Source organism: Plecotus auritus (assembly GCF_963455305.1).
Source record: "Plecotus auritus genome assembly, chromosome: 6".
Taxonomy (NCBI): Eukaryota; Metazoa; Chordata; class Mammalia; order Chiroptera; family Vespertilionidae; genus Plecotus; species Plecotus auritus.
This window is the reverse complement of record NC_137773.1, coordinates 22,308,822-22,369,043: the sequence shown is the minus strand read 5'-3', so window position 1 is coordinate 22,369,043 and position 60,222 is coordinate 22,308,822. Positions and strand designations below refer to the sequence as shown.

At 45.2% G+C, this 60,222-nt stretch overlaps 1 protein-coding gene across 1 annotated transcript; it reads right to left on the bottom strand.

Moving 5' to 3' along the window:
- Positions 1-1,344: 1,344 nt before the first annotated feature.
- On the bottom strand, positions 1,345-47,057 carry PDE6A (phosphodiesterase 6A). Its single transcript, XM_080672136.1, has 21 exons — positions 46,932-47,057; positions 46,177-46,266; positions 45,398-45,538; positions 42,885-42,959; positions 37,882-37,946; positions 33,024-33,090; positions 31,167-31,214; positions 28,031-28,180; positions 27,330-27,473; positions 26,248-26,313; positions 25,873-26,019; positions 24,901-25,008; positions 22,776-22,885; positions 20,717-20,804; positions 20,438-20,538; positions 19,927-20,034; positions 6,766-6,829; positions 6,396-6,470; positions 4,450-4,533; positions 3,335-3,482; positions 1,345-1,673 (listed from the first exon to the last, which is right to left on the bottom strand). The coding sequence occupies exons 1-21, from the start codon at positions 47,010-47,012 to the stop codon at positions 1,594-1,596; spliced, it is 2,040 nt and encodes a 679-aa protein (XP_080528262.1). The 5' UTR covers positions 47,013-47,057; the 3' UTR covers positions 1,345-1,593.
- Positions 47,058-60,222: the final 13,165 nt, after the last annotated feature.

Genomic DNA, 60,222 nt, shown 5'->3' with positions numbered 1-60,222 from the left:
AGGTGCGAACCTCATCGGGCGTGTTCTCATTGGTACGAACCATACACGCGTGGCAAGGATCATGACCCCGGAGGGAAGGCTGAGGACTACAGAGAGTGGAGGGAACCTGCCACAGGACAGAGCCTGCACCAGCAGCATCGCCTGCACATTCCTGGGTGCCCCTTCTGTACTCTGCCCCTGAACCACTCACTACATGTAACGTGCTTAGGGACATGCCTTTGCTTGAAAGACCCCTGCTCTGAGAGTGTCCATTTCAGTAGGCCAGAACATCTAGTGTGGGAGGTAAGAGATGAGGGTTCCAGGCCCAGCTCCCTGTTGACATGACTGAAACCCTGGGCAGGGCTCGTGCGTCAGGAACTCCGATTGACCTGCTGTGGGAGTCCCAGGGACCCGTGCCCCGTACGCTGTGTTCTCTGAGCGTGGGCTTCGGCTCCTGGAGGGAAGCCAGGGAACGGTGCCGTGAACTTCGCACAGCCCTTCCCCTGGCTGGCCCTCAACCTCCTCATTTAACTAAAAAAGGGAGGTGAGAGCAGAGCCGTGGTTTACAGACAGTTTGGTGGAACCATGTACTCCTCCTCTGAGCTCCTAGAGCCAACACCCGCTTGTAGGAGAACCGGGGGGCAGAGGAAACAAACGGACACATCCAGAATATGGGCCAGCTGACACTGCAACAAGAAAAAGATTTAAACCCACGTAAGAGACGGCTGAAAGTGTAGAACTTGTCTGGGTCAGATTCGAGCAAACCAACTCTTAAAGACATCGTTGTGACAATGGGGGAGAACTGCTGTCCCGAGCTGGGTTCCCTAGTCCTGGAGCTAGGCTGGCCCTGCAGAGCTGTCCCGTGTTGGGCCAACAGGGCCAGACCTTAACCCCTGGCATGGATCAGTCGTTGGCTGCAGGCCACCCAGGGAAAGGCCACACACGTTGGGCGAAGTGTCTCTGTGCAGCTGAGGTCATCCCCACGGGGGTGGCACAGGGTTGTCTGCCAGCAGCACTCACAGCCGCTGGGACCAGTCCTCTCTACAGTAAAGGGTCTGGACACAGCACAACCACCCTGGATTCTAGGTGTTCATTTGTTGCTTGTGATAATGATGTGGTTACATCAGAAAACGCCCAAATGTCTGCAATGATATGTCTGGAACTTTCTTTTAAATACTTCAGCCAAGAAAAAGTTGAAGAATATAAAAAGGACAGATGAAACAAATGTGGCAGAAGCTCCATACTGGAATAGGGTGATAGGTGGGGATTCATTGTATAATTCTCGACTTTTGAGAATGATTGAAAATGTTTAGAATAAAGTAGAAATGAAAGCATAAGGACAAAAAAAAAAAAAGACGCTACGTGGGCAGTTGAACCTGGCATTCATTACATATTTAATTGATGTCTATGACAGCTAGAATGTTGGTTTTAGCTCAATCAAAAGTTCTCAAGGCTGAGAACTTGAAAGGCCCTCGATAAGATGTAAGCTAAATTCTCATTCAGCTTGCAAATCCTCTGACTTTTACTTCTCAAGAGGTGTCCTGTTTGCCCGTGGCTTGGGTGATCTCTTCCCACGCAGGGCAGTGCCATTCTGGTCAGCGGGTCCCCCATGGGCTACTGGATACAGCAGGACTTGGATGCAGGGGCGCCCCCTCCAGGGCCGGGGTTCCCCCCAGGCTGATTTCCCGTGGCTGCTGCAATCAGACAAAGACAGCACACCAGGTGAGAGGAGGCTGCAGCATCGACCAAGAGTTGCAAATTCAAGGGCTTTCAGAGGCCAACAGCTAACCACACATGCAGAAGGCAAGCCAAGTATAAGGGGAATCAGAGAAAGCAAGAATGTTCCTCTACACTAAGAAAAATAACAGCAATCATGATAAAAAATGGCAACCCACACTTGGCACTAATGTCTGAGAGACAACAGGGAGTGATGGGGACTGTGGCAAACTGGATAGATTACCCTGTCCCATCTAAAGGGGTGGGGAGGGACCTAGCCCGTTTGGCTCAGTGGACAGAGCATTGGCCTGTGGACTGAAGGGTCCCGGGTTCAATTCCAGTCAAGGGCACATGCCTGGGTTGCGGGCTCAATCTCCAGTAGGGGGCGTGCAGGAGGCAGCTGATCAATGGTTCTCTCTCATCATTGATGTTTCTATCTTTCCCTCTCCCTTGCTCTCTGAAGTCAATGAAAATACATTTTAAAAAATAAAATAAAGGGGTGGGAGGGGGTGCCACTCAGCTCCAGCTAATTGTTCCCATGCAGAAATCCAGATGGATGTGGCCAGATGTTGATTTTGTCAAAAGACATGCCAGAAATCTAAACTTTTAAAATTGGAACTCTCTCCATTTGTAAAATACAGGCAGCAAATTCACATTTGAAACAAATGCAAGCCAAACAAAAGACATCTTGCAGGCTGTAAGTTAGCACAGCCCTGCCACTAGCCCATAAGACAATTTGTGCAAATTAGAAAAAGGCACTTCTTCCGCTGGACACTTGACTGCCATTTCCTGGAAAATTGTAAGTATGATACAAATCTGTGGCAGCTGTCATACAAATCCTGGAGCTGTGAAAGCACGACTTACAAAACCCTGAGTGGTGGCCCCACAATTGTAGCCACCAGTTCAGAATCACCCCACCCTGCAGAGCGGAGCTGGAGACCTGTCCGGGCTAAGAACCACGGGCACAGGGACGTGTGCAGAGGAGGACACTTAGTGTGGGGCGGGGACCAGAAGCCGTACCCTATGAGGGAACTAGAGGCACACAACCAGTAAAGGAAATGACTTGGGAGAGGGGGACTGGGAAGAGATGGAAAAAACGAATCCCATTCCATTCCTAAAGGCAGGACTATGGCCATTAAGTGGACGTTTCAACCAGGAGAACAGTTTCAGTTCAAGGAAGAGCTTTCTAATGGTGAATGAACGAGGCTTTCATGTAAGGTAGTGAGCCCTCTGTCACTAGTAGTGTGCAAGCAAAGGCTCATGATGGCCTAGATAGGATTCAGACATCACACAGAAGGCTGGCAATGTGGCCTCTCAAACTCCTTCCAACCAATCATTTGGGGCTTTCTTCTTTGTCCCTGGGTAGGACCCTCTGTCCAAGGCTGGTTGCGGGCAGTCAGGGAATCCTTGCTGGGAGCCTCAATCCTGGGAACCAGGCTTTGCCACTTACTAACGGTGTGACTTGGCCACAGTACTTCTGCCAGCCTCAGTGGCCTCCTTCGTAGAATGGGGACAGTAATAGGTGATGGCGGGGTCTGAGTGGGACCCCGTGTGTGTGGCTCTGCAGCCAGGCCAGGCCAGGCGCACCGCGAGCACTCGGTATGGGGGTTAGGGCTCCCCCTCCCCCGCTGCTGAGAACCTTGCTTGGCTGCCTGCTGCTTCTGCTTCTCCTCTTCCAGAGCCTTCATCTTGGCCTCATACTCGTCAGAAAGTGCTTTCCACTCCTTGCGGTTGTTGGTGATCCCATCCAGCATGGGAGTGATCTCCTCATGGAAGCGGGAGAATTCCTGGAAGAGAGAGAAGTGCTCATCTTCCCACCTCAGAAACTCCTGGGAGGCGGGGAAACAAGATTCACCCCCCCCACCCCGCCCCACGCAGAGTTTTAGGTGAGAAAACTGATATGCTGATGGATGGGTAGCTTCGCTCAGGGAAGAAGGGCAAATCCAGGGCGGGCTGTGTTCAGAGCTGCCTGAGTTCAGATCCAGGTTCTGCCACGAGCTGTGTGACCTTGGGCAGGTCACCTACAGAGATAATACCTACCTCACGGGGCTGCTAACACACACAAAGCCCTTAGCCCAGGCTCCTTCTCTGATAACATACTGAGGATAACAGAGAGCATCGGCTACTCTGCCCTGGCGCTCAGAGCATGCCCCACCATCCCCCTGGCCCCATGAGCCTGTGTTATGTCAGAGAGGCACCCGCTCACCTCTGGGAGCACTTGAACTTCTTCCTAACCAAAGGGGTGAGCTCACACAACAGAAAGGGCCCTGGACCCAGGGGGAGGCACCCTGGCTCTCATCCCATCTCATGGCCTGTCATCTCTCATCTCTGACCTCTGTTTCCTCACGTGTAACATGGCCTGAGTAAAGGTAACATGTGGGAGGTGAACAGTGGCACAGATCATATAAAAGTGGATTTCTCAAGAGGGAGGCAGTAACTGAGCAAGAGCTCAAAGAGGAATTCCAGGTTATCTTCCGACACTGGGTTACGCTGACCCGTCACATTTCCACCAGCTAGGGCAGTGAGGAGGCTGTGAGTCTGCGATGCTTCCCCTTCCCTGTGTGAAACCTTGCTTAGTCACTGGTCCCACAAGACCCCCGAGGGCTGTCTGGGGACCAGATGCCACTGCAGGAGAAGGGCTTCGTGAAATACCACCCGCTGGCCACTTGCCAGGGTTTATTATTCCTGCTGGCATCTGGGAACCCCAGCTTTATCAGAGACAAAGACTTGGGCCTGAGAAAGCACAGGACCCACCTTGTAGACGAAGGTGCAGACGAAGTCGATGAAGCCGACCTGCAGCTTGGGGAGCTCGTCCGCCTTGTTTCTGTCCATCATGGGCTGTCGTGGGGGAGAAAGAGTTAACTGCGCCGGCCCCTCCTGGCAGCACCCAGTCAGGGCCCCACCTGCCCTGAGGCATTCTTGCCAAACCAAGACCAAGCCTCCAACTCATCAAGTTTCCAGATCTAACTAGCAGGTTGCAGGAAATACAGGGCTAGAGGGACATATTAAATAACACCACGAGGTGGGAAACTGCACAACAGAAGACCCACCCTCTTCAACAAATAAATGACACACAGAAGGTAAAAAAAAAAAAAAAAAAAAAAAAAAAAAAAGGACAAGGAAACGACTGTTGATTAAAAGAGACAAGAAACACAGCAAAAACAGGAGGGCATTTGTTCCTTGATTGGGTCCTGATCTGAACAAATCAAACGAAATGATTTTCATTACTCAGCAGAGAAAGTGAAGGAGCTGGGGATTAGCTGATATTCATGAATTATTACTAATTATTATCATGCGGTGACAATGGTACGGTGGTTGTGTGTGTTTGTTTAAAGCTGTGGTCGGCAAACTGCGGCTCGCGAGCCACATGCGGCTCTTTGGCCCCTTGAGTGTGGCTCTTCCACAAAATACCACGGCCTGGGCGAGTCTATTTTGAAGAAGTGGCATTAAAAGAAGTTTAAGTTTAAAAAATTTGGCTCTCAAAAGAAATTTCAATCGTTGTACTGTTGATATTTGGCTCTGTTGACTAATGAGTTTGCCGACCACTGGATTAAAGTTCTTATCTCTTGGTCCTAACCTGTTTGGCTCAGTGGATAGAGCGTCGGCCTGCAGACTGAAGGGTCCCAGGTTCAATCCCGGTCAGGGGCATGTACCTTGGTTGCGGGCACATCCCCAGTAGGGGGTGTGCAGGGGGCAGCTGATTGATGCTTCTAACTCTCTATCCCTCTCCCTTCCTCTCTGTAAAAAATCAATAAAATCTATATTTTAAAAATTAAAAAAAAAAAAAGTTCTTATCTCTTGGAGATACAAACTATAATGTATTCATGGAAGAAATGACTTCTGAGAGTTACTTCCTTTAAAATACTTCAGCCAAAAGACTGAAAATGCACGGGGAAAGGGAGTAGATAAAACCATGGCAGGCTGTGGCTAATGGTTGGACCTGGCTACAGAGCGTTCATTAGCCATGCTCTGTACATTGTAAGGTGTTAAAGGAAGAAGAGAGTTACACATCCCACCGGCCCTTGCTGTTCATGTTCATTGCCGGCTCCTCACAGCCCCGCCACTCTCCCTCGGGCCTCACGTGGTACCCCAGCACTTTTAGCACTTCACAGGTTAGCCCATCCCCACATCTGTGAGTCTGTCCCCAAAAGGTCTCTCTCTTTTACCCCACCTTTATCTCCTAGCCCTGCCCTAGCGCAGGGCCCTCGGCGAACCCTCAACTGGCCTCCAGCAGGGAGCTGGCTGACTGTCCAGTCAGGTTGAACTATCAACGTCGGTGGGTTCTCAGCTTGACAAACAAGACCTTTCTCCCCGGCACACTCTGTGCTGTGAGAACAGGGCCCGGGAGGTGGCCGCCCAGACTGTTGGAACTAAAAGGGAAATCCAAGTTGTGGTGTCTACTTAGCTGAGTGGGCTAAGGCCATACACATTAGAGCAGGGTCCCAGACTCTAGGAGGGCACACTTGCTGGGCTCACCCCCACAGTTTCTGCTTAGGGCGGTCTGGGGTGGGGCCTGTGAATTTGCATCTCTAACAAGTTCCCCAGTAATGAGGCACGGGGAGCAACCCTACATTAGGGAAAGGTCCTCTCTATGTCAGGGGGTGGGGAGTGGACACGTTTCTCTGTCAAGGCAAGGTCACAGATGTCCATCAGGAAGCGGTCACACACCCACGTCAGGCTGACGTCCCCTCTCTACTCACAATGGGATTCTGCTGCAGCACCGTGCGCTCCAGGTCACCTTGTTCCCAGAATTCAGCAGCAACCAGCAGAGCTACCTGCAACAGGCAGACCCCCCCAACCCGGAGTCAGCCCCAGCCCCAGTCCGCCTGCCCGTGTCCCACAATTCTATTCTACTCCACTTGGATTTCCAGCTCAACAAAAGCATAAAGCCCACCCCTGCCCCGCCACCCCCACTTCACGGTCATCGTGGGAGGATCCTAAAGTGAGTTCCTTGTCTTGCCGGAGGACGATGGGGCAAAGTGGGCTGCCTCTGGAGCTGGGGATCCCAAGCCGCCTTCACTGCTGCCAGCAGTACTGGAATCCCCCTCCTCTCGGCTCAGGAGTCCATACCTTGCTCTGCACCTCCCAGGGCTTGGTGATGGCTGAGAGATCACAGGCGGTCATCATCATGGCCCTGGGCACAGGACACCACCCATCAGCCCAGAGCCATTTAAGGCTGCACGTACTGGTTAATTCCATCCATCTCTTCTTTCTGTCCCCCAACCAGTACGTGACCTCACCCCATTGTGAGGAGGGGCGTCACTTCCCCAGTACATCTGAGGTGGGGCTTTGAAGTCAGGCGGTGGTTTAAATCTTGCCTCTGTCAATTACCAGGAGTTTGACATTGAGCAATTAAACCAACCTCTCTGCGCCTCAGTGTGCTTGTCTGCAATAATAATGGTAATTTCTGCGTGGAGTGCGTGCAAGATTGAATGAGATAATGTGTATAAAGATCTTAGCATGCGCCTGGACATAGTATGTGCACAATAAATATTGGTAATTATCATGAACAAATTTTGGGTTTTTATGATATACCACACACTGTTCTAGGCATTTCGTAGACATCAATTTCATTTCAATCTCATCACATCTTCAGAATTCCTTCTCGCCTGTCTAGTATAGAACAATGTTTGTCAACCTTTCCCCATCATCTTCTCCCTCTCCTGCCAAAAATCCTTTTTAGACAAAGTTTTTCTATAATTGCTCCACCATAAAATTTTAATTACCACAGACATACTGTATATCTGTTTAGAGGGCCACCGACCATTGAAACGTCTAAGATTTTTTGCTCATCTCCCAAGAACCACTTTTGCCTCATTGGGCACTGCTTGTGTGGCTCAGTCATTGTGAGGAAGCTTTGCATTAAGAAGTAGAGGAAGGGTTTGTCAAAACTTATAAGTGGTACACTTAGGATCTGCACATTTCATTGTAGGTAATGTTTGCCTTAAAAGAAAAAAAAAAAGAGCTGTAAACAAATATTGACCTCTAGTTAATGAGATACATGCTGATGTATTTGCAGGAAAGTGCGTTGATGTCTGCAACTTGCTCTGAAACGCATTCAACAAATAAGCTGAATTAACAGATAAAGAGGTTAATTGACAATAATGTGCAGAATCTGGATGGTGGGCATAACATTCTTTCAACTCTCTGTGTGTCTGAAAATTCTTCCTAGTAAAATGTTGATGCAAATAAAAAGTGAACTGATGGGATTGGGGAAAGAAAGAAAGGATTAAAAGATGAACTCTTGAGGAAGGAATTGGGGAAAGAAAGAAAGGATTGAAAGATGAACCCTTAAAGGAGTTTCATAATAATAGGAAGGTAGGATAAGTATTATTACATAGGCAGGTACAACATAAGACAGAAAGGGAGGGGAATGGACAAAGAATTGGAACAAGAGAGGAGAATTCAAGAAGGTGTTTCAGGGACAGGGCGGGGTAGTGGCATGAACATCTGGGGTGGGAATCCAGGGCCAAGTGGTGTGGGTGTTAATTCTGTGCTGGGGAGTGTAGACTGTATCCAACATGCATGGAGAGCTATTGAAAATTTAGGGCCCAGACATGACCTTTTCAGAGCTGAGCTGTAGGGAGGCAGGTTGGCAACACTTGTAGGGGAGAGGGTAGGAAGGAAGGAGGGGAGATGCTGCAGTAATTCTCAGAATCCTCTACTGTTGAATCCCTGTAAATTATTCTTTTTAAAAAATATATATTTTTATTGATTTTAGATAGGAGGGGAGAGGGAGAGATAGAAACATCAGTGATGAGAGAGAATCATTGATTGGCTGCCTCCTGTACACCCCCTACAGGGGATTGAGCCCACAGCTGGGCCTGTGCCCTTGACCAGAATCAAACCCGGGACCCTTCAGTCTGCAGGCCGACGCTCTATCCACTGAGCCAAAGCGACCAGGGCTGTAAATTATTCTTTATTTCAGTTAGTGTATGCTTAATTTCTGACTGGTCCTTTTTCATGTCTTTGACGTTTTCACTAAGATCCTTGAAAGTCTCATGAAGATCCTTGACTAACCTTATAACCATGGTTTTGAACTCTGTATCCAGTAGTTAACTTGTTTCTATTTCTTTCATTTGTGACCTGTTTCTTTGTCTCCACATTTTGGCTGCTTCCCTATGTTTGTTTCTATGTATTAGGTAGAGCTGCTATGTCTCCTAAAATTGGTAGAGTGGCCTTATGTAGTAGGTGTCCTGTAGGGCCCAGTGGCTCAGGGTGGAGGTGCCCAGGCAAGGCCCAGCTGTTAAGCCAGGCAGGCTGGTACTAGTGCCGGGTCTTGGGCCTTTTATTGATAGGTATGGGGCATGCTGTCACCAGCTGCAGCTCGTTTGAGAGATTTTAGTAAAGTCTGAAGCCTGTGTCAGGACAAGCCATTCATATGGAAAAGCTGCTTCAAACAGCTTGGGTGGGGCTACAGATTGGATGGGGTGGGGTCTCAGGGAATCCCCAGGGCAGAGCAAACAATGTGGGCCGTGTTGATGGAAACTCAGATATGGCTGCCAGTCAGCCCTGTGACAGGCACAATGACCCCTTGGAGCACCCTCATCTGGAGAAAGTGCCCTGGAATTCCTGCCCGGATGCCAGACAATTCAGTTCCTCCCCTTATGTGTCTGGGTCCCGTGGTGCTGGAGATCCCACCTTCACAGCTGGGCCTTGCCTGGAAGAAGCCAGAAGTGTAAGTTTGTGCGCGCCTTTAAGAGGAACACCTGGGATTCCAGCATCCTCCATGTCACTGAGCCCTAAACCCCGCTGGTTTTTACAGCCCTTAATTGCGGGGACTTCTCTTCCCAGCTCTGGAACCCTGGGCTGGGGGGCTGGTGTGGGGCTGGGACCCCTTGTTCCTTACGGGCAGCCTCTGCAGGAACAATCTCCCTCCCGATTATAAAAAAAGCACACGTCGGTCGGTTCCGGGCCTCCGGCCCTGGTACCCATCTCAATGTGCTTTTTTCTTTACTTCTCTAGTTATAGGACTCCCATTCAGCAGCTTTCAGGCGGTTCTAAATGATGGTTGTTCTGTATTTTAATTGTGATTCTGATGTGGTTGTGGGAGGCGGCGAGTACAGCTGGTTACCTATGCTGCCATCTTGGTTCTTTTCTAAATATCTTTAATTAAGCAAACCCTCAAGTAAATAAGCTTTCAGAAATGCATACATTTCTTAGAAACACCTTTATGTTTTGTAATAACTTCAGAAGATGCGTCTTTTGCTTAATGTTAAGTGTTGTAGATACCTATGCTTACCGACAAACAGATTAAACAAATGAACCGTCAGCTTTGCATACAAGAGTCACTGGCTTCCTGTCACCTGTCAGGGCCCACATTTTAAGTCCACAGGTGTGGCTTCACTGAGTGTTTACTGTTCTCGGCTGGAGAGATCATGTGAAAATCACGCCCAGCTGTTGGGGAAACACCCCTACGTATTTCATAAACAGAGATCTGGTGTGGGAAATGGGAGAAGACACTGGGGTACCAGAAAGGCCAACCCCAAGCCTCGTGCCCTTAAGACAAGGCATTACATTCGCCTCAGCACCACCCCCTTACGTGCTCTGGGGCCAAGATGCCATGCTAGGCATTGGGGATGCAGAGAGGCCCACAGGGAGCCCATGGTCACTCAAAGAACAGAGCAAAAATACTGTCACCACAATGTGCTCAGTGGGTGGCAGAAAGAAGTACGAGGTGCAGAGAAAAAAAAAGTAAGCCAAAGGTGAGAGCAGCCAGCTCCGCTCAGAGGGCTACCAAGAGGTGACAGAGGGGCAGGGCCTTGCGAGGTGGATAGGAGCTCTCCAAGAGGAGGGAGAAGACAGTGGTCAGAGGTGCAGAGGGCTGTCCAGAAGGTGACCATAGGGAGCATTCATCTATCATCCTAATGCAAGTATGTGTGCCAGGCCCTGGGGGAAGAAAGACCAGCACATTCACAGAGCTGGGAGGTGGGAGGAGCTCAGGGAGCAGGTGGGAGAGGGGAAAGAGAAGGCCCAGGAGTTGAGCAGGGGCAGACCCTCAGAGTGCAGGCAGTGGCAGGGGATGTCTTCATGCTAAGAGCAAGAGGAAGCGCTAGAGCAGAAGGATGACAGAGTCAGATCTGCATTGTACAGAGGCTTCCGTGTGGAGGGGACAGGGATGCCAGCAGAGAGCCCACAGAGGAAGCCTTTGCAGGACCTTTGCTTAATGGTAAGTATTGTAGATACCTTATGCTGACTGTCCAATAGATTAAGCAAATGAATGCTCAGCTTGGCATGCAAGAGTCACTGGCTTCCTATTACCTGTCCATGTCCACATTTTAAGTCCACAGGTGTGGCTTCAGGAGAGCACTAGATGTTTACTGTACTCAGTTGGAGAGATCATGTGAAAATCACTCCCAGCTGTTGGGAAAACACGCCTAAGTGTTTCATAGATAGGGATCTGGTGTGTGGGGGGGGGGGAGGGGGAGATGAGAGAGGACACTGGGGTACCAGAAAAGCCAATCCAAAGCCTCGTGCCCTAAAAACAAGGCATTACAAGGACAAGACATGAAGGTGATGATAAAAAGAAGTGTCCAGATAGACAAGGCATTGGAGAAGTAAACTCAACAGGGCTTGGGGGGAAGATTAGACATGCAAAGTGAGGAAGAGGGAGGTGTCTGGGTGGAGAGTTAGGGAGAACATGGTTATCCTATAGAAGAGAGTAGAAGTATGTCATGAAGACTTTGCATGCTGAGAAATTAGTACCATATCCTCTTGGCACGTCTTCAAGAGCAGGGGATAGAGTTGAATGGAGAACAGTATAAAAAGCCATGCAGAACTTTGGAATCAGACATAATTAGATCCTCGGTCTTCTTACTTGCTGCACCCAGAGCAAGTGACTTAATGTGTTTGAGTCTCCATTTGCTGGTTTGTAAAATGAGATAATCCCTAGCCGGTTTGGCTCAGTGGATAGAGTGTCCGCCTGTGGACTGAAGGGTCCCAGGTTTTATTCTGGTCAAGGGTACATGCCTGGGTTACAGGCTTGATCCACAGTAGGGGACATGCAGGAGGCAGCCAACCAATGATTCTCTCTCATCATTGATGTTTCTACCTCTCTCTCCCTCTCTCTTCCTCTCTGAAATCAATAAAAAAATATATATATTTTAAAAAAGCCTGCCTGACATGGCTTAGTGGTTGAGCATTGACCTATGGAACCAGGAGGTCACGGGCTTGATTCCAGGTCAGGGTACATGCCAGGCTGGAAACCCAGTAGGGGACAGCCAATCAATGATTCTCTCTCATCACTGATGTTTCTATCTTTCTCTCCCTCTCCCTTCCTCTTTGAAACCAATAAAAATATATTAAAAAGAAAGAAAGAAAGGAAGAAAGAAAGAAAGAAAGAAAGAAAGAAAGAAAGAAAGAAAGAAAGAAAAAGAAAGAGAGAGAGAAAGAAAGAAAGTGAAATAATCATATTAGATTGGATCATGAAATTCAGATTTTGTGGATTAAAAACAGTAAAAAATCAGCCATTTCATATGGTTCAATGTAATAAATCTGTCCTAAGATGATTTTGCTAGTGCACGCATTTTCCTCATCATTATCATTACCTTCAGCACATTAAGCATTTGTTCAGGGTTGCCAGGTGAGTCGGGCTGCCTGGCTGAACCAAGCTGAGCTGCTGCCCACCTGGCCTGTCCCCAGAGCAAATGTCTCTCCCACGCAGCTGTGCAGCTCAGTGGCCCTTCTCCCTGACCCCTGAAAACATCCCAGCCAACCTGAACGGGCACCCAGGCACGCCCTGGCATTACACCTGGCCTGGCGGGTGTGGCCTGCGGGGGGAAGGTCTGAGGGAGCCTGAGAAAGCTGTGGGTGTGCAGGAGACGGGTGGAGGGACTTGGGGTCCGGTCCTTGGTTCTCCACTAATGCCCATGTGGCAGTCGGTAAGTCACCTTGTCTCTCTGGGCCTGACATTCCTCATTTGAAAAACATTCGACCAGGAGCTGGCAACTTTTCTGTAAAGGGCCTGATAGTCAGTATTTTAGGTTTTGTAGACCCCAGTGATCTTTATAGCAACTACTCAACCGCATCATGATACGATGTGAAAGCAGCCACAGGTCAGGGCCACTCATCTGTTAGGCTCAGTGCCTAGGGACCATGATGCTTTTAGGGGCCCGTGATAATGTTTAATTTCCTTTAAAATTAGAAGAAAAAAGAGAATATAATAATGATGGATATATAATAATGAATTCAGCCTGGATTACATTTGTTTTTATACTAACACAGTCAGAAAATATAAAATTTTAATTAATTAATTAATTTGTTTATTTATCTTAATGGAGAAAGAAGCCATGAAGGCAAAGCACCCAAGGCCCACAAAGATGCATAATGCAGCCCTCCATAAAATAATAAATTTTTCTATTTACAGGTACTGAAATTTAAATTTCTTCTAAGTTTCATTTGTCAGGAAATATTCTTCTTTTTTGATTTTTTTACCCTCAACCATTAAAAAATGTAATAGCCCTTTTCTTTTTTAAAATATATTTTTATTGATTTCAGAGAGGAAGGAAGAGGGAGAGAGAGATAGAAACATCAGTGATGAGAGAGAATCATTGACTGGATGCCTCCCGCACGCCCCCGACTGGAGATAGAGCCCGCAACCCCGGCATGTGCCCTTGACCGGAATGGAACCCAGGACCCTTCAGTCTGCAGGCCAAGGCTCTATCTACCGAGCCAAACTGGCTAAGGCATGTAATAGCCATTCTTAGCTCATTCAGCTGTACAAAGTCAGCTGGATCCTCACAGCCCAGCACTAGAGGATCTCTAAGCCTTCTCAGCTCATGATTTGGTCAGACTGTCAAGAGTGGCAATACATGTAAAAGGTTTAATAAAGACCTAGAAGCCCGGTGCACGAAATTCGTGCACAGGGGAGGAGGTGTCCCTCAGCCCAGCCTGCACCCTCTCCAATCTGGGACCCCTCAAGGGATGTCCGACTGCCCGTTTAGGCCCGATCCCTGTGGGCAGTCGGACATCCCTCTTACAATCCAGGACTGCTGGCTCCCAACTGCTCGCCTGCCTGCCTTCCTGTTTGCCCCTAACCGCTTCTGCCTGCCAGCCTGATCACCCCCTAATCACTCCCCTGCCAGCCTGATTGATGCCTAACTGCTCCCCTGCCAGCCTGTTTGCCCCTAACTGCCCTCCCCTGCAGGCCTGGTCCCCCCCAACTGCCTTTCCCTGCAGGCCTGGTCCCCCCCAACTTCCCTCCTCTGCCAGCTTGGTCACCCCTAACTGCCCTCCCCTGCAGGCTTGATCGCCTCCAACTGCCCTCCCTTGCAGGCCTGGTCCCCCCAACTGCCCTCCCTTGCTGGCCATCTTGTGGTGGCCATCTTGTGTCCACATGGAGGCAGGATCTTTGACCACATGGGGGCAGCCATCTTGTGTGTTGGAGTGATGGTCAATCTGCATATTACTCTTTTATTAGATAGAATAGAGGCCTGGTGCACAGGTGGGGGCCAGCTGGTTTGCCCTGAAGGGTGTCCCAGATCAGGGTGGGGGTTCCCTTGGGGTGTGGGGCTGCCTGGGCAAGGGGCCTGTGGTGGTTTGCAGGCTGGCCATGCCCCCTGGCGACCCAAGCGGAGGCCCTGGTATCTGGGGTTTATTTATCTTCTACAATTGAAACTTTGTAGCCTGGAGCGGAGCCAAAACTTCTGCTTGCTCTGTGGCTGCCACCATTTCTGTTTGGATTTATGTATCTTCTATCATTGAAACTTTGTAGCCTTGAGTGGAGGCCTAGGCCGGCAAGGGCAGGCAGAAAGCTTGGCTTCCTCCATTGCTGGGGAAACCCAAGCCTCCCTCCTGCTCTCTGTGGCCATAGCCATCTTGGTTGGGTTTATTTGCATATTCGCTCCTGATTGGCTGGTGGGCGTGGCTGGTGGGTGTAGCAGAGTGATGGTTAATTTGCATATCACCCTTTTCTTAGATAGGATGGGAAGTCAGCCTCCGTACCCTCCAAAGAGTTATTTTAGAATCTTGGCCCCAGAGTAAACATATGAGGAGGGTAATCCAAGAAATAGCTGTGTGGGAGCCTAGTAAAGTCAATGGACTTAGGACGTGTCAAGGGGTTAGGTCTGGACCTCAGACTTGAAGAAGCTCACTGACATAACCAAGTTAATCAAAGTACAGGACAGGGGTGATGGGTTTTCCCTCACAACAACCAATTCTGACACCGACTGGGTGTCCTACCCTTACCAGGGATTGAGCCCACAACCTGGGATCTGTCCTGACCAGGAACCAAACTGGTGACCTCTTGGTGCATGGGATGACACTCATCCAACTGAGCCACACTGGCCAGGGCTATCCTAATGTTTTATATATGTGTGTGCATACATGTGTATACATGTGTGCATATAGGTCTATATATGTATGCATATATGTCTGTATATATGTACATATATCAATGAAAGACTTTTGAGCATGTATATATATAATATATATTAAAAGTCTTTCATTGATCTCCTTTTCATATTTATCTGCAACCAAATATATCCATTAATTGAATTTACATAAAGATTTTTTTCTTCGACCATAGGCCTCCAAGTGTTGAAATTTTTTCTTTTGGATTAAGTTATTAGTTTTACACAATTAACCAACACAATAAAATATACATATTGCCTATTTTTAGAAATAATTACTAAACACTCAAAGGAAATATTTTTGGAAATTCATCTCTTACTGAGACAGGATGGGACTATTTTTTAAAAAATCAGTTAATGAATGAATATTTCTTATTGTTAGGCTGAGATAGGATTTAACAGCTATTTTATGCCATTTTTTAAAAAAATATATTTTAGTGGTTTTTTACAGAGAGGAAGGGAGAGGGATAGAGAGTTAGAAACATCGATGAGAGAGAAACATCGATCAGCTGCCTCCTGCACACCTCCTATTGGGGATGTGCCCGCAACCAAGGTACATGCCCTTGACCAGAATTGAATCTGGGACCTTTCAGTCCGCAGGCCGACGCTCTTTCCACTGAGCCAAACCAGTTAGGGCCCATTTTTCAATTGTATAGGACCAGGTAATTAGAAACTTTGGGAATGGATGGAGTTTTGTTACAACAATGTCACCCAATTCTTTGAATTCCTCCAAATTAACCGTTAACAATCATACTGTAATCATTATTCTGAATGGTCAATCAGCTGATGACTCAGTGAGATTCTCCTTCAATTTTGTTTAAAGCTAACATTATGATCATTCACTTCCTCATTTTCTGGGAAGTATGCCATAAAGATTTGACTGAGACTCTTCACATGATTGTGAATTACACCTCTGCAGCACTTTGGTAAATCCAAGATACTCAGACTGGGTTAGGTCTTTTAAAACATTATTAGTTATATCTCCCAGTATTAAATTTTTTATAAAGTGCTTGTATCAAATAACAATTTTTAACTATTTCATCAAAACTTGGAAGCTATAAATATTTTTTTAAATAATTTTTTATTGATTACAGAGAGGAAGGGAGAGGGAGAGAGAGATAGAAACATCAATGATTAGAGAGAATCATTGGTTGGCTGCTTCCTGCAAAACCCACACTGGGGATCAAGCCCACAACCCAGGCCAGTGCCCTGACTGGGAATTGAACCGTGACCTCCTGGTTCATAGGTCTACACTCAACCACTGAACCACCACGGCCGGGCTAAAGTTGCAGATTTGACTCATTTAATTTGTGGGAATGTTTGCCATAAACATAATTGGAAATGCCAGACTTTTACTGTCAACGAAAGCAGGCGAATCAGACTTGTTTCTGTCAGAAAGAATCTGATTTTATTTTTCAACTCAAATAAGCATGTTAGAATGCATCCTGATCATACCCACCTTATTTTTTCATTCTTAATTCTAAGAAAGGTCGAAGTAGATAGATGTATAGGGAGACTAGATAGATAGGTAGATAGATAAATAGGTAGACAGACAGACAATAGTGATGTGGATGAAATCAAGTGCCGTGACCTTCAGTACTTATTATTGGTGCACCTTTGTCCTGATATCAGGGGCCGTCCCTGACAGTGGTACATTCACTGAAGGAAGTTTGTAAAATGTCTCAGCTCCTGCTGCCCCTGCTGTTCAATCCACATTCTCTTTTGCTAATGCCTTGTTTTGCTTTTAACAAAAAAAATATATAAGTCGGGGAAGGCCTGAAGCCCTTCCTTGGGTTAATAATGCCTTGATTGCGAGTCTTTCAAATAGTCCCTCTGTTTGATGGCACAGAGGTCTTTGCTCCGTAGGAAGATTCGAGAAAGGGCAAGTTTGCTTTATTTTGTAAAGTGGGAGAGGAGTGAGGGAACTGACAATGAGCTTTCTTAGGAAGATACTGTTAAGAAAGAGAACACTGATTCCTGCGAGGCCAACCACACTGCTATACATCTCGCAAGGCTTTGGATTGGGGAGGGAGCGGGAGGGGTTTGTGTGCCTCAGTCTGAAGACTCCCACTAACACTACTTGGGCTTTTTCTGTGGTTGAAGTCTGGCCTTTGCCTTTTTGAAAAAATTGTATTTTGGAAATCCTTCCTGTCTTTTTTTTGTAAAGGCTGTATGGCATTCCATTGTGTGAAAAGTAGCATAGGTATTTGCAAAAAATTAGTAAACAGAAACTTCATTTCAAATGTAGTAGGGCCCTGAGCAGTGGTTAGAGCATCTACCTGTGCACCGAAGGGTCACAGGCACATACCTGGGTTGCAGGTTCAATCCCCAGCCCTGGTCTCGGGGCACATGCAGGAGGCAACCAATAAATCAATAAATGTTCTCTCTCTCTCTCTCTCTCTCTCTCTCTCTCTCTCTCTCTCTCTCTCTCTCTCTCTCTCTCAGTCCTCCCTTTCTCCCTCCCTCCACTTTCTCTAAAAATCAATGGGAAAATATATCCTCAGGTGAGGATCAACAAAACAAAACAAACAATAAAAAAGTTCTAGGGAGGCCAGAAGGGGGAGCTCTCACGCCCTACATAGACCTCAAAGGATAACAGGGAGCTCTCTGTTTATGGTAGTCCTCCCAACTTCCTCTTCCCCTCTATAAAATACACTGAGTGGCCAGATTATTATGATCTCTGAATGCATAATAATCTGATCACTCAGTGTGTGTGTGTGTGTGTGTGTGTGTGTGTGTGTGTGTGTGTGTGTGTTAGAGACCCAGTGCATGAATTTGTGCATGGGTGGGGTCCGGCCAGCCTGGCCAGGGGAGGGGACATGGGCAGTTGGCCGGCCTGCCTGCTGGTCGAACTCCTGGTGGAGGGGACAATTTGCATATTAGCCTTTTGTTATATAGGATATACACTGAGTGGCCAGATTATTATGCGTTCAGAGATCATAATAATCTGGCCACTCAGTGTAGTTTCCTCTTTGTTTCAGTAGACTTGTATGCCATGGTTGCTTGTTCTGTATTGCAATTCTTTGTTATTCCTAAATCAACCTATTTTGCTGGCAAAATATCTAGCTGACTTTTTGTGGCCCCAAATGGATATTTGAGTTGCTTTCCATCTTTTTTGTGATTACAAATAATGCTGCAATGAATAACTTTGTAATACTCCTTGGCACACAGGTGGGAGGATACCTAGAGGGTAAATCCTAAGTGTGGATTGCTGGGTCTAAGAGTATTTACAATTGTCGGAGTGTTGCCCACAGTAAAGGCTGCACCCATGTACATTCTCAGCAGTGAATGAGATTGCCTGTTGCCACTCTCTCTGCCCAACCGCAGTGTGCTACTAAATGGTTTAATCTTTGCCAAGAGGAGTGTAAATGATAATTATATCTCAGTGTAACTTGATTTTGCATTTCTCTTAATATGAGTAGTTTTCTTTTCACATGTTTACACCCCTCTGTAATTCTTTCCTGGGAAATGCCTTTGCTCAGTTTTCTATTGGATTAGTCTTTTTCTTGAGTTGTATTAACACTCTATTTACTAAGAAATTAGATCTCTTTTTTTCTCTCTTTTTGTCCGAAGTGCTGCAGATATTCTTCCCCAGGTTATCACTTGCATTCTGACTTCAGCTATGCATTCCTGTGTGTGTTGTGCAGAAATCCCTAATTTTTAGGTAGTCACGTTTACAGATCAATTTATGACTTTCGAATTTTATGTCTCACTTAGAAACACTTACTCTGAAATTATTCTTTTTAATCCTATCAATTATCCCCAAAAATAAAGTAGATATTTCCCTTGAAATGACCTTAAATGGATAATGAATTAAGGAGCATAGACAACATTTAGTATAAAGTCCCCCTACTCAAGAACAGGGTGTTCTTTCCACTTGTTCACTTCTCCGCTGCGCCATTTTGAAATGTCAGGTGAGGCTGCTCCCTGGTCGGTAGTCTGAATGTGCCCCTTGCTCAGTGGGAGCAGGTCCCATAGCTCCCAAGGATCAGGGGACCCTTGTGGAGGCCTGATTGGACAACTGCAGGGCTGAGGGAATGACCAATTGCCACTTGGCCCCTCTTCCCTGCGCCTGTCCCAGTGGCTGCCCCTTCTCTGTTGCAGAGGTTGCTACATGAGTGACTTAATCAAGCCTCATCTCCACAGAAGCATCTGGAGATAAACAATCAACCTGACACTTCCTTGGGAAGGCCTGGTCTCCGCTGACCATCAGCACCCAGGACCCATCACAGGGAGCCAGGGGACTTGGGCCACGTATTCACAAAGGGCCTTTCATTTGTGCTTCTCACCCCATCATCAATTGAGGTGACTCATGGAAGCACATTGAGAGACATGAAAGAAAGTATTTACCAGAAAACTTCTATTTGAGTCCCATTACCAGACCTCATGCTAACAAGGCCACGATACATTTTATGTAAATCAGGTGACTAGTTTCTGAATAGCACAGCTAGACTGCAGGACATTGCTCTATAGAAAGGAATACTAAAATGAAGCCACATATTTTGAGTGACACATGGTTATCACTCAAATCATAATTAGCACAATGCTCTGTTTTATAAAAAAAAAATGTTAAAGTTATAATTTTATCACCAATTCCGAATTATATGAAAGAAACACTTCGAATATTATACTTTTTTTTATACAGATAAATAAAATAACACTGTATTGTTTTGAATATTAGTGCCAAAAAAAAGGTTAATCATATACCATGATTTCTACAATTCTGGTTTGGCATAACCTCATTTTCCCCCCAGATGTTGAAGGCCTCCAAAATGGACAGTGCCCCAGGGGTCTTCTGAGGGCAGCAAGTCCTGTTACTTTAGTAGCTCATCTTATGACCCTGGGATAAGAGGATCACAGTTTAAGCCCCATCTCAACTCACATAACGATTTCCTTCCGCGTCTGTTCCAGCATCATGTACTGCGTCCACTCCTGTTGCGTTTCAAATGTCTTTGATTGATCCACGATCTTTTGGAACATTGTCCTCTTCCTACAAAATACACCGATTTGTTAATGGAACAAATCTTAGAATAAGACACGCCTGGGCTTCTAACATCGGCTATTTCAGATAGAGGCTTCTTAAAACAACATGATTAACAAAACAACGTTAAAAGAACCAGGGCCTGGGAGTGAAGACCTAGGTTTCTAATCCAGACTCTGTCAGACTTGTTTTCTGGTCTTAGCGAATCTCTTTCCCTGGATCTCAGTTTTCCATCTGTACAATGGGAGCAATACTATCTAACTCATGGAGCTGTGGTGAGAAGTAGCGGTTCATAGCACAAGGGTTGTGCCTGGCACACAGTACATATGAATCGCTTGGAGCTATGATGTTTCTTATTGTAATAATCATTGCTATTGCTATTCTTATTCTTAAAATGAGAAGAAATACTAACTTGAAATACAGGGCGAGGTCTGTGGCAATGATGGCTATGTCCATCATGTGGATTGCATGTTCGTGCTGCCTGCGGTTGAGGTTTTGAAAGATGTTTAAGCCCTAAGGAGAAAATCAGAGGAGAGGTGTGAGAAGTGATGCTGGCGGTAAAGTCACCCAACTACTGATGGTCACCCCAGATGATGGGAGAGGCAGCCCTGGCCAATAGGAAGAGCACTGCCTGGCCACACACGGGCATCATGGGAGGTGGGGGCTCCTGTGCAGAGGGCCCTCCTCCTACCTCATCTCGCAGCAATGTTTTTCCAAACTCCAAGTGGTGTCTTTCCAAGATGGAGGAGCCATGGAGCTTGGCCAGTGGGTTCTGGGATCTGAATGGCAAAGAAAGAGAGAGACACACACAGAGAATCAACATGGAATGGTGGAGATGAAGATTAAAGACCTCACCCAGTCCTGCCACCTCCTAATTCTACAGGCAGAGAGGCTAAGCCCAGAATAAGAGGAACTTGTCAGACAGTGAGAGTAGGAGCTGGGACTAGACATCAGGTCTCCTGGCCCTTAAGCTTTAGCAGATTCTGTGGGTCTCTGGGGTCATGGACTCTTTAGAGAAGCTGTTGAATAGTGTGGATTCTCATCCCCAGAAAAAAGGCACAAACATACACAATGCCAAATGCAGATTTAAGATTCATGTATCTCCTATAGTCATCCATAAGCACTGGCACTGGCCCATTCTTTAATGGTCACTAAGCCCTAAATCCTCCATACCTGAGTGACGGAAGCCAATTCCAGCATGTCAGCAGGGCTGAATCATCTGGGATGGCTGAACAGCACTTCCCCCAAACCTGAATAGGATAATCGTCTGCTGCCAGACAGCTCAAGGCATCTTAAATCTGCATGTTATTGCCTCCTGTTGACCAAACACCTGAACAGCTGTAGGCTATTCCCCAAACTGACAATGCTTCTATAAATCTTACCCTTTGAAGTGTATGTCTCCACCTTGCCGTAGGACAAATTGTGTTAATAAATAGCATGGGGTCCTAAGACAAGAGGTAGTCTTTCAGCTCCTTTAGCTGAAGCACCTCTGACCCCCAATGCCTTTCAAAATTATCTTTCATCTTTGGACTCCTTCTTGAATCTACACGCAGCTGCTTTCTCCATATTGCTGAACCTTTTGTAATGCTGGGACAAGAACCCCAGCACCTGAGTCTTAGGGGAAGCCATTAAATCCCTCAAAGCAGTGTGTTTTTTCTCGTCTTTATTTCATAAATATTTATTCAGCATTTACTATGGGTCACACAGTGACCTCAGTACTTAGCTTCTCACAAGATAAGATGTAAACACAGTCTCTGGCCGTGGAGCAGCATGCAAGTATTGAGAAGACTCAGAGGAGCATGTTCTGGTGCTTGTTAATGACTTACAGGTTATGGGTGCTGGGCAGAGCCTCAGTTCCTCATCTGTAATATGGGTATAACATTCATTCCTGCTCTGCCCAGCCCACAAGTTGGTCATGAGGGTCTACCAAGATCATGGTTCAAGGACTATGTTTCAAGGTCTATCTGGAATATAAGCTCTGAGAAGACAGGGACTGTGTCTGTTTTGTTCAGCATGTACCTCCTTTGCCTAGCTTAGGGCCTACCACACTTGTATTAGGAGCATTATCAATACAAGGAGGATGAATTATTATCAGTTACTAACCTCTTGGCTTAAATTAGTTCAATAGGTCGGAAGGGAAGGAAGAGAGTGAGGGAGTTTAATGTATTAGTTTCCTGTTGCTGCTATAACAAATTATGACAAACTCAATGGCTTAAAACTAAAAATGTATTATCTACAGCTCTATAGTTCAGAGTCTAAAATGGGTCTGCAGACTGCCTTTCTTTCTGGAGACTCCAGGGGAGAACCTATTTCCTTGCTTTTTCTAGCTTCTAAAGGCCACCTATATTCCTTATCTCCCACTTTCAAAGCCTGCAGTGGTAGTATCTTCTCTCCTCTCTTACTTCTCTCTTACCTTTTATAAGGACCCTTCTGATTATATGGGACCCACTCAGATGATCCAGGATAATCCCTATATTTCAAGATCCTTCACTTCATCATAGCTTTGAAGTCCCTTTTGAATATAGGGCGACATATTCCCAGGCCCAGGCATTTGGGCATGGAAATAGTTGGGGATCATTTATTCTGTTTGTTGCAGGAGTTTACCCAGACCCAAAGGGCAGGAGAAAGTGGGGAGGTGTGGACAGCGGGGCTTACCCCCTGGCCAGTGAGTCTGTCTAGGAGCTGTTCAGACTTGGGGAATGAATCCTGGGGTAGGGGTTAGGGAGAGGGGCTGGGAAGGGCTGACTCACTTCATCTGGTAGAGGTTGTTGGTGCCTCTGTGGTCAATGTCGTGGCAGAAGGCAGCGGTGACCATGGCCAAGGCCTCTAGGTCTGTGAAGTATCGTTTCAGCTTTCCGGTCTGGAAGGGCAATCAGAGGTGCCACTCACTCCTGTCTTGTAAGATTGGAAGCAGGGCTGAAGGGCAAGTGGAGGGCCTCGAGCTTGGAAACATCAATCTGATCTTGGCTCTGCCCCTGTGGCCGCAGGGAGACCAGATGTTTGCCTGAGATGCAGGACTTTCCATGCTGGAACTGGAACTGTCCCAGGCAAACGGGGATGGCTGGTCACCCTCCCTACTCCTGAGAGACCTTTGCTGGTCCCATCTCTCTCTGGGCCTCAGTATCCCAATCTGCACACTAGAGGTGAAGGACATTGGGCTAGATTATTGATGAGAAACTTGCAGCCGCGAGGTTGTACGATTCGTAGGGTTTTTGAACATGGCCAGACTGGTAAAGCTAGCCATCCAAACCTGGTCTACCGGTTCAAGCACAGCCCAGAGGAATCTTCCCCTGAGTCTCCCTCAAATACTTAACTCCTTGTTGAGTGTCGGAGCAGAGGGTGGGGAAGAGCCTGGAGAGGTGATGCTGACTCTGTGACTCTAAAAAATAAGTCAAGTCTAAGCGGTGTCACCATCACTTTATTTGGAGACAGGGCCAGAATTCCTGCCTCCAGGCTCCAGTGCCTACTCTGGCCTGAGAAAGGAATGAGAACAAGGAAGCTGGGGCAGAGATTTGCATCATAATCTGTATGGGAAATCACTTAAATGAAATATAAAGCACTCTGAATCCTCTGAGCCAAAAATGAGGAACACCAACACACATTAGCCATCCAAGGACACTGTAGCATTGTCTGTAAGGGGGAAAGGTCAAAAAAGCTCATGTCCAACACTAGTGCTGAGTAAAAAAATATGGTATATTTAAACAATGCAGGATTCTCTGCAGCCATTCAATTATATCACAAATAAGCCTTGAAAATAGTATGCTGAGCAAAATAAACCTGATTCTACTCAAATTCATAAAGATAGAAAGTAGAATGGCGGTCACCAGGAGCTCAGGAGTGTGGGGAATGGGGAGTTGTGTGGGATGTGAAAACGTTCTAGAGATGGATAGTAGTGACGGTTGCACAACATTGTGAATGTACTTAATGCCACTAAATAGAGCGCCTAAAAATGATTAAAATTTTCCATTACATTTATTTTACCATAATAAACAATATATAAAGAGTGTGATTGGTATATTTATCTATTTTCAAATAAAAAGGAATCTTATAGAATAGTATTTAATATATATATATGCCTAAGTGATGGAACGACCAAACAACCAGTTGCTATGATGTGCACTGACCACCAGGGGGCAGATGCTCAACACAGGAGCTGCCCCTTGGTGGTCAGTGCACTCCCACAACCAACCTCCCATGGCCAGCCAACCTCCCGCAGTCCCTCCCCCTAGCAGGCCAACCTCCCACAGTCCCTCCCCCAAACTGGCAAGCCCCCCCCCCAATTGGCCCCAATTGCCGGACAGGCTGAGGGACCCCACCCATGTACGAATTTGTGCACTGGGCCTCTAGTTGATTATAAACAAAACTAGAGGCCTGGTACATGGATTCCTGCACCTGTGGGGTCCCTTGGCCTGGCCTGTGGGGACCAGGTGAAACCATTGTGAGAGGGCAGGCCAGGTCGAGGGACCCCACCGGGCTCCAGGGCATGTCCAGCCATCTTGCCCAGTCCTGATCGGCTGGACCCCAGCAGCAAGCTAACCTACCAGTCGAAGTGTCTGCCCCCTGGGGGTCAGTGCGCATCATAGCGACTGGTTGAATGGTCAGAGGGACAATTAGCATATTAGGCTTTTATATAGATGGATAAGGTATGTGTGTGTGCGCGTGCATGCATACAAATAAGTTTTGAAGCTTCCAGTAGAAAATTTGGATGGTGCTATGCCAGGATTATCTCCAAATAACTGGACTGGGGTTATAATCTTGGAATTTATTTATGCTGAGCATGTGCTCTTTTGCATAATCTTAAAAAGCAATAAATAGAGATGGACAACAACGCTGCTGCTACTGTGTGGAGCTGCACAAGGTCGGTTGTCGCCGTACCACCAGCAAGGAGAACATGGTCTGCCCCACGTTGAAGCCGTGCCGCCAGTTGTGGTAGGTGATCCTGCGGTAGCCCTTGCTCAGGGAGTACATGAACCGCACCAGCGCCTGCGAACACATGCACATCAGCGAGGCAGCAAGCCCCCCCCACCCCCACCCCACTGCCCTGGTACCCTGCCTGCTGCACCAGGAGGTGGGAACAAGTCATTGATGGATAATGCTGTGCGAGCCCTTTGCAACTGCTAAGCACTATGGGAATGGATGTTATGAAATCAGGTGGATAGAAGTCACTCCGTTTATTTCCACCAATTGGGTTTCATCGGTGATTCCCAAACTGTGCCCCAGATTGCTACTGGCCAGGGAGAAGCTAACATGAATTTTGCAGGGAAGGAAAACAAAAGGGGACTTTAAATCAGTGGCTTTCAAACTTATTAGAATCACCCAGAGATTGTTAAAACACAGGTTCTGATTCACTCGAGCTGGGAGAGAGAGATTGCATTTCTGATACATTCTCAGGCTGTGCTGATGTTGCTTGGGGTAATACTTTGAATCCAACAAATCTAGAAAATTCTGCACACAATACACTCCCACCCCCACCTTCTCTGTCCATCTCCACACGCCTTGTTTTACAATGGGAATTCTGCAGAGGGAAAGTCCTTCTTAAATGGATTTAACCCATGTTGCCCACTCTCATTTGACTACAGGACCTTTTTTTTTTTTTTTTTTTTGCATCCCATGAACTCATAGCCTTCAGAACTCAGTGCCTGAGAACCCACCTCAAGAAGCCAATGCATCCCAAACGCAGAGGAACTGTGTGTTTCATTTTGGATAAATGACTCATCTGTGCAACATGGCTAATACTTTAAATCCCAAAAGCCAAAGGTGTACTCTTTTAAAGTATAGATTAAGTTTAAATTTTCAGATTGAGTTTTAGAAGCAAGAAAAGGGGAAATCAAAGAGATTTGACCTTACCTCCTGCGGAATATGAAATTTATCTACCACTTTGAGCTCATAATACATCTGTATCCCACATTTCACCAGCTCCAGTTCCGTCAGGGGCAGGTCACTGAAGTGGAATTTATTAATTTCATATTTCTCTGCATCTGGCAGCTCTTCTTGCTGTGGAAGGAATGGAGTCAAGTGATTGGGACAAATCAAGTGTTCCTGTGTCTTTCCCTGTCTCCCCCCAGGCCTGTCCTGGTCCCAGGTCTGCTGGGAGGATCAGAGCAGAGTCACAAGGGTCACTCTTTGCAAACCTCCTCCCCCCTCCCCTCTCCCCCCACCTCACTCCCACCCTCGCATGCTCAGAGGACACCTTGTCCTTGTTATGTCAGGGCCAGTGCTCACCAGGATCTCAGCCAGCTCCTCTTCCTCGCATTCCCACGGCTCTTTCCCATACACCTCTCTGGTTTTCTGCCCAAAATAGCAAAGAGAAAAAAAATAGGTTACTACATCTAAGATCTAAATATGCCTCCACTTTTACATTTTCATTTTTCTCCTTCCTCTGAAGTCCTTGCAAGAGGACCACCAACTCAGAGAGGCTGCTGGTTTTGGGGAGTTGTTTTTTTGTTGTTGTTTTTTTAAAATATTTTTATTGATTTCAGAGAGGAAGGGAGATGGGGGCAGAGGGGGCGGAGAGAGAAACATCAATGATGAGAGAGAATCATTGATCGGCTGCCTCCTGCACGCCCCCTACTGAGGATCGATCTTGCAACCCAGGCATGTGCCCTTGACCGGAATCAAACCTGGGACCCTTCAGTCTGCAGGCCGATGCTCTATCCACTGAGGCAAACCGGCTAGGGCAAGGCTACTGTTTAACATTCATGGATGAGCAAATTCAGAGTCGTGGGATTTGGGGCTGGCATCCAAATTTGAACTCTGCTACTTACTAGCAGTGTTACTAAATGCCCCTGATCCTTCATTTCCTCATCTGTAAAATGGGGTCAAAGTACTAACTGGCCCGGCCAGCGTGGCTCGGTGGTTGAGTGTTGACCTATGAACCAGGAGGTCACCATTCAATACTGGTCAAGGGCGCATGCCTGGGTTGGGGGCTCAATCCTCAATGTGGGGCATGCAGGAGGCAGCTGATCAATGATTCTCTCTCATCACTGATGTTTCTATCTCCCTCTCCTTCTCCCTTCTTCTCTGAAATCAATAAAAAATATATTTAAAAAAATTTTTTAAATACTTGAAAGTAAATTGAAGTGACCCAGCTAGGGACGGCTATCCCCAGGCCTCAGTGCAGCCATTATGTACAACCCTCTGGCACTGGTCGATCCATCCATTAGTCCATTTCACTTGAGGGTCTGCGGCAAGCCCACCCCAGCCCACCCCCATCTCTCAGAGTTTTCAGTCCCCCCTCACTCTGGCCACATCTCTAGGGCAAAGTTTCTGATAGAGAGAAGGAGCAAGAAAAGGGCTTTACCCACCAGGATTTTCTGGATTTCTTCATTGTCACACTTCACATGATATTTTACCATATCCTGGAAAACATCCTTCCTATATTCAAGTTTGTTCATTGACTCATAGGTATCAGGATTTAAGACAGACCATCCCAGGAATTGAGCCAAAGACTGGAGAAAGAAAGAAAAATAAATAAAAGGAAAGATCAGAGGCGGAACACCCAGGTTTGACCCTGCCTCTGTAACTTTGGGCAAGACTCTCGAAGCCTCTACTTTCTCAGCTATAAAATGGGTTTAATAAACCCTCCACAAAGAGATGTTGTGAGGATAAAATAATGCATGGAAATACACTTTCAATAAAGCACTAACATACATACAGCTTCATTCTTGTAGATAATAATGCCACAAAAGGGAATGTGTTGTGTGAACCTGGGGACAGAGGTGTGGGGTAGATGGGAACTCTGTACTTTTTGCTTAATTTTGCTATGAACCTGATGCTGCTCTAAAAGGTAAAGTTTATTGATTTTCTTAAAAAGGGAATGTGGATTTCTCTAATAACACGTGGCAGTGCAGAAGGGAGAGCGAAGAAAGCAGACCTGGAAGTTAAGTCAGGGTCACATGGACAGGTGAGCTCCCGCCCTCCACAGATAGGGCAGCAGCACAGTGGGGCGGTGGCTGACTCTGAAGCTCTGAATCTCAACGGCAGAAGACCTCCTTGCAAACCATACCTCCATGAGGGTCTCATCCATTTCATCGAAGGGCTTCCCATCTTTGCGATTGTAAAACGTGGCCACCCCAACAATTTCTTCCTTCTTGTTCACAATAGGCATAGAAAGGACATTTTTAATCATCCACCCAGACTCGTCCAGAGGCTCTTTCTACAAGACAAGAACCAGAGGCGGTTTCCTTGAGTGCCAGACTGCAGAGGCAGCTGCGATGGACTGCATGCCGAGTCGTGACCCGGACTGGCTAAGGGGCTGCGAGAGCATAGACCTTGCTGGGTTTTGCATAGTTTCAGTCACCAAACAAACGCTAAGAGCAGATAGCCCATCTGTTGGCGCTCCTTTAGCCAGATGGTCATATTGTTTTCATTCCTAAGATGTCAGGGCCATTGTATGCCAGGCAGGCTGCTGTGTGCTGGAGATACACTGATGTGCACAAATAGTTCAGGGAGCGGTGTTCCTGATATGGGTGCCAGCCACAGGGACTGGCTTAGAAGGGGCCACGTTGGGGATTCTTGTAACTTTGAATTAATCAGGTAGATAGAGACCTGTACCTTTGCCTCGCTAGCAGACTTCCTGTGTTGCTTTGGCATGCCATTTTATCTCCCTGGGCCTCTAGATTCTCATCTACAGACGGGGGCAGTAGTAACAGTATGTGCTTCGTGGCACCAATAAGAAAATAGAGGTGACTTTTCTTGGTCATTCATTAGGTGCCCGTGGTGAGCCACTTCCCATCTGTCTGAGCCTCCCTTCCATCATTTATAAAATGGAGATCACTGGGCTATATAATTTCTAGACTCTCTGCCCACTGATTCATCAAATGTTTATCAAACACCTTACAATGTGCAAGGAACTGAGTGAGAAGCTGGGGAAACCAAGGCAAATAAGGCACAGATGTTGTTCCAAGGTAGCTCATAACCTGGAAGTTAAATGAGCATGTGGGGAGTTCTTTATGGTACTGAGGAAGCCAGAGGAGAGAAGGAAGTCAAGGAAGGCTTCCTGGAGTTGCAGAGTCTTTCAGTTTAAATGTTCCCAAGATTCTTAAGGTGGAGAGATAATTGTTATTATTTAAATAACACTGGTACTTAGCACCTGTGGGAGAGTGTTCCCAGAGAGATACAGACCATCCCCCAATGCACAGGGCTACCGTCACAAAACGAGTTCAAGACCTGCTTCCTCCCAACTTTTTACTTAGACTTCAGGGAATCTGTCCCACTGAAGGCCAGGATAAGGAAACAGATTTTATTGAGTGGGAAAACAGTAAAGATTTTGAAGCAGGGAAGTTACTTGATGTAACCTATGTTTTAAAATAAAATATGCATCCTACAGAGAATGAGTGGAAGATGAAAGACTAGAATCTAGAAACAAGATCAGATTTGATTTATTAATGTGGGTAAACTATAATTCATCAGATGACTTGGGTACAGACCAAGTCCTGTCATGGTTATAATCAGGGTAACAACTCTCAGTAACAGTTTGGGCTTGTTGCACTGATATGGACAAAATCACAACACAAGACGGTATATTTTAACTTTGGAGGTATGTTCCCTCTGAGCTCTTTCATAATGTTCTTTAAGGAGTACAAAATCCTATACAATAAAGAGGTAATATGCAACTTAACCCTCACGCCCTCACAAGATGGCTGCCTACAACCAGGCTGGCAGGGGGGTTAGTGAGGGATGACCAAACGACTGAACAGCAGGCTGTGTGGGGCAACCAGGCTGGCGGGGGAGCCGTGAGGAGCGACCAGGCCAGCAGGGAGGGGCCAGTTGGGAGTGACCTGGCCGGCAGCAGGGGGCAGTTAGGGGTGACCAGGCTGGTGGTGGGGGGCAGTTAGGGGCAATCAGGCCGGCATGCAGAGGCAGTGAGGGGCAATCAGACTTTCAGGGGGGAGCAGTTAGGGGCAACCAGGCAGGCAGGCAGGTGAGCGATTAGGAGCCAGTGGTCCAGGATTGTGAGAGGGATGTCTGACTGCCAGTTTAGGCCCGATCCCTGGGATTGGGCCTAAAGCAGCAGTTGGACATCCCCCGAGGGGTCCCAGATTGGAGAGGGTGCAGGCTGGGCTGAGGGGAACCCCGTGCATGAATTTCATGCACCAGGCCTCTAGTAATTCAATAATTGTCTTAGCAGTGGTTTTATGCTTTCCTTCTTAATTATTTCCTAATTGCTAAAGATTTGTTTTTGTTAAATTTAGCATAGGAAACTCAAACGTTGACAGGATGCCTAGAGCTGAAGAGGTCAAGAAGGATAAGACCTAAACTTTGACCTAAAGAAGACAATATTTTGCTGAAAGGAATTAGTCTAAAAGACGAGGAAGGATCATAAAACATGAAGGAGGTACATTAACAGAGAGAAGATTTCCTTGGCATGGCCTTCAGGCTCTGCATGATCTGGCCTCTGTCTGCATCTTCCCCTGCTCCTCCCCACATCAGTCTCTCTCTCAGATTCCCTGGCCTATTTACTTTCTTCCAATAAGCCTTCTCTTTCTTGAAATCTTTCCTTTCTTTGCTGCCAAACATAATGTCTCAGGGACACATTCCTTGATTCTTCTCAGATTAAGTAAGCCCGACCCCTGTCTCGAGACATTTCCTCCTCTATCCCTTGGCCCTTGTCCTGACCAGCTTCGCCCTGCATGTGATCTGAGCTGCCTGGAGATAAAGACCATGCCTGTCTGGGCCACCGTTTTGACCAGGGTAGTATTGTGCCTATATGCCTGACACAATTTGTGAAATAAACGTTTGTGAAAAGGACAAACAAAATCAACTGGAATACTAAACTATTTCATGAAAATCCCAAGGAGGAAGAAATAATATTCAGCTAGGGAAAACAGAATAAAACTTCATTGAAATTTCATAGCAGTTGAGATCGTCATTGAAGGGCAGAAGGGATTTGGGCAGAAGAACAGCATAAGCAAAGGTCCCAAGGCCAGAAAGCCAAGGGTATGAATGTTAAACTGAATGGGACTTTGGAATTCACCAAATTAACTCCCTCCCCACTTCCTTGGGCACATGACCTTTTCCCCCCACCTTGTTTTCACTTTGTTGAGAATGCTTTCCAATAAAGTAGATGGAGTATAATGTGTTCTAATATTCTTTCAGGGGAAAATATCATGTGACTAATAGAGAAAATAAAAATTACTTACCTGGAATTCAAAAAAGTCCTCTGCAGGTGCGTTCATGATGTTGCAAATCTAAAAGCCGTGAAAAGGAATAATGGAGCTGTTATTAGACTTGACAAAGTACCCGGTGAAGCAATGCATGCTCTTTCAGAAACACTGTGTCCTTGCCCAAGGCCTTCACATTCTTTTCATCAGGTAGACATGCTCTAGATGGTTTTGAATTATTAACTGAGGCTACTGGACAGAAAAGCTCCCTTGTAAGCACTACTTCTTAGCATTTTCTTTGCTCCAGAGTCATTTCCAAACTGTGAAAAAGTAAAGGCTACAAATTGCCATTATTAAGTGCTGTACAGTATCCTGTTTTGTTTTCCCTCTTTTATTGCATATTTGGGTGTGTTCTGTTTTTTCTTTTTATTAGTATAAATAATGCTGCTCTAAAGATCTTTGAAACAATGACATTTGGGTTCTGTTCGTTTTGTCAGGAAAGAGTTTTTCCTTCCTTGGGGTACCAACGCCAAAGTAGAACAAGGAATAAAGAGTGCTGTAGCGCTGTTGTTGCCAGATTCTTCTCCTGAACATGGGACCCCCTTACTCTACCATGCAGATGGCACTTCTCTGATCCTGCTAGGGCCCTGCCTGTGGGACCACTGTGTAGTTGTGTAGTGTGTATAATGCACCAAGGCATGTGGCTAAGGGGATATCTGGGAGTTGAAATTCTGTCTGGTTTTGACTTGCGAAAGCATTTCCCTAGCCTTTCTCTTTTCATCCATTGAGTTGGGACAGCTTTTTCTAGTTCTCAAAAAGGCACCATATGGACTTGCAGTGACCCTGCTGGTCCCAATTGGCCTGACCACAGAGTGGTCTCATAGGGTGAGCTGTCCTTGCTCCTTTGAGAACTGCCCGCCCACTGCACCATCCCTCTGGCCTCTCCTTGGACCAGTGCCATCGGTTGCCATCATTCTCTCCTGATCTCTGACCTCTCCCAGGGCTCTTTCCCCTCAGCCCATGAGCATGCTTGAGTCTCTCCCATCTTTGACAATGAAATCCTCCCTTGATCCCATGTTGTTACCATTGCTACCATCCAGGTTTTTTCCTCTTCCTTTAGCATTCTCTACCTCCTCATTACCCATCCACACCTCAGCAGACCACACACTGGTTTCTGTCCTTGCCACCAAATCTGCTCTCAATGAGCACAACAATGGCCTCCTCATTGCCAAACCCAATGGGCTTCAGTTCTTAGCTCACAGATCACTTGTGTTGCATTTGGTTGTCTCTTCTTGTTAAAACTTTTTACTCCTTTGGTTTCCATTTTATTTCCTACATTCTCCTAAGTCTTTAGACACCTCCATCTAGTTCTGTGTTGTGCCTGGGGGATAATATAGGGGTAACCAGGCTCAAATATGGGGGTGATGTGCAGCTAACATATAGACCCTTCTCTCTGGAGCCGGGGATGCTGTTATTCCACCCTTGACCCTGAGCGGGTAGGGCATGGTGGGAGACACAGCATTTGAGCTCTGCTATCCATGGGAGGGCTGGAAATGTAGCAGAAATGAGGGGTTGGGAGTGGCAGCTAAGTCTATGGTAGGAAAGGTTGGGGTTTGGTCCATGGTGAGCCTGGAAGACCAGCCAGTCATGACTTTGCCCTGGACATATGCATAAGTATCTTTATTTAGTTAGTGAGACTATTTCCGTGTATTTCATATTTTCTCAAATGTCAATATTCTGTTCATCTCCTTGGACCAACGCTCAAGTGAATTGAGAAATGAGAGAATCGGGCTTTTAGACATCCCCACTTCTCATATTTCCCCCCACTCTTGAACTGAAATCCTTTCACTCTTCCACCTGATTTAAAATTCTCTGCTTCAAAGTTGTATTACTTACCAAGCCATTTTGGGCAACATAAGTGGGGAGACCACTTGCTAAAGCCCAGTGGTCAGAAGGTGGATTCCTGTAAAGGCCAAAGACAGATGGTAACTTTTGCTGTAAGGACAGTTGGACTAAAAACTTGAATCTGGGTCTTTGCCCTCCCTCCATGCTCTGGCTGCTCCCACCCAGCACCTGCTTACATTACTATACCTGAAGGAGTCTCAAATCTTGATTAAGCATCTTAATGTATAAATTCAAACACTGAGGCGAGGGTGATAACTAAATTTTGATTGCACACTGAGTTTGACTATCCAACAAAAGAGACAACATTCATTCAACAGATTATTATTGGCTGCTGAGCAAAAACAGATACCAACATTTCCCTCCATTAATACTTATGTAGAGAGAGTTAACTTAATACCATAGAGAGTGGGAAAACACATACCAAGGATGCTTTATATGCTGATTTATCAATAATATTACAATTTTTTGGCATTATTATCTTTTACTTGTCTATTGTGAGAAAAAATATACAAGTGGAAAAATGCATCAAAATCTTCACCAGTCCTTTGAAAGTGAACATCCATGAAGTTACACCCACGTCAAGAACAATCTTGTTTTCTCCTGATCTGCCCCTCCAATGGTAGCTTTCTCCCTAACCTCCCCCCCAAATGACCATTGTTCTGATCTTAAAAGTGATATTATTGCTTTTTTGTAGTTTTACCATCTAAGAATGCTTTCCAGTACTCTCTAGTTTAATTTTGCCTATTTTTCAACTTCATTTGGATGGAATTATACACTATATATTATTTCATTTGGCTTCTTTTTCATGTTGCTGTAATTCATTCTTTTTATTCACTTCGATTTTTCCCTTATATGATTGTAGCACAATTTACCCATTCAACTGTTGGTGGACATTCCCCCTCAGTTTGGGTCTCATATAAGCAGTGATGCTATGACCAATCCGATATATATGTGCTCTCAATTCTGCATGGAACATGCTTAGGAGTAGAAATGTGGGGTCATAAGATGTGCATATTTTCAACTTTACTAGGTAAGGCCAAACTGTTTTCTAAAGAGGTTGTACTGATGTACACTCCAATCAGTGGCATATTAGAGGTTCCTTTGCTCCACATCTGTTAATACTTTCAGTGCTTTCAGACATTTTAAAAAATTATTTTTGGAAGATTAAGGACGTTCTCTTATATGAGGATAATTATGTCACGTGGCAAGTTATATTGATTGATGTTTTAAAATGTTAAACCAACCTTGCCTTCCTGGAATAAATCCAATTGAGTCATGATGTATAATCCTTTTTAGTTATTATTTGCTAAAATCTTATATAGGATATTTTCATCTATGCTCACAAGTGAACTTTATCTGAATTTTCCTTTTTTATATAGCCATAATAGCCACCTTTTTTTCTGTTCTCTTGGATAATTTGTACTAGAATTGTTGTATTTCTTCATTAAGTATTTAGTAGAACTCTCCCTTGAAGACATCTGGGCCTGTAGTATTTTTGTGGGAAGGTTTTGATTTATTGTATTGCTGTAAGACTATTATGGTTTTTTACTTCTTCTTGATTTGTATTTAGTAGGTTTTATTTTTCTAAGAATTTGCCTATTTCATCCAGATTTAAAATATTTTTTGGCATCATATCCCCTTATTATTCTAGTAATGTCTGTCTCATTGTAGTTATCCCCATTTCATTCCTGATACAGCTCATTTGACTATTTTTCTTGTTTGGTCTTGCCAGAAAATTGTCAATTTTATTAATCTGTTTAAGAAACAAACTTTTGGCATTTGTTCAGCATTTACCTTTTTCTATTTCATTAATTTCTGGGCTTATCTTTTTTTAAATTTATTTTTCTGCTTGTTTTTTGTTAATTTCTTGAGCTGATGTAATGAACAGCTTCTATTTGCCCCTCTAGATCTACTTGCCAACTAGCTCCTCCAAGTCACAACAGGCCAATCTGTATGAACTACATCAACAGGGGCCCTGACCTTCTAGCTTCTGGCTGAGTTTGACCCAATGGGGAGTCCTGGTCAAAGAGTGGAGGAAGCTAGAATAGTGAGGTTGGATTACTTATTTCCCTGGGTCCCCCTGGCAAGGTTGCTTTGGTTCACTGTTCCTTGACTGAAGGGCAATGCTCCTCTCAAGGCAGCCTGCTCTATATGACTCTTTCTCCTCCCAGGTTCTAGAAACATCCCTCTGGGCCCAGCAGTGGTTACAACATCACCACTAGCACATTCTCCTGGGGCTTCTTTCACTCCACCCACACCTCTGTAATTTGTCTCTTTGTCTTTACAAATCCCTCCTTGGATTATCCTAATTTGAATATGACACCTATTATCTGTTGAGACTATGAATGACACAGGTGGATACATAGTTCATTATTTCTGAGCTTTTACTCTTTCCTAATATGTATATTTTAAGGCTGTAAATTTCTATTTAAGCATAATTTTACTTCTTCAAATAGGTTTTGATATGAACTATCTTCATTGTTTTGTAGTTCAGAATATATCCTAACTTCCATTGAGATATTCTTTTTCCCATGGTTATTTGGGAGTGCATTCCTTTTTTTTTCAGAAGAGTATTTTCTAGTTGCATATGAGGATTTTTAAAATTAGCTTTTTGTTATTGTTTGTTAATTCTGTTATTAAATACTAGTGGCCCGGTGCACGAAATTTGTGCACGGGGCGGGGGGTGTCCCTCAGCCAGGCCTGCACCCTCTCCAATCTGGGGCCCCTCGAAGGATGTCGTACTGACAGTTTACAGGGATCGGGCCTAAACCGGCAGTCAGACATCCCTCTCACAATCCAGGACTGCTGGCTCCTAACCGTTCACCTGCCTGCCTGCCTGCCTGCCTGATTGCCCCTAACCACTCTGCCTGCTGGCCTGCTCTCCCCCAACCGCCCCCCCCCCCCCGCCAACCTGATCACCCCCAACTGCCTCCCGTGCCAGTGTGCTCGCCCCCAACTGCCTCCCCTGCTGGCCTGCTCACCCCCAACTGCCCCCCCTTTGGCCTGCTTACCCCCAACGGCCCCGCCCCCCACCAGCCTGATCACCCACAACTGCCATCCCATCCTGGCCTGATCACCCACAACTGCCCTCCCCTCTTGGCCTCTAACCGCCTCTACCTTGGCCCCGCCACCATGGCTTTGTCCAGAAGAACGTCCGGAAGGTCTCTTGGAAGGTCTCCCAGTCTAATTAGCATATTACCCTTTTATTAGTATAGATTCTATATTCTACATTTGCTTTTTCAGTCTGTTCCTCTTATCAATTAGCAATATGAATTTGTCTATATCTTCTTATATTTCTGTCAGCTTTTGCTTTTTTTTGAGGCCATCTGATATAGTTACATCAGATTTCTTTTGATTGATATGTGCATGATATACTGTTTTTTTCCATTCTTTTACTGTCAATCTCTCTGTATTCTTATACCATTTTAGATCCATCTCTTGTGACCAAGATATAGAGTATTTCTTCATTTCTAGGAAGTTATCAGTTTTTTGAAAAACTATTCTTATATGCAACAGAGAAAGATAAAATGCTTTCAATTAATCTGTAATGCAATGCTTTTTGACCTTATAAATTATCCTATTAATAAAAGCCTATGTGGTCGTGACACCCTCACACCGTGACGCCCTCATGCTGTAAGGAGCGATCACCAGGAGGCTGCATGCGCAGCGGGCATGCATGGGTGGGCAGGGCTGGGTGCACACACGAGTGGGCAGGGGCTTGACACTGCGTGGTACCGCGGCTCTGTGCGGCAAGGCCAGGGGTCCCATGGCTCCGGCCTACATCTTTGGGGCAATCCATTGAGAAGCCCCAGATGGTTGGGTGAGGCCTACCTCTTTGGGGCCATCAATCACGGGGCTCCCACACTGTGAGAGGGCAGAGGCCAGGCTGGGGAATCCCCATCCCAGTGCACAAATTTTGTGCACCGGGCCTCTAGTTACTTTATTAATGTCAACACAGCTCTTTTAGGATTTAGATATAGATTTTTATCATAGATTATACCTTTTTCCTATCTTTTTGTGCCATACAAAACAACTTTTGGTTTCAATGCTGCATCATAATATAATTTATTTTTTTATTAAATATGTCTTTATTGACTTCAGGAAGGAAGGAAGTGGGAGAGAGAGATAGAAACATCAGTGATGAGAGAGAATCACCAATTGGCTACCTTCTACATGCCCCACACTGGGGATCAAGCCCACAATCCAGGCATGTGCCCTGACTGGGAATCGAATGGTGACCTCCTGGTTCATAGGTCAATGCTCAATCACTGAGCCATGCCAGCCAGGCTGTAGTATAATTTCTTTAAGTCACTTTATATTATATAGCAATTAAATTTAATATGGATATAACCAACAATGCATATAACTCAAATGAAGTCACAACAATATGAATGGTTATGACCAAGTTCTTGCAAGGCAGGCAATAGTAACTACATCTGACTACTGTCTGAGTGGCAGCAATTGTACAATGTCATGGATTCTATTTCAGAAATGTTAAAAAGTAGGAAACCGTATATTTTAGAGTCAGTGAAATGGAAGGGATTTCTTTCTTACACAACATGGCAACCTTTGTCATTTAACTGGAACATTCAGTTGATTTCTATTTAAAGTAATTAGTGATGTATTTAGATTGAAATATCTTTGTATTTTTTGCACCTGCTTAAGTCCTTTCTAAATGTTTATTTTGCCTTCTTCTGGTTTGACAAAGCATTTATTTACTATTCATATTCCCCTTCTATACATTGGCAGCCATTCAGGATACTTACAACTATTCTCTCACTTCCTTTTGGTAACATGATAGGGTGGCATTACCTGTCCACTTGAAGTTAGTTATGTTCATGTGACTTACGGGATTACTTTGATGTCTTCCTTGCCGTGCAGGATGTAATCAATGACCTTGTAAAAGTTGATTTCCTAAGCAAAAGACATAGAGAAATATATACCTTCACAGTCTGAGACAGAACTTCAGGAGGGGTTTGTCCATGACACAGGGCGTGTTTTTCACTCTGTGTTCTGTGATTTTCCAGAAGCACCAGCCTGACTCTCCAAGGGTGTATCCCAGCTGCCTCTGCAACTCACTGTCCTCAGCTGACTCTCAGGATTTACTGTGCTTCTCCTTAGACACAGCTCACAGTGGCCAAGCAGGGGCTGGGATCTGGGGCTGGTAAGAGGGATGGGAAGTGTTCTAAGGATATCTGGAAGTTGAGCCCAAGAAGAAAGAGGGAGAGAGAGGCTGCTGCTGGAGTCTAGGAAGAAGGGAAGTTGAAAGGAGGCTTCTGTCCCATTTAGAAGCATTGTCAACCCAGCCAGCCTCTATACAGGGCTCAGCTCTATGGTCATGGCCCCCTTTCTCATTCATTCCTATTATCCAACTGCTCTCTTTGCTATGTCAGCTCTTTCAGACCTGTCTGCCCAATCACGCCTCATGCCTCCAATTCACTTTCCACCTCTTTCATCCTTCCCACCTCCTTGCACCATTAGATCTGCTCGATTACATGACTTCCTAACATGCATTTGGATACTGACACGGCTCCTTTCCCTTAGCTCTCCAGGGCAAGTTCCAATACCTAATCAGATCCTTTCAACTCCCAGGTGTGACAGGCAAGTCAGTAAGCATTCAACAATAGGAAGAATGAGAACAAAGAGAGGAAAGGACTCATTTCTAGTGAGCCAGGACCAAAACCTTGACTTTTATGCTCAGTGCTCATTCTGCTATATCACTTATGGTTACCAGCTTAAAACAGTGTTGTATTCTGCATCACGCTCACCTAGAACAGAGCCATTCAAAGTGGGGTCCCTGGACTGATACCTGTCTGCAAACTATTTGTTGCTATTCCATTATTATATGAAAACAGAAATTAAGAGTTGGCATTTAGAAACTTTTATAGCAATTTGACTGAGTTAAGTTAGGTCTCTTGAAACTAAAAAAAAAAAAAAAAAAGACTTACATTTTGCATGTTTGTTTAAATTATCATTGTTTCTAGTTATATATTTTAACACATTTTGAAAGTATCAGTCCAAAATGGATTAGAAATTTGCAAAGAAAACATTTCCTTCACTCCAGATACTTTGAGAAGTACTGCTCTAAATATTGACATGTAGGAACCTGGGCCCCACCCAAACCTCCTGACTCAGAACCTCCACAAAGAAAACTTCCCGATCCAGTCAAGGGTGTCTTGAAGGTCCACTTGATTGGCAGGCCATCATGAGCTTCTTCATGTGGGAGAGGCTCTGCTCTTCAATGACCAGCACTGACAGCAGCTACAGTGACTAAGTCCTTCCAGGAGGCACACTCTGGCAAATCAGGAGGCAGAAGCCTGAGCTCTTCCAAGGATGACAGCTGCCACAGGGTAGACAGGAGCCCTCTCGAGTAGGAAGCATCTAAGGGGAGACTAGATGAACCCCACAGCTTGATGAAATGCTCTAGAGCAGCAGTCGCCAACTGGTGGTCCCTGAGGTCTGAGAGGTTGGCGACCGCTGCTCTAGAGTGAAGGCTCATGCTCTACTCTTGGTTTGACTCGGTGTACTCTCTGAGCCTCAGTTTCCCCAGCTGTAGTGCATGTGTGCTGTTGTTGTTAGGTACCAGAACTCTTTTCCCAAACAAAGCATGGGACCTAGTCATAAAAGGCAGTACCCTGTAGGCAGTTCTAGAAAGCAAAGGTGGCTGCATTAGCTGCTGGGACTTTGGTCAAAAGCTAAGTTACCACTTGGGAGAAGGAGGAGGCTGACTTCCATGACCTTCTTGACCTTCTGCAGGTCTTTGCTGGAAGGCTATCTGTCCTTGGGCCTGGGCTGCTCACTGCACTCCTAGGCAAGGTGCCAGCTCCTGGGCACTACAGCCTGTCCTATCGACGAGACTCCTTTAGGAAGGTTAGAAATGGACGAGGGTTTTTTGAAACCTACAGGAAAATTAATTTGCTTTCACAGAATGCAACAAAAAGATCAGTGTGCCCTAGGTAAATAGGGCTTTTTCCAAATACTGTAGCTCAGCCAAGTTGCCTTCAAGGCCATGTTCATGTAAGAATTCTCAGCCTTTGGAAAGTCAAAACTGAGCCATCAATGAGAACCTTTGTTACCTTCCACCTGAGCAGCTAAGGCTACAACACAGGGGTCTTTGAAAGAGCCACAAATATAGCCATAGCCAAATCATCATGTGTGGCAATGTACTAGTTTTAAAACAAGTGCTATTTTTTGTTTTGTTTCCTCCCCTCCCCCAGAAAGCCTAATCAGCCTCTATAATTTCTTAATAATCAACACACACACACACACACACACACACAATATTTATTTTTAAAAGGAGATAAAGTGAGGGGTAACTGCCATTGAGGAGCTTTAGACCCAAGATTTGGGGAGGTTAATTAGACAAAATCCAGACAAAATCTCTATTTTTAATGTGAATGTGGCAGATAAAGTGAGGGAGTGATGTTAGCAGACAAAAGGGAATGTTAAAAAGCATGATGTGATGTCAGTTACCAGAAAGAAAAGCATCTGGGTTTGAATATGTGCAAATTATTTGACTACTTCCTCAACTGCCAAATGGGGCAAGTGAGGAGACCTCCTCCATAAACTCATTGAAAAGAATAAATGACATAATTCACGTTAAGTGCCTGGCAGATAGTGAGAGCCAACCCAAGTAGCCATGATGACTAGTGTGCCTACTGTGTGTCAGTGTATGATTCGCTTTAGTTACCAGGGCCCTCCTGGGTCAGCTTGATTACCAGGCAGTACAGATGAGGAAGGTGAGGCTTACAGAGGTTCCCCCAGGCCACAGAACTAGCTGGTGAGCAGGGATCTGAACTCGGGCTTTTCTCCTCCAAGCCTATGCTCTTTTCAGAAGATTCACTCTTGGCCAATCTCATCATGCTGTGTCTGGGCTCTAGCTCAGGCCTTTGTGTGCTGTCCTCACTAGCTATCCAAGACCTGGAACTGACTTTGGAGATGAGTTCAGTGGCAGCTCCCCCTAGATGGGAAAAGGAAAGGTCCAAGGAACTATTTGGCCAAGCTCACCTTACAAGTTAGCAACCAACCAATTCCAACGTCCTTTGCCTTCTGGCCTTTTTCCATCTCAATGTAATGACTCATAGTCTTGCAAGGATTGACTGAGCCTGTGCTACCTGAGATGGAGAAGGGTTTGGGGAAGGAAAAGTCTTAGCCATGACTGTGCTAGTTACTTCAGTGAAATCAAAACTTCTTGAATTAAACAAATGATGGGCAGCTCTTCCTGGGCTGGCGCTCAGTGAGAAAATAACCTGTTCAGTTCAATCTTAAAGATCAGGGTACTTGAGGGTGAAGAGCCAGGTAAGGTAGAACACGACATTTCTCTGGCCACAGGAGTTAGACATGACCTCTGATCTCAGGGCTCAGCTCAGAAAGCTGAATATCAAAGTAGCTACAGAAACTGAAGTTAGTTGAAGCTGATGGTGTCTGAAAGCTATGCTGATCTCTATTGTAGTTCCTCCCCTCCTACAGTCCAGCTCATATTTTGGAGCAAAAACTTATAACATGTCAGTTATATTAACATGGAAAGCTGTACTTAAAAAGGAAATGTGTACCCAAATAGTTGTGAGAGTGGTATAGGATGCAATCCTTGAAGACTCTGTCTTTCCTAATGAACTTGTGTGGGTAAAAGAATAATTTGAAACTGGACGACAGTAAGGGATAAAGGTCATTTTGGATAAAGCACAGCAGACCATGTGGATTCCAAAGTTGAAATCTCTTCTGGTGTGTAAATAAAGCTTACAGGCAAGGGTGTTCATATTGAGTTTCCAGAGTTTGAGTCTATCGCGAACACACACACACACCTTTATTTTGAGTAGGGTTAGAGGTTAGGGTTGGCTGGATGGGATCAAGCCTCCCAGCAGAAATTGACATACCATTTCAAACAGGCTAAAAGGGCTTGTAGGAAAGCACTGGTTTAAAACTTACTCCAGGGCATGACTCTGCTGCTTACTTACCTTGTGTGGCCTCAGCTAAGGTCACTCAGTTATTCCACAGGTTCTATAGGCCATTTGAGGGCTCAGTCTATTTACCCTGGACCATTTCCACATTCCCACTCATATCATATCAGTTTCTCTCAAATGTTTGTACCTCATCTTGAAAAAAAAGCAATGGTATGAGACCAGCGGCCACAAACTCGAATGCCTAGAGGCCTGACAGAAACAAAAAATGTGAGCGGCGGGGGGGGGGGGGGGGGGGGGGGGCGCAGGTGTTCACAGGAGAGGACTATAGCAAACTGGAGAGCTCAGACCACATTCTACAGAGATAGCTGCTACCCAGCTCCAATCAAATTTACCCTATGGGATTGTGGGTCCAGTTTTGACTGATCTTCTACCTTTTTAAAAGAAACTGAGACTATAGATATGTGTGGGAAATATCTTGATTTTTTTAAGTGCTAAGCTACCAATTCAATTTTTTTAAAGTAAAAAGATATTTAAATGTATGCAGTCAAACAAGTTTACTTATTCATTGGAATTGACTTCTGGCTACCAATTTATATACTCTCAATTAGATAGTGAGGATATTTCCAGGTCTTATTATCTGAACTCCTGCTGGGTGAATTCTTAGACAAGTTGCTTGACCTTTCTGGGGCTATGTCCTCTTTTGTGAAATGAGAATGTTGATTCCTTCTTGTTCAACCCACTAGGTTACTATGAAATTCCAACAAGATATTAAAGAACCTTGTAAATTACAGGACTTGGCTATAGTGAGAAATTATAACTTTAAGAGAGACATCAGAACCCAGAGAAGAAAAATACCCATGTGATTTTTTTTAAGTCAGCAGTTTTTATAGTGCTTTACATTTGCATTTCATCCAACATTTTATCATATTGAGCAGGCCAGAGAGAGACCTACCCTTCCATCTGGAGTCCTTGGGCCAGTGTATGGTGGAGCTTCACCCATCAGGACTGGCCACACATCAAAAAATTCCTAGGCATGAAGAAAACAATAATTACATGTCTTGAAAATACATGATGGAAGGTTTGGCTAAAACAATGTCCTTTGCAGTATCATTGATAATAGTGAAAACTTAGAAACAACCTAAGTTTGTTGCAGCATATAGTGACAATGATGCTACAGATGTGTATGTATTGATTAAAAAGGTGTCCATGATATACTGACAAGTGAAAAATGTGAGGTGACAAAAGAATATAGATCATGTGACCCAAATGTTTAACTATATATCAAAAATGTTCTCAGCAAAGAATTCACAGCAAAGGAGTAACAACTGGTTTTCCCTGGGTGATTGGAATGAGACTATAATTTATTTAGCAGTTATTTCATAGTAAAACATATTGCTTTTGTAATCAGGAAAAAAATATATATATTTTTCCAAATGAGAAAGAAAAAGCAATGGTGCCAAATATGGATAGATAGACTTGTATCTGAGATTCAACAAGAAAGATGACATCAAAGACATCTGACAAAGAAAGACATGGGCAGAGAGAAGAAGGAGCCAGCAAAGGCACGGCACCATCCCTTGGACTCAGGAGAAGAAACTGACTAGGACACTGCAACAAGCTTCTCCCTGCTGCTCCTTGACTGGCTTCCCACTGTACACAGAGCCGCACAGTCCTCCAGTGCCCTCTCTGCTCATTTGTGAATTTTCAGGGTCAGCGATAGATGAGTGCTGGGTTATGGTGGGTAGGATGCCAAGCCCTCTTGCTCTTGGCTTCTCTCTTATTTGAACAATCTTGTCATGGTGGGTTTGCCTATCCTAATATCATCCAGAGGACAAGTAGAGGGAGTCAGCTTCTTCTTGACTACTGACAACAGGAGGAAATTCAATTCTGGGTGTGAAACATGAACTGGAGCCCTGCCTGAGCCCCACCACATGCTTTCTGCTAGATATACAGAGATGGGTAAGGCACAGTTTGCACTCTGGAGAAACTTGCAGTCTCATGGAAGAAACAATCAAGTACTGGAGGACCAGTCAGGTGGGTGGGCTAAGAACCCAACAGTAATGGAAGGAGAATACAAGTGTTAGAGGAGCCCAGAAGGACAGGTGCTCTGGGCTGACACTACCTGTGTCAAACACTGAGTGGCTCTGAAGAGAAGCAGAAGTTGTCAGCGAGGGGTTGGTGGAAAGTGGGGCATGTTTATGCCTGCCTTCCTCTCTTTCTCTTTCTCTCTTCTATCTTTTAAACAGCTTGGTTTATATAATTCACATACCATACAGTTCTCCCAGTTAAAGCGTAAAATTCAGTGGCTTTATTTACTTCTTTCCTAATGACGATAGCTCAGGTAAGAGCTTAGCTACCTGGGGAATAGGTTCTTAGAGTGATTGAAGGCAGCCCAACTCTAATTGCTAGGGTGTTCCGTGTTTGGGGGATGACTAAATTAGAATATTCCTGCTGAAATGTGACTTCCCCTTTCACAGGGAGTTTAAAAGAAATTGAGGGTGGAATGCTATAGCATAGAGCAGCTTGCACCTGGAGGCAGATCCTTTAAGGTACAAATTGGGCACCTTAAGATGGAGTTTTTCTAAGTCAGCTACTCAGAAATTCTTTGGATTTAAAAAAGAATCATTCATTTGTATGAATCCATTCATATGCTACTTTCTGAATGATTATCAAAGGGTTTATTGCTACACTAGAGCTAAGGTCTTTTCCAACCCCAGATTCTGCGATTCACCTACTCATTCAACCAAATATTGGGAGAATCTCCTTTGCTCTGTGCGCCATGCTCAGCATGACAAGGCATAAAAGTGAAACTGACAGGAATCCCTACCTGCGACCTTTGGGATAGGAAATCATGAATCTAAATAACTCTGGAATGTTATTCGGTTATTTCAAGGCAGAACATGATTAGGCTCAGGAGGCAGAGACAGAGAAAGAGCCAGGTGAGTGTTAGCGTGGGGAAACGCAGCTGAAAAACAATGCCAGGGACCTTCTCCGGCTCTTTCTCCTTGGCCAACGTATCTGGGGCAAACCTGGCCCCTGAGCATTCTGAGGGACCAGACCGAAGCATCTGCCCCCACTTCCACTGCCTGGGTCAGCCCCGGGCTCTCCGAACCATGGGACAGGCCTTTGCCCACCTCGGAATGCGTTTTCTGAGAATTCCTGAAGTTGGCAGCTTCTTTCTGGATTTTCACTCTATATAGAAATCTCTTTATCGCTTACCTACACCTTCTTCTCCCATACACTTTCTTTTCTAGCTGACGAGGGAAGATATGGGTTGTTTTTACTCACCTGTGCCCTAGATTGACTTCCCCCCTTTAAATGTTGGTGCTCCTCTCCTCAGTGTAAAACTGTGACAGACTTTCTACAACTATCCACATCCTCCCATGCAAATGACTGGGTGACACAAGTCTGGCTCCTCTCGGTGTATGTTTAACCTGTTCTTGGAAAGGTTCACCCCTTTCTCACCTTCTGCTTGGTCATGTCTAAGAGCCCCACAGAGTATCTGTCGCAGTTGAGGAAGGCTCGGACCGTGTACAGGGCTTTGTGGAACTGCCTCTCGATGTCCGTAAGCTCTTCAAAGACTTTGCTCCCAGACCACAGCAGTATCTGAAGAAACACCAAAACAGTCAACGTTTTCGAGGTACAAAGCAGCAGCTCACGGAGCTAGAGGAGAATGGCAACTCTGTCAAGTTCTCTAGAGTTTATCTCGTTTCACCCTCACAATAATGCTGAGATAGAGACAAGGTAATCACCCCCACTTTATAGACAGAGAAACTGAGGCCCGGGGATGTGAAATAATTGGCCAGCTTACCACTCTTTCCAATTCTTTGATATCATAGGTTGTTAAAGAGAAGGAGAATAACAAACACTTATTGAGCACAAGTGCTCTCCACACGTTGTCTCTTGTTCTATACAATAATCTTTTGAGGGTAGAACCATAATGATCCCCATTTGACAAATGGGTACACTGAAGCTTGGAGAGAATAAGTGGTTTCCTTGGGTCTTAGAGCTAGTAAGTGGCTTAGCAGGGATTCAGATCCAAGCTATCTGACTTGAAAACTGGTGCATATAATCACTCTGGAATAGAGCTTTATAAACATCTATTACCTCCTAACACCAGGGGTGTTGGGCAGAGACTGTGTGATGGTTCTCAACCATGTTTATTACCACCTGCCTGATCACATCAATGTTCAGTAAAAAAGAAAAACATGTGTCCAGCCCATTCCCTGCACCAAACCCCTTACCTGGCCACGCCGAGTCTCACAGTTGTGCAGGTAACTCAGATGGAACACCTTCATAATTAGATTTGCAAAATTGAGGTACTTGAGCAGAATCTGAAAATCAAAGAGCATGTGGGGAAATAGATGAGAAGAAATCCCTCTTCTGGTCACTTCTACCATCAGCAAACGCCTGAATATTTTAAAAGCTTCATCGGAGGAAATTTGAGCAGATGGACCGTGGAATGCTGACTCACAGCATGTTGCATTATAAGAGTATAAAACTCACAGAATGTAGAATGTCAATGTTGATGGGGGTGCATTAATGAAAAATAGCTACTATTTATTGTGTTTTAATTCCCTGTGCTAGGCCATTTATGTATGTTATCTTATCTGATCATCACAAATACCTCAAGAGATGAAAACTGTAAAGTAATCCCTATTTTAAAACTGTTTATGTTAAAGCCCAGAAATCAGACACCCAACGAGGGAAAGCCCCACGTCATTATTTCTTACAAATGAAAAACACAGTGGTTCAGGCAAATTAAGTAACTTGCCCAAGTCAAACAGCTAGATATTAGCAGAGCCAGCATAATCACCCTTACATTCCTGGATCCAAAGCCCAGGATCCTGCCGTGCCTCCCTCAGAGAGCGTCAGACTAACTGCTTTGTCTTACGGATGGGGAAACCAAGGCCAAGCCAAATAGCAAGGTTCAGAAGCCTTCATGAGCTGGGAGTATGGGCTAGCATGGCCACCCCCACACTTTCCAAAGCATTCTTACCTCTTCATCTCTCTTGGTGAAGTGGGGCCCACCCACTTTATTCACAGCCATGATTATGGCCACCACGTCCTTCCCATTCATTATGGGGGAAGCCAAGATGTTCTTGGTCTGGTACTCCGTGAGGGTGTCCACGAAGTCACAGAAATGTTCATCCTGAAAGGAGGCAGAGAGACAAGCTGGGTGGGCAGATGAAGAGCAAAGACAATAAAATGCCTCAGAGCTCCATGGTAGGGATGGGGTGAGGGGGCTCCCTATTCTCCGTTGACAAGAGAATGAAGACATTTCCATCATCTCCCCTTCAGCAGGGCAGGGCAATCAGAGGGAATGTCTGCCCTGAAAACCTCTAGAGTCCAGTAGGAGAAGAAAGCCCGAGATGCACCTATTAAGGGCTGTGGAGGAGATGAGAGCAAAGCATGTGGGAGCCCTGGGATGGGGCCTTGGGGGATTGACTTTGCCTGGGGAGGGAGGTTTAGAGAAGGTTTAGTTAAGCCCAAAACAGAAACTTAATGAGCGGGGCATGCTCAGGTTCATTTCATGAGGTCAGTTCAGTCTTGCAATATTCACTTCACCTCTACCAGGGAAAGCAGTATTTGGGCCTCACCTGCATCTGAGGCTGATGTTACTTAATGAGAAAAAGACCTTCGTGAGTATAATAAGCACAATTGCTAGTAGGCATCGTGCCTGACACTTCAACTGCGCCATCTCAATTTAATTCTCCCAATAACTTATGAGATGGGGACCATTAGTGCCCCATCTTATAGAAGGGGAAACTGAAACTCGAGAAGGTTAACTGTACTTGTTCCTTGGGTGTGTGTGACTCAAAAACCTGCCCTCAGCTCCACTGCCTTTTGGGGGAGCCTGGATAAGGTTAGACCTCGGTCCAGGTCATTGAACAAAAGAATGTGTTACTTTCAGCTTTTCTGATAGTCCAGTTCTAGCACCACACAGCCAGTCCAATGGATATCCCCCTCCTACAAAACTGAATGGGAGGCCCACTAGGCATCAGGCCTTAGGCTGAACACTGGCGATACAGGGGAGACTAAATTTCAGGCCAGTTCATTGATAGATCAATAATAGTGATAGGACATAGTGGTTGGCTCAAAGCTGTGAGAGTACAGAGGAGCACTCCCCCGTCCTCCCCACCACCGCAATCCACCCCTAAAGCAGCCTGGGAGACCAGTACAGGGCGGCGCAGCCTGTGTGGTCAGAAAGAGGAGACAGATCCTAAATTGTTGTCTAATTCCAAAAGAACCACCTTCCTGTTTCCTGGTAACACTGCAAGGTTTACCAACAGTCAGCATTGCTTGGGACACATGCCAACACAGACATGCACAGTTCATGCTATTCTGAGGATGGAGGTGTACTTCACAGAGCCAACTGAGAGAGCTCTGCAAGAAGTAAGTGTGCAGAATCTCTTCTCGATTCAGAAGTTCAGAGTGAGAAGCTCTGCATCTTTGGCTTTCTTCCATATGAAGTGGAATTGAATAAATTGGCAACAGCATTGTTGTCAACGAAGCTGTCTCAAACCAGGCGAAGGGTAAAGGGATTAAGAGAAGTCTGTCATGCTGTGCTTGAATCAGCATTGGTGGATTAGACAAAACCTCCAAAGAGGCATTAGCCACAGAGCATTTTCCACGTCCTCCTCTAAGGACACTGACAAATCCCTGAACCCAGGTCTGCGTGGGCATGCTCAGCTTCATTTCATGAGGTCAGTTCAGCCTTGCAATATTCACTTCACCTCTACCAGGGAAAGCAGTATTTGGGCCTCACCTGCATCTGAGGCTGATGTTACTAAGTCTACCAGAACCATGTTTCCCTTGAGTTCTCATCCCTGGAATGGCCTTTACACATAATAAAGCTCCCAGTTGACTGACACTTGCACAATTGTTGTCATCCTTATATTTTCAGCATATAAAGTGTTCTAAACTGTGTCACAGAAACTCAGATTATCAGAGGCAGAAAGGGCCTTAGGAGCCATTTAGCTCAGATTGCTTATTTTTTAAAGTCTAGGAATCAGACACTCGGCTGGGGAAAGCCCCAAGTCATCCATTTGTTCAGTTAACATGAACAGAGCACCTTCTGTAAGTATGTAGGTATTGTTCTAGACCCTGGGGCTACAGCAGTGAACAAGATGGGTAAACTTCTTCCCTGGTGAAATGGGGTAGGCAGACAAAAAGTGGGTAAACAACCAAGCATTCTCCCTCCAGGTTGTGTAATTGCTTTGAAGGAGAAAAAGGGGGTGATGCTATAGTCAGGGGTGGCAGGCTGAAGCTACTTTCATTAGTAAAGATGGTCAGGGAGGCTTCTCTGAAGAGGTAATCCTGAGAGCTGAGGAATCACAGGAGCCAGGCAAGTGAAGCACATTCAAGCAGGAAACACAGAGAAGGCAAAGGCCAAAGGCGGGGGTGCAGGGGTGGACGGGGACAATGATCTGAGAAACAGAAAGAAGACCAGTGTGGCTGAAGCACAGGGTGGCGAAGGGAAGTGGAGGGCAAGGCAGTGAGAGACATGGGCAGGGCCTACCTGGCAGGGCCTTGGAGGCCACTGTACAGGGTTTAGATTTTATTCCAATGCAATGCAACACTGCCTCTCATTCCCAGATTCCTCAGTTCCTGTTTTCAAACGTTCACAGTGCCAAGTTCCATTGTGTCTCATGATGAGATCTACTATTTATTGAATAACGATGATGTACTAGCCCCAGAGCCACACAATTTATATATATCGTCTCATTACCCCTCATATCAACCTGCCACCTAGAACTGTCACTTTTCCTACTCTACAGACAATTCCCTTGCTGGCAAGTGGTATAGTGACTTCATTCACTCATTAATACACTGATTGATTGATTGATTGATTGATTGATTGATTGATTCGTTCATTCATTTATATTTACCAAGCACTGACTTTGCCAGAGGCATTGGATATGCCAAGACTAGTAAGAAAGCTGAGGTTGTCCTTACTGGGTTCTCACAGTATAGTGGTGACATCATGTAAAACATGAACCCACAATTCCAACCATAATGTAGGATGCCCCCATGGGATGAGTGGTACCCTGGAGCCCCAAGAAGGGAGAGACTTGTTCTCTGAGTGGCTGTAGGGGCCCACCAGTACGCTGTCAGTAATTGAAACCTCTCCAGGCATCAGCTTCCTCTTTGGTAAAAAGCAGAGTATTGGGACAGGTTCTCTTTGCATTTCCTTTCTGATGTGGAGTGCTGGGTTCCCAGTCTCATAGGAAGAGAAGGAGAGCAGGAAAGCTGGATACTAGATATGAGCCCTTGAGAGGACAGTCCTCAGAAATGGGATTTGTCCGTGTCTAGGAAAAACTCACTGTTTTCCTTTACTGTCACATTACCACATTCCTATGCCACTTCTACAACCAGATGTGTGGGTGTTTTCCCACCACCAACTAATTCTCTGGCACCAGCTGAGTGTCCTACAATTCAATTCAGTTCAGACACTATCTACCTGGAGCTATCATCAGATCCCACAAGTTAAGGTTCAGTCCCTTAACACTGACCCCACTTCAATCCCCAGTCACTGTCAGAGCCCCAAATAGAATAAGATTTCTCAAGCAGGAACAACAGGAGAAGCAAACATGCAAATGCCAAGTACACGAGGCTTGCTGGCCTGCACTGACTTCACCGCCAGGCCTGAGGCACCAGCCCAGAGACTGCCCAAGGCTGGAAAACTTCCAGAGAAACACAGGCATGACTTCCAGAGTGAACCTTGAGGTGGAACAGGAAACGGCAGGCTGTCCCTTAGACAGGGCTCAGTAAACTCTTGGACTGGGATCTTTGAAATCAGGGAACTAAATGCCCAGCCCTGCAACACCATGGTCCAGAGAAGCTCTTGGTACCTCTGCTCTCTGTTTTTCCTGTAAATAGAATCTAAATCGAAAGCTCCAGACGGGGAAGGGGGCACGGCTGGATTCTTCTCCAAATCCCATGCAGACCTGGCACAGCGTCCATCCCAACAACAATAAAACAGTAATAATAGTAACAAGAAGCAGGAGCTGCCACTATGAGCCATTACAATGTGTCCAGAACCTACAAGATGAGAAACAATTCTCTCCTTTAATTCTACAGCAGCACTGCGAAGTAGGTATTCTCACCCATTTTATAAATTAGGAAGTGAGCCCAGACAGGCTAAACATTGCCAAGGCCATGTTCTTAGAAAGTGACTGAGTCGTGATTCACCCCAGATCGGACCTCAAAGCCCACACCCTAACTTTCCGTTGTATGATTTGAAGTGACCTTTGGCACACAGCACCTGGTCCAGTGCCCGTCATTTTACAGATAAGGAGGAGGTCTAGAAGAGTGGGGCAGTGAAGAGTGTGGGCAGAGGCCAGAGTGCCCAGGTTCCGATCCCACTTGCCCCTTTCTCCCTGCAGGACTCTGAACAAGTTCCTTAACGGACCTTTCCAGGCTTCAGTTCCATCCTCTGTAAAACAGGTAGAGTCAGAGTATGTCATAGACCGTGACCGTCCGTGTTGGCTACACTTAAAATCTAGAGAGATGTGAAGGGAAAACACACCCCAATCCAGTGATAGGCGAGTCCCCAGGAAAGCTCCCTGGATGCAGAACCATTACCCTTAGCCCTGGGTGTCCAGGGGAGATGAGGGAGACAGGAATTCCATGGGAGGTCCAGCCCCGTGTGTTTCAAAGAAAACAATCTCCCGCACAGGCCCAAGTGTGTGCTTCTTATCTTGCCAAGGAACCCAAGTCAAAAAGAGGACCAGTTTGAATTCTTCACATATGGATGTGAAGTCCTGGGCCTGCAGTAACTCCGTAGTGACTTTGAGCAAGCCCCTCCTCAAGCTCTCCTGGCTTCAGGCTTCTCATTCACTAAATAAACATTCAATGAGATGATCTCTGAAGCCCCATTGCTCCTCCTCTTTTTAACCTTAAAATCCTTAATTTGTGATAAAGTTAGAGGTAAGGTGAGCACAAAGACATAAATGTCTAGGCTGGATCTTGGAAATATCCGAACACAGGCTCCTGGTTTAGCCAGTACAGCAGTAAATGAGAACTGCATGGGCCTGGCTATTGTGGGGCAAACATTCTTTCAGGTGAGACATGTGTTAAAGGAATTGAGCCCTTGAACAACACAGGTTTGAACTGCATGGGTCAACTTATATGTGGATTTTTAAAACCTGCACAGTTCAAACTGTATTATTCAAGGGTCAAGTAAGTGTATGCCATAATGACTTCGTTATGAGTCTTTCATGCCAAGTGTTTACGAGGCATCTGGTGGATTCTGGGTCCTGAGATAAAGAAGATAAGAAGGCGGGCATGGTCCCTGGCCCCCAGGACTTACTTATTGTGATAACGGGTGTTAGGAAGGAGACTGTAACAGGGATCTGGGATGGCCTCCCGGAGGAAGTGACCTTTAAGCTGAGATCTGAAGGATGAATAGGAGTTGGTCCTGGCAGAGGGCTATGCGGAGAACTGCATTCAAGGGATTTACCTCCAGAGATCAAAGAGGTCTTTGTTAGAGCTGCCAGTAGAATCCCACACAACACTGGACTCTTAGAAGAAAGAGCCAAGTGCTCAACCAAGTGGTCGATGCTAACATGTCCGGTAATGAGGCAGACTGCCGTCCTGTCTCCTGAGTTAACGCACGAAGCAAAGCACCACGTCACCTCGGTGATATCCTGCCAGAAACACATACCCTGAATCTAGTCATGAAGACATGTCAGGCAAGCCCAAATGGAGGGACATTATGTAAAATATTTGGCCTGTACCCTTCAAAAACATCCACATCATGGAAAACAAAGACAGACTGGGGAACTCCTGCAGATTCAAGGCGACTGAAGAGACAGGGCTTCAGTGGAGACCACTGGCCAAATGGAATATGACTGTTCATTAGATAATAGTATTGTGCCAATGTTACATTTCCTGAGTTTGATCACTGTACTGTGGATACTTAAGATCTGTTCCTGGTCTGGAAATACACAACCAAGTGCCCAGGGTTAAAAGGGCATTTGTCTGCAATTGACTCCCAAATGGATCAGAAAGAATGGAGACATAAAGCAAGTGTGGCAAGATTTAAACAACTGGTGACTTTAGATGAAAGGTATACAGTTCTCTGTACTATTTTTAAAATTCAAGTGTTAAGTTTTTATTTTTTAAATAAAAAGTCATAAATAAATATGTAAATAAATAAAAGGAAGCACCAAGTCATCACCAGCCCAGTCATAGTGGGCAGCAGCTCCCCATCCCACGGGTACCCCAGACCCCCCCTGAATAATGCCTCCCTGCCCTCCCTCCTATGGGGAAGAGGGTACCTCTTCTGTGTTGAGTACGTTGGTGAGCTTTTTACAGTGCGCGACGTGGCCCACCACGCCCATGTCCAGGGGGAACACAATCTCGGAGTCGGGCACCACCAGACACTCCTCAAGGGCCGCATCTTTGTGGACATTGAAGAGGCGGGTGGCTAGCTCCGCGACGCCATTTCTGGCCCTGTACATGAACAGGCTCATGCGGTCTGCCTGCAGGAGGAAGCACAGCTTCTTCATGACATTGAAGATGCATTTCTCGGCCTGCAAGTTCTCCTGAAAGTCCCGCAGGAGGTCGAAGATGATTTCACTCTCCTCCACGCTGCTCAGCGGGTGGTAGTTGCTGAAGTCCACCGCTGCCTCCTTGGCCCCCAGCAAGTCTGAGATGACCTTAGCTCGGTAGCGGAGGTCGTAATACTGTTTGGCAAAGCCGACATTTGAGTCCAGAAACTTCTCCACCTCCTCTTCCGTCACCTCGTCCATGGCTGGGAAGTTCGATGGTTACTTCCGTGGAGGGGCTGAGACTGGCCTTCTGAGGACAGTTTGGCCGTCTGTGGCAAAACTGAGTCAGGATGCGTTCTGCTCCACCTGGACTTCTCTGGGTCTTGTCTGCAAATCTCACAGATGTGGCTGCATAGGACAGGGAATGAGCTTGGGAGATTAAATCATTAATATTCCCCAAGAACAAGGATTATGAGGATCAGAGCGTTCCAGATGCCACTGGGCCCCAGATGGGAGAAGGTGAGAGTTCTCTCTTCACCTTGGCCCACTAATAACTGAGAAGAGATTTTTGCACAGAGCAGGAAGTGAATCAACTAAAAAAAACAGACACCGAAGCAGGAGCTGCAAAGTAGGTGGCACAGGGACCACCTACTCCTGTAGATTTGTTTTCTCTGCCCTGTGTAGTGTTTCTCAACAGTTGACAGAATCCTTCATTTACTGTTTAGATTTGTTTGGCTTCTCTTGGTGAATTGGAAGACCTAGTAATTGTGTTCTCTTTCCTCCATGGCAGGAATGGTTAGAGCTGAGAGGCACTGCCCACCCAGCTTCCATCCCCTGGCACCTCACCCGCCCTCTCCGTGGCCCCTTCCCAGAGCATCCCCAATTTGGGGCTTCAGGCTGCATGCTAACCACTCAGGCAGCTTCTCTCATGTACATTGTGGGTCTGGCCCCTCTGGGTCCCTATTTCACAATCTCTGCATCGAAGTCTTTCCCAGCTTTAGATTTCAATAATTCTCTTATTTTAGGATTCAAAGGGCCCTCATAAATACAACAGCAGGACAGAGATATGTGATATTATAAAAAGACAGTTTCCAGGTTGCTAAAGGTGAGATTTTGGGAGTTAGACATGGAACTGAGTCTGTCATTTGCTATCTGTATAGATTATTTAATTTTTTCTTAGACCTCACTTTGATTATCTGTAAAGTTAGAGTTAATTTAGATGGTTGTTATGGAGATTAAATGAGATAATATGTTGAACGGTGCAAAGCTATGCACCCAGTGTCTATTAAGTTGAAGCATATGAAATTGCCCCCCTTGAACTATTTTTATCCTACACAAGTGGCAATTTCATACTGTTCAATTTAATATGAATTATCTAATCATTATTAGTTATCCTAACTATCAAATATTAACTGGATTACCCTGTCATTGAAGGTATGGGAGAGAGAATTCAGACATCAGTATTTAAATAAGAAGTTGAATATGGGGATAGAAAGTTAGTAAGGAAGCTGTTGCAACCTTTCCAGAAATATGAGGAACTGGCCTGGGATGGAGGTTAAGAGAATGGAGGGAAGGAAGTGGATGTAGAAGCAAGAAGAGTGTGAAAGGCACAGTGGCTGACTGGGGTAGTGAGAAACAGTGGGTAATCTGTGTGTCCTCGGGCCCCAATAGTAAACTTGGCACTGCATGTCCCCCTTCAGGACATTTCACTGGCATTAAATGTTGATTTAGCCTCTATTTCCTAATCAAAGGCCTTTCCCCTCCTGGTTCTTCAAACCCCATGTCCTCTGGCCCCATCAGCTAGCCATTAGGATTGCTGGAACAGCCTGCTTGGTCTGCACCCTCATTTCATACTACCTTGGTGCACTCCCATATTTCATTTGTTTTCACTCTTAACCTGGAATTGATAGCAGTTCCTAATAGTCCAGCCACCTGTTGACTTAGTGACTTTTTGCAGTTACTTGGGTCTGTCCCTGGAGCATGGCGAGTCTGTGAAGTTCTCCTTGTTTTACCGGAAGGGTCTAACCTAAGTCAATAGATGAGCCATGTAAAAGTTTGTCTTTATGTGCATTTTTCGAAAGCTCTGATTCTAAAAGGGATCTGTAATTCAAAAGCAGTTAAGAACTTTGGGGAATCCTGAAAAATCAGGTAAAATTGGCTCCTAAAAACAAGCTTTGTGATTATACTAGTAGGAAGGCAACAAGTAGAAGGGTATACTTGGGTTTTAGGACTGGAGTGAACTGAGTTTGAATCCTCTCCTGTAATTTACAAACGTTGACATTGTACTGGTTAATAATGAGGATTTTGTAGTCAAAGAAAAGACAATCATTTCAAGAGAAACATCAAAAGGGCTTCATTCAATGTAATGTCCATCGCTAGCTACACATTTCCTCATCTTTCAGGTAATTTGTGGATACCGTCCCAACAGAACTTCTCTTGTTTTGAGGCAAACCATTCAGAGACCCAATTTTCCACTTCTTCATATGTTTTGAAGTTCTGCTCAGAAAGTACATGCATGTGCCATAGATCGGAACAAATGGTAATCTGAAGGAGCAAGAGCTGGTGAATATGGCGGGTAGGTTAATACTTCCCAGGCAAGATCTTTTAAGGTGTCTTTAACTCGTTTTGAAGTGTGTGATGGTGCGTTATCATGAACCAAAACTACTTTGTCGTGTCTTCTGGAACATTCTGGTCATTTCATGAACAAAGCGTAGTTCAAATTGATTATTTGTTGTCAGTAGCGATCAGTATTAACGGTTTCACCTGGTTTTAGAAGCTCATAATACACCACACCTTCCTGATCCCACCAAACGCAGAGCATTGTCTTCTTTCCAAAGCGATTTGGCCTTGCAGTCGATGTTGATGGTTGACAAGGATCAACCCATGATTTTGTGCATTTGGGATTCTCAAAATAAATCCACTTTTCTTCACCAGTCACAATTCGATGCAAAAAAGACTTTCTTTCGTGCCGTTGAAGCAACATTTTACGGATGACTTTTCGGTTTTCCATTTGTCTTTTGTTCAGTTATGTGGCACCCATTTTCCTTCCTTTAAAATCTTCCCATTGCTTATAAATGATTGGAAATTGTTTGCTGAGCAACATTTAAACTTTCTGCAAGTTGTTTTTGAGTTTGACACACATCTTCATCCAATAATGCTTGTAATTGTTGGTCTTCAAACTTTTTCGGTTGACCAAGACGTTCTTTGTCTTTCATATCGAAATCATCACTTTTAAAGCATTTAAACCAGCGTTCACAAGTATCTTGAGATGGAGCATGTTCACCATAAGCTTCCCGAAGTATATGATAACTTTCAGCAGCACTTTCCTTCAAAATACAGTAATGAATTGAAACTTCCTGCAAATGCTCTTTTTCTTTGGCACAAAATTCGACATTTTTAAGCATAAAAATACCTATGATGTTAACACCTTCACAAAATTTGACATATGAAGTTTTGAAACTTGTTGTCAATACAACAAAATAGCATACATATCAAATAGCATATATATATCAACATATGTATAACTCCATCTATTGAAAAAAATCCACATTATTAACTGGTACACCTTAATCTCTGGTCTCAATTTTCTCATTTGCTAACAATGATACTTATTTTAGAGAATTGTTGTGAGGATTAGAGGCAGTATATGTATTGACTTTGGTTGATGAGCAGTTTGCAATAAATGTAGCCATTAATAAGGATAATGTAAGCTAAGTATGAAGCAGTGATATTTGGTAAAAAGCAGGAGTAATGCAAATATATTCCCCCCCCCCCTTTTTTTTTTATTTGGATCTTCACTCAATGCTATTTTTCCATTGCTTTCAGATAGAGTGGAAGGGAAGTGAGGGGGAGAGAGAGAAACATGATGTGAGAAAGATACATTGATTTGTTGCCTCCCACACGCGCCCCTACCAGGGCCCAGGATCAAGCCTGCAACTAAGGTACATGCCCTTGACCAGGAATTGAATCCATGACCCTTTGGTCTGCAGGCCAACACTCCAACCACTGAGCAAAACTAGCTAGGGCTATTTTCCTATTTTTTAAACCAAAACTTTTATTATTTTTCTCTTTGGAAAGTAATACTTCTTTGTGTTGTAGAAAATTCAGAAAATGCAGGTAAATAAAAAGAATGGTTACCACTCAGAAAAATATTTTGATATACATCTTTCTTTCCCAATCATCTAAATATAATTTTTAAAACAAAACTGTGACTGTGCAATATGTATATTTTGTTTGTTGAATAATATATGTAAACATTTCTGTGCATTAAATATTCTTTTACTAAGTGATTTTTTTAAAATAAATCTTTATTCAGATTATTACAATTATTTCTCCTTTTTCCCCCCATAGCTCCCCTCCACCCAGTTCCCACCCCACCTTCTGCCCTTACCTCCCCCCCACTGTCCTCATCCATAGGTGTATGATTTTTGTCCATTCTCTTCATGAACCCCCCATACCCCTTTCCCCCTGAGAATTATCAGTCCACTCCCTTTCTATGCCCCTGATTCTATTATATTCACCAGATTATTCTGTTCCTCAGGTTTTTAATTCACTTGATTTTTAGGTTCGCTTGTTGATAGATATGTATTTGTTGTTCATAATTTTTCTCTTTACTTTTTTCTTCTTCCTCTTCTTTAAGAATACCTTTCAGCATTTCATATAATACTGGTTTGGTGGTGATGAACTCCTTCAGCTTTTTCTTATCTGTGAAGCTCTTTATCTGCCCTTCAATTCTGAATGATAGCTTTGCTGGGTAGAGTAATCTTGGTTGTAGGTTCTTGCTATTCATCACATTGAAAATTTCTTGCCACTCCCGTCTGGCCTGCATAGTTTCTGTTGAGAAGTCAGCTGACAGTCGTATGGGTGCTCCCTTGTAGGTAATTAACTGTTTTTCTCTTGCTGCTTTTAATATTCTCTCTTTGTCTTTTGCTCTTGGCATTTTAATTATGATGTGTCTTGGTGTGGTCCTCTTTGGATTCCTTTTGTTTGGGGTTCTGTGGGCTTCCTGGACTTGTAAGTCTATTTCTTTCACCAGGTGGGGGAAGTTTTCGGTCATTATTTCTTCAAATAGGTTTTCAGTATCTTGCTCTCTCTCTTCTTCTGGCACCCCCATAATTCTGATGTTGGTATGCTTAAAGTTGTCCCAGAGTCTTCTTACATTATCTTCAACTTTTTGGATTTTTTTTTTTGCTTTTTGCTTTTTCGGTTGAGTGTTTTTTGCTTCTTTGTATTTCAATTCTTTGACTTGATTCTTGGGTTCCTCTATTCTGTTTCTGGGTCTCTGTATAATATTTTTTATTTCAGTCAGTGTATGTTTAATTTCTAGTTGGTCCTTTTTCATATCTTCGAGGGTCTCGTTATATTTATCGGCCTTTTCTAGGATATTCTTAAAAAGCCTTATAACCGTGGTTTTGAATTCTATATCCAGTCGTTTGTTTTCCTCCATTTCTTTCGTTTGTGATCTGATTCTTTGACCCTGCATTTTCATTGATTCCCTGAGTTGGTAAGGTAGATATTTGTGCTAGGTTTCCAATATGGCCCAGTGGGTCTGCTTCCCCAGTTAACCTGAGGTGGACACTCTTGGTGCACCCCTTTGTGGACTGTGTGTACAGCCTTGTTGTAATTAAGTCTTTATTGTTGTTGGTATCACTGGGAAGAATTGACCTTTGGGCCAGTTGGCTGTAAGGATCAGCTGTGTCTATGCTGGGAGAAGTTCGGTGCTGGAGACAGCCTTATAGGATTAGACTTGCCAAATTGCAATAGCCTCTGTGCTCAGCTTGGATGGGGTGGAGTCTCACTTTTGGCTTCCTGTCAGCCTTGCCTTTGCGCGCATGTGCGCTTTCAGTCCTCCGCTTTCCCCAGCTCGAGTCTCCGCCTGAGAGTCCAGACTCCCCCCACAAGAGCGTGGGTCCCCAGGGGCTCGCCTGGAACTGGGGTTCACTGCAGTCAGAACTGGGGCTCAGTGCAGTCAGAATCCTCTGACTCCCTTCCACTAGGGAAAGCCTGTGGCAACTTCTGCAGCCTTTGTGCGAACTGGCGCTCGCGCGCGGGGGCACTTTCAGTCCTCCGCCTTCCCCGGCTCCCGAGTCTCCGCCCGAGAGTCCAGACTCCCCCCACAAGAGCGTGGGTCCCCAGGGGCTCGCCTGGAACTGGGATTCACTGCAGTCAGAACTGGGGCTCAGTGCCGTCAGGAGCCTCTGACTCCCTTTCACTAGGGAAAGCCTGTGGCAACTTCCGCAGCCTTTGTGCGCACTGGCACGCGCGCAGGCACTTTCAGTCCTCCGCCTTCCCCGGCTCCCGAGTCTCTGCCCGAGAGTCCAGACTCCCCCCGTAAGAGCGTGGGTCCCCAGGGGTTCGCCTGGAACTGGGGTTCAGTGCTGTCAGAACTGGGGTTCAGTGCGGTCGGAAGCTTCCTTCCCCCTTCCGCCAGAGAAAGTCAGCCAGGCTCTCAGCCGCCCTTCCTCTCTGCGCGCACAAAGCCCCTTTGCCGTACCTCCAATTCTCTGTGAGCTTTCCTCTTTCCTTCTAGTTGTAGAATTTTCACTCAGCCAGCTTTCCTGTGGTTCTGGATGGTGTCCGTTCTGTCTTTTAGTTGTAGTTTTGAAATTGTTGTGCGAGGCAGCAGTTTAGGTGTTTACCTATGCCGCCATCTTGGTTTCTCCTTTTACTAAGTGATTTTTAATGGCCCCATAGATTTCCATTGGGTGGCTGTAACATAATTTATTTAACATACTTCAATTATTGGTTATTTAGCCTGTTTCTAATAATGATGTTCTTAATGAACATTTGTGT

Coding starts and splice junctions, on each gene's coding strand:
- PDE6A (XM_080672136.1), bottom strand. CDS start 47,012: ATGAATGGGAAGGACGTGGTGGCCATAATCATGGCTGTGAATAAAGTG. Junction 26,020..26,247: donor AGGAGCTGGCTGAGATCCTG/GTGAGCACTGGC, acceptor TTCCTTCCACAG/CAAGAAGAGCTGCCAGATGC. Junction 3,483..4,449: donor TCTGCACCTTCGTCTACAAG/GTGGGTCCTGTG, acceptor TCTCTCTTCCAG/GAATTCTCCCGCTTCCATGA.